Below are 72,089 nucleotides of genomic sequence, written 5' to 3'. Positions count from 1 at the left end.
TATAGAATGAATTTCAGAGTTTGGTATGGGTTACAGTTTCAGAATTTGAGGATTTTCCTTCTAGCTGCTCCAAGGCACTGGGGACTGAAAGAAATATCAATACACTGATTCAATGTCATACTCATTTGTTCAATCCTATCTTCTCTGTTATAACGCCAACTTCTCCTTTGATAGCTCTCCCAATCTTTATGTGTTTTTGGATGATGCCAATTCCAACTTTTTCTTCTTGGAAAAGGCTGTTGGTAATATGTAATAGGGGAATTATTACATTGTTGATGTAAAAGCTAGTTGATGTTTTGGAGAGGCTGGCCCTTCTGGGTTTCAAAACTTATCTGACCTAGGAACTCATCTGGAGGTTGTAGGTTTCTGGAAAGTAATCATAGTGTATAGACCCTTGTAGAAGCTGAGATAGAGGCTTGGGTATTCTTTAGGATTGTCAAGGATGCTATTGATTGGGAGCTGAGCTGCAAGAGCTGAGATGAGGTATGCTGAGCTGCTTGGGCTGTGCTATGTTGAGCTCTCTCATTTAAGCACCAGTCAATTAAATCAAACATCATTCATTACAGCAGGCACACCTCTTAGCCCACGGCAGATGTAATGAGCAACAGATAAAGTTCACATACCATTGGCTCATGTCCACAGCAACAGAACTAAGCATGTTCACCTGGCCAAGTTGATACCTGAACCTAACTGCCACATGTCCCAAAATTGGAAAAAAATGAACAAGACCTAGATCATTTTATCAAGCTAACATCACTCAAATACCCAAACCTGATAAAGATACTACACGAAAGGAGAACTACAGGCCATTCCCCCTAATGAATGTAGATGCAAAAATTCTCAACAAAATACTTTCAAATCGATTCAGAAGACACATTAAAAGAATTATACACTATGACCAAGTGAGGTTGGTGCCAAGCATGCAAGGGTCATTCAACACAAGAAAACCAATCAATGTAATACAATACATGAACAAATCAAAAGGGAAAAATTATGTGATCATCTCGATTGATGCTGAAAAAGCATTTGACAAAATTCAACATCCTTTTCTAATAAAAACAGTCAAAAGCTAAGAATCAAAGGAAATTTCCTCAATTTGATAAAAGCATTTATGAAAAACCCACAGCCAGCTTCATACTCAATGGAAGGAAACTGATTCCCCTAGATTGGGAATGAGTCAAGGATGACCACTGTCACTAGAATTATTCAACACTGTTCTAGATAGGGCAAATAGGCAAAAAAAAGAAAAAGAAAAATGAAAAAAAAAAAGAAAAGGAATAAAAGGCATCCAAATCAGAAAGGAAGAAGTGAAAATCTCATTATTTGCAAATGTCATGATTCTATATGTGGAAAATCCTGAGAAATCCACAACAAACCTACTTGAGCTAAGAAACAAATTTAGCAAAGTGCTAAGATATGAGAATAATGTCAAAAAATCAGTAATGTTTCTATACCCTAGTAATAATCCAATTGAGAGGCATTAAGAGAACATTTCCTTCACAATGTCAACTAAAAAAATCAGGTATCTATGAAGAATCTTAACTAACAGTTAAAGGATCTATACACAGAAAACTAAGAAACATTACCAAAAAAAAAGTCAAAAAAGGATGTAAATAGGTGGAAAGATATTCCATGTTCATGAATAGGAAGGCTAAATGTCATTAAGACATCAATTCTACCAAAATTGATCTATAGATTCAACATGATATTAATTAAATTCTGAACACCTTGCTTTACAGACTTGGAAAAGTTATTTACCAAATTCATTTGGAAGGGAAGAGGCCTAGCATTGCTAAAAATCATCCTGAAAATAAGAACAAAGTGGGAAGACCTACACTTTCCAAATTTAAAGATTATAAATCCACAGTGGTAAAAACAGCATTGTATTTGCACAAAGATAGACATACTGATTAATGGAGTTCAATTTAAAGTTTGTAAATAGACCCCCAGATATTGATTTTCAGCAAGGCCCCCAAATGCATTGAATTAGACTGCATAGTATTTTTAATAAATGGGCTGGGAGAACTGGATATCCATATACAAAGGAATGAAAGAGGACTCCTACATCAATCCCTATACAAAACTTAACTCAAATTGGGTCAGTACCTAATTATGAGAGCCCAATATCATAAAACTCCTTGAAGACAAAGCAGAAATGTTTTCAAGACCTAGAGATATGAAGTAGCTGCATGGATCTTTCACCCAAAGCACAAGCAATGAAGAAAAAAAGATAAAAGGGAATTCCTCAAAATCAAATGTTTCTGTACCAGAAAGGACTTGGTCAAAAAAGGTGAAGAGGCAGCCTATTCAATGGGAGAAAGTATTTGGAAAGCATATATTGGATAATGGTTTGATATTCAGTATATGTAAAGAACTTAACAACACAATAGCAAAAAACCTAACTGTAGAATGAGTGAATAGATGAGTAAACATTTTTCCACAGAGGAAATACAAATGGCTAGAAAGCACATGAAAAGATATTCATCTTCATTAGCTATTAGGGAAATGCAAATCAAAACCGCAATGAGATATCATCTCACACCTATAAGAATGTCTGCTTATTAAACCATGGAAACTACAAATGTTGGAGGGAATGTGGGGAATTAGGAACACTCATCCACTGCTGGTGGGAATGTGTAATGGTACTACTAAAGGGAATGTCTAGTGGCACAGCATTTGTGGAAGAAAGTTTGGTGGCTCCTCAGAAAACTAAATAACGACTTACCCTACTATCAGCAATTCCACTACTTGAAATAGACCACGAAGATGTGAAAGCAGTGACATGAACAGACATATGGATGCCAAAATTCATATTGGCATCATTCACAATTGCAAAAATATGGAAACAAAATATATATATATATATATATAAATATATATGTTACCAACAGAAGAGTGGATACACAAAATTTGGTATATACATATAATGGAATATAATGCTGCAGTAAGAAGGAATATCCTGAAGCATATGACAACATGGATGAACCTTGAGGACATAATGCTGAGTGAAATAAGCTGGACAGAACAGGATTGACAATACATGTCTTCATTCATATGAACCCCCTACAAAATATAAACTCACAGTCTTAAAATGTAGAATATAGGGTACCTAGAGATAGAAGCTAGAGAAGGGGGAGTTGTTACCTCATATGTACAAACTTGATTATGAGGATGAAGTTAAATGTATAAGAATAGGAGCAGTGTTAATAGTACATTAGTGGATTATAGGTAATATAATCCTTCATGAGAAGGTGAATATGATTGGAAGGGTTTGTTTAAAGCCATGTACTTCATGGATTAGCACTACAAGTAACATTAAATTAAACAGTAACCATGGTGTTTGTGGGAAGATGGCAGAGTAGGATGCCATAGAAACCAGCCCCTCCACCAAAAGATCTAATGAACTGGCAGCGACTCTCTGAATCAACTATTTTGAAATTCTGGAGTCTAGTGGATCACCTGAAGTACCAAGGGAAGAACTAGAGGTAGAGGTTTGTAAATTGAGGTAAAAACTGGTGAATTTCAGCCTTTGTGTAGTGACTACCACCTCCCCATCTGTCACCACATGGCAGGCAGCACTGGAGACTGCAGTCTTGGTGCAGCTTGCTGGTACTAGGGTGGGCTTTATGTCTTAGGGTGAAATAATGAACATTGGTAAGAGAACATTGTTAAAGGTTATATTTACATAGGTTAATTAATAACTTGTATTATTGTACATTTGTTTTTTAACTCCTTCTGTTCCATATGACTGAGGAGGAGACTGGGCAAGATAACATTTAAAATCTATGTTAATGGATACACATTGTTTAAAAGTATATTCTGAGACAATGTAAAGGAGGAGAACAGAGATATATGAGTGGAGAGTTTACACACTACTAAAACTAGGTTGGTTCTAATTGAACTTGGTGGTTATTATTTTAAGATCTTAATCATGATTACCAATGAAACCAATAAGAAATATCTAAAAATATAGGAGAAAAGGAAAGAGAGAGGGAATAAAATGCTATGGTACATAAAAAGCAAGTAATCTGAAAAAGGGCATTAATAGCTTAATTGAAGGACAGAAAACATACAAGATACACAGAAAGCAAATGGTTGAGTGGCAGAAGTAAATCCTCCCTTCCAAGTTATTACCTGAAATATCAGTGGTTTAAACTCCCTTATTAAAAGACAGAGATTGGCAGATTGGATGAAAATCATGATCCATCTATATCCTGCCTGTAGAAATGCACTCTAAGTTCAAAGACACTCGAAGTCTGATCACTTTTTCTACTTTTTAAAGTTTCTGTATGGGGTAATGCTGAATTTCAGAACTTCAGAGCTCTAATACTGTGCCATAGGTGTCACATAAATACCCAAAGTTTCAGGGAGTGACAAGGTTATTTGCAAATAGATCAGTGTCCCAGAATTTAGAAATAACAGTTACAACTCCAGAATAGATGTGAATGCTCTAAGAGCTGACAGTCTAGGACCCTCTGCAACAGGCCCTGACCTGATAACCTTTACTCTTAACTTCAGTCCTTCAAGTTGGTATATTATAGTTAGTCCACATGAGTGAGGCATAATAATATTTGTCCTTCTGTTTCTGACGTTTCATTCAACAAACCGTCCTCAAGCCTCATTCACCTAGTTGCATGACTCACAATTTCATTCCTTCTTGCAGCCACTCTGTAGTCTGTTGGATGTAAACATCACAGTTCCCTGTGCTATTCCTCACTTGTTGTACACTTTGTTCACCTCCATCCATTGTGAATCATGAAGACAACCCCATAAACCCAGTGTGCAAATGTCCATTCATGTCTTAACTCTCAGTTCCTCCAGTTATATGCCTAGCAATGGGGTTGCAGGATCTTATAACAACCCCACCCCAGCCTCCTTTTATAATGTGCTGTTGGTTTCAGTCTGCTATTATTTTGTTGAGGATTTTTGCATCTATATTCATAAGATATATTGGTCTGTAATTTTCTCTTCTTGTGGTATCTTTGACTGGTTTTGTTGACCTCAAAGAATGAATTAAGGAGTCTATCATTCAGTTTTCTGGGAAAGCCTGAACAGAATTTGTATGAATTTTTCTTTGAATGTTTGGCAAATTTCCCCTGTGAATCCATCCGGTCCTGTGCAGTTATTCAATTGGGAAGTTTATGGTACTGATTCAATCTCTTTACTAGTGATTGTTTTGCTGAGATCGATAATTTCTTCTTGAGTCAGTGTAGTCTGTTGATTTCTAAGACTGTGTCCATTTCATCTAGGTTATTTCATTCGTTAGCAGTTCATCATGTTATCTTCTCATAATACTCTCAGTGGTCTCAGATATAGCAAAAATCATATTTTGGAGACAAAACCATAAACTTGATTAAGAATGCTGCAGAACCACGTCAGTAGTTTCCTTTTCTGACTTGTTAGATCTCAGTTTCCTTTAATTAGGTTTTATTGATTTATTCAAAGGTAATTTCCCTTCCAGCTGTTTCTGCCACTCCTGGTGGATATTTTATTATACACTTTTAATAGCTTTTAGTAATTTGTACAAATCATGGCTAATCTTCAGAGATAATCTCTACTCCCTGCGCAGACACTGTCACTGCTATTGCAGGAGAAATGATAATCACTACCCAGGAGGAGATGAGATCACCGTGTTCCAACCTTTATCTCAAGGTTTGAATGCCTTCTTTCCACACCTGCACACATGCTACCCCTGTACTCAGTGTCCTGGAAGAAATGTTAATTTGGTAAGTGTCTATTTTTTTTTCCAGATGAGTATCAGATTGGTGGCTTGATTTCATCTCAGAAAATCCAGTATATGAAAAAATAATTCTGATTTTAAGATTGGAAATAAAACAACATGCACACAGGACATGTAGTCTTTGAGGGGGCCACAGGCGTATTACCATACTAGCCTATTAAACTCACAGCGTTTCTCAAAAGGTGCTGCAGTACAAGGCAGGTAACTAGCAGCATTAAACTGATGATGATGAGGTCCCAGCTGCTAAGCAAGCACCTGGTATCTGAACGACGGTTGCTATTATGAGTTTGTTTTTGTTCTGATTATTTTTGCTTTAGCGGGATTAGGTTGGGCTCAATGTAGTATGCTTTTAAACCTCTTTTCCTCAGTAGAAAAGTGCTAACATTTATTTTGCATCTAGAGATGGAAGTCTCATTGTATTTTCCATATTAGGAAACCCAAACCTTTCAGAAACAAATGTATGGCTGAAGATGATGGGTTCAGAGGCAAGGGACTAATTAAGGACTTTAAGGTCTGCTGATATAAGAATTACTTTGGCTTTTAACCAGATTTTGAAAGTGTCTTGCTATTTTTATTTTTCTATTAATCTTTTACTTTCTCCAACTTCGGAAATAATTATCTACCAAACCAAAAAACAAACTGAGCTTTTAAATACTGTGACTGAAAAAAACATTCTGACCGGAGATCCTGTTTGGTGGGCAGGTTTATCTCCCTCTGCCTGAAAGGAGGCTGCCCTTAATTTAGATCTTTCCTGTGCCTCCCTGGAACCCCTAATCTCAGTTGAAAATTGTGAAGATTTATTGTTCAGTGCCTGTCTGCAGTTCTTCAAGGTACTACTGATCAATATCCAAAGCAATGTCAAGACTCACAGGCTCCTGACATGGGCCAGGCTTTTACAAACTTTATTAATTCCTTCAAAACATTTTCTCATTTATGTCTTTATTGTTTAAATTCAATTAGGATTTCTCCTTCAAATCACTCTCAGCTTTTCCCCTTCTCATAGTTTACGTTCCGTTTAAATTCTCCTATGTCTTATTTCATCAGTGATTTCTTCAATTTCTCTTTTCAATTAGGTGGTCTTTTTAAAATTTTAAAGTTAAGTGAAAATTTTGAATTTATACAAATGTGCCTTAAATTCAGATGAGTGTTCACTCAACCTTCTTCCCACCTCTCACAGAGGCTTAGCATCTTCCTATTCAGGAAGGGAACACCATTGTACTGGGACCCTCTCAGAGCAGTTTTCCCTCATTTCCAAACATGGATAAAATTCTCTCTTAACTCACCTCTGTCTGATCAACTTATTGAATTAATAAATCCTTCTCTGCATTCCCTTTGTGCATTTTTTCTGATGAGTGTTCATGGAACAGGAATGGTCATCACTAGTGCAGGACATCCTCTGACTCTCACAATTCCCTCCCCACGGGTTGAAAAGCAAGTTCACCAAGAGGGCAGTGCTCTTTATTTCACTGATCATTGTATGTAAGGAAAGTAAAACAATGGAAAGATGAGTGTGGAAAAGTTCAAAATCCTAAATTGAATATCCTAAATTGAATATGCTTAAAAGCACATAGAATTAAGTTCTCAAAAATGCTACTGAGTACAGGCAATGGTGGTACAGTGGCAGGGTTTGTCCCTGCCATGCTGGAGACACAGGTTTGATTCCTGGTGCTATCCCTGCAAAAAAGAGAATGCTATTGAGTTAAAAATGGGTGATAAAACTAGTGTAACTTGTGCAGATATTCATATGTTCTGCTTTTCAAATAGTTTAACAAATCATTAGCATCCCAGTCAATTTAAAGATCTCCAAATTGTAAATCATATTTGGGGATTTCTTCTTTTTTTAAAGATAAGATAAACAGGAAGTTTCTTTCAGAGGAAAGTAAATCTGCAATTAAATTTCCACAAAAGCACAGATAGCATTTATGAAACCTAGAAAGTCATAACCTAATTAGCATCTTCTGATCATTAAATTGTACCTTGATGATTAGAATTTTAAGAATTGATGTTCAAATATATTAGCTGTCTTGTTTCCTCTTTTGGCTTAAATATTTAATAACAGTAGTAAGAGTGCTTTGGTCTCCTGGTTTTTTTCTGGTACACATTTAAAAATGTCCATTATGTTTTATTTTTAATTTTTTGGAAGGTATCCTTGACCTTAGAGTAGATTTATATATAAAAGTTTTAATTCCGGTAAGGATGATTTATGTGCTCTGGTTTGGCCTATGATTGGTAATGGTTTTCCTGGACCAAGATTATAAGTATACACTCCATTATTTTCTAGTAAAAACCTTCATTGAATAGGTCTTGGACACATGGGCCCATTTCAAGTTAGAAAATATTAGTTAGGCTATGTGCTGGAAATTTCTGGTAATGGTGATGGTTAAATATATTCATTTCTTTCGCTACTGATTCCTCTGACTGCAATTAAAATCGGTGTCCTCTAGGTGTTGATGTGATGGAGTCTGCTAAATTGGAAATGGGAATTATCTTCCTCATACAGACAGGAATTGGCATCCTGGGAAATTCCTCACTCCTTTGTTTATATAACTTTGCTTTGCTTACTGGAAAGACCTTTAGACCCACAGATCTGATTCTCAACCAACTGGTCTTAGCCAACTCCTTGATTCTTTACTCCAAGGGAATCCCTCAAACAATGGCAGCTTTTGGATTGAAATACTTCCTTGATGACACCAGATGTAAACTTCTCTTCTATTTTTACAGAGTGGCCTCAGGGGTTTCCTTCACAACTACCTGCCTCCACAATGGCTTCCAGGCCATTAAGCTTGATCCTAGGGTTAGTAGTTGGATGGAGCTCAAGATTAGATCCCCAAAGTTCATTGGCTTCTGCTGTTTCCTCTGCTGGATCCCTCATCTCCTAATAAATTTATTGATTCCTGTGAGAGTGAAAGGTCCATTGAAAGCCAAAAACTTCAGTTTGATAAAAGATGATGTACACTGCTCTTGGCCGAAAACAGAGAAATCTAAAGCTGTTTATACACTAATGTATTTTTGCACTGACATCATGTGTTTGATTTTCCTGGTCTGGGCTTGTGGCTCCATGGTTCTCATCCTGTATAGACACAAGCATCGAGTCCAACATATTCACAGGAACAGTCTTTCCCCCAGACCTTCCCTTGAGGCCAAAGCCATCCGCATCATACTCATCCTGGTGAGCTCATTTTTCTTCTTTTACTCAGTGTCTACTATTCTGATGCTTTGGATGACTGTAGATGGAAATCCAGGCCAGTGGAGGGTGAACATCTCTGTCTTTGTGTCCTCATGTTTTCCAACAGTCAGTCCCTTTTTTCTCCTCGGCAGTGACCCCAGAGTCTCTCAGTGCTGCTTTGCATGCTGCAAAAAGAAAGCGATTTTACATAATCTGGTTGCAGTGCTTTGAGTCAGTCCAATCTAGGATATTCAGTCTTTTATTTCATTGTTTTGTAATACTCAAGGAATGATTATGTGCCAGTTACTCTGCTAGGAACGTGTGATACTGTGGTGAAGGCACTGATGCCCCTTTCCACAGAGATCTTGTTATAGAGATGAAAAGAGATTGAAGTATGAATATGTGCAAGTAGCTGTACAAAGATTATGTCGTCTAAAAGTATCTGGTTCTTCAGTGAGGAAATTCAGGAAATTCTGCAGTTATGTAATGGAATCAAATATCTGAATTTGGAGATATGGAGAAATTCTCTCACCAAGAGTCTTATACAGATTCCTTGAGTATTTTAAGGTACTATAAGAGCATTATTGATTCAGCTGCTTCTGACTGAAGAAAAATAATCTGTAGGATCCCATGTTAGTAAGGAATTGAAGCCTAAAGAGAGTGGTGAAAATTTCATATGGATTTGGTGTGTACAGAAAGATGGAGAGAAGCTGAAAGGGAATGTGATGGTTGATTCTGGCAAAGCACTTAGGGCAGGTTAAGAAACCTGAAATTTCCTTCAAAAAATAACAAGCCACGAACGGACTCAATCAGGCAAGTAAAAATGCTGGTCCATATTTATACAAAAATTTTTCATAGAAATCATTCATAAAATAGTTCATTGAAAATTCATTTTGATTAATAGTATTAACTGTTATTATAGTTTCAATTAAAACTGTTGAAAATTTTTTTTGAAGAAAATTTATTATACATTTCTAAAGTCCAATTTTAAGTATTTAGCTTATTTACAAAACATGTTTTCTCAGCACTTTTCACCAAAAAGAAACATTTCAAAAAGCCTTACTACTACAGCATATAAAATGTTTTTCTAAAGTTCCACTTTGGTAAATTGACACAACTTTTGTTTAGTTTAAAGTTTCAAGTTAATCTTTTGTCATGCAAAATTCCCTGGTGTATTGTGCAAGTTATTTTAATTTGCCCATAGGAATCCTGGAATTAAAATCTATGTATTGAAATGTCTATAGCATAGATTTATATTTACACCAAAATTATGAGGCATAAAAAATTGCCTAATTACAGAATTTTCACAATTTCTTATGTTTACACTACCTTTTTAAAATGAATTTTCACATCCTGTAAACATTTCTTTTGTTCATTTTTAAAACTTTTTACTATAGTAACAAATATACAACTCAAAATTTCCCATTTAGCCACATTCAAGTATACAATTCAATTATTAATTACATGTATTATACTGGGCGACCATTACCAATATCCATTACCCATGCTTTTCATCACCCAAAACAGAATATCTTCATCCATGAAAATTATAACTCTCTCTCTTTCCACCCCACTCTTCTGCCCCTGGTCACCTATAAACTACCACGTGTCTCTACAAAATTTGTTTCTTTTAGGTGTTTCACATAAGAAGATGGTACAATACTTATCTTTTTGTGTCTGATTTATATCACTCAACATGATGTAGGAGTTTCATATGAAGAAGATGATACAATATTTATTTATTTTGTCTGGTTTATTCCACTGAAACCTTGAGACTGAATCTCAAGGTTTATCACGTTGTAACATGCATTAGAAGTTCATTCCTTTTTACACTGAATAATATCCCATTGTATGGATGCGCCACACTCTGTTTATCCATTTATCTGATGATGGACAGTGCGGTTCCTTCCACCTTTTGACTATTGTGAATAATGCTGCAATGATCATTGGTATACAAATATCTCTTCAAGTCCCTGCTTTCAGTTCTCTTGGATATATTATAAGAGGTGAAATATGGTAATTTTGTTTGCATTTTCCTAGGAACACCAAATAGATTTGATTCCACAAGGGGTGCACCATTCTATGGTGCCACCAACCATACAACTGTGCCTGTATCTCTGCACCCTTGCCAGCAGTTCTTTTCTGTTTTAAAAATAATATCCAACCTAATGAGTGTGAAGTGGTAACTCATTGTGTTTTTGATTTTCACTTTCCTATGGCCAATGATACTGAGCATATTTTCATGAGGTTATTGGTCATTTATATATCTTCCTTAGAAAATTGGCTATTCAAGTCCTTTCCCCACTTTTTAATTGGGTTGTCTTTTTGGTGCATTGTAGTTGTTCTTTATTTTTGTTGTGCATTAGCTGATTGATATATGGTTAGCAAATTCTTTTTTCCCAATTTGTCGGTTGCCTTTTCACTGTCTTGATAGTGTCCTTTCATGTACTACAGTTTTTAATTTTGTTGAAGTCTATTTTATCAATTTTTTCTTTTATTGTACATACTTTTGGTGCCATATATAAGAAATTGGTACCAAATCCCAGGTTATGAAGATTCCCTCTTCAATTTTCTTCCAGGAGTTTTATGGTTTTAGTACTTATGTTTAAGTTCTTAATGCATTTAGAGTTCATTTTTGTCTACAGTGGCGAGGTATAAGTCCAACTTCATTCTGCTGCAAGTGGATATGCAGTTTTCCCAGCACCAGTTGAGGTCCTTCTATGATAGGGAAAATTCAAATGGCCATAGGTGCAGATATTTATTTCTGGACTCTCAATTCTATTCTATTTGCATATATTTCTACCTTTATGCCAATAGCACACTGGTTTGATTACTCAGCTTTATAGTGAGTTGAAATCATGAAGTGGGATATTTTCAACTTTATTGTTCCTTTGTAATATGAAATGGGCTATTCAGGGTTCCTTGCAATTCCATATGAATTTGAGGATTGGCTTTCAAATTTCTGCAGAAAAAGCTGGTTAGATTTTCGCAGGCATTGGATTGAATCTGTACGTAATTTTGGATAGTATTGCCATCTCATTTCATTCAGCAATGTTTTGCAATTTTCAGCGTATATAAGTCCTTCACATCCTTAAATACGTTCCTAAAGGTTTTATTTTGTCATGAGCTATTGTGTGTGGGATTTTTTCTTAAATTTTGGCTGCAGAATATTCTTTGATGTTGTATAGAATCACCTGATTTGTGTGTGTTAATCTGGCACCCTGCAACTTTGCTGAATTTGTTCATCCATTCTGATAGTTTTCTTACAAATTTTTTGGGATTTTCTACATAGAGGATCATGACATCAGTAAACAGAGATAGTTTTATTTTCTCCTTTCCAATTCATATGCTTTTCCCCCCTTTTTCATGTCTAATTGCTCTGACAAAGTCTTCTAATACAATGTTGAACATCAGTAGTGGGAGGGTGCATCTTTGTCCTATTTCTAACTTCAGGGGCAAGGTTTTATTCTTCCAACATTGAAATTGTAATCTTTTCTGCAAATTTTTAAAAATTTTAGTTTTTTGCTGGTTTTTGGGCATTTGATTATCTTAAGATTATTTTGAAAATTGATTTCCCTCCTATGTAAAATTTTGCTTTTGATTGGGTTTGTGTTGAAGGTTTCCTTTGGCACTAGGTTCATTAGTATTTCACAGCCAAACCAGGGCCCCCATCCCATGCAGGGGGTGCAGACCCATACCAAAGGGCACTGGGAAGAGGGTCAGAAAGTGTCTTCTCAGATTGCACATTCCCAGCCTTCCCAGGCTCTTCAGTGGCCAATTCTCTACAGTCTTATAAAGGTAAGATATTTTTTTAAATCCTGCTGATTCCTCTGTCTCTATAGGGAGTGGGGATAAAGGCCCTGTGATGTTATGGGCCACTGTTCAGAAAGGGCCAAAGCATGGGCCCCTGCTGTCCTATTTAAAAGGCCATCAGTTGAGACAGGGGCCTCCCTTCACTCCCAGACCTCTGCAGCCCCACCTGGCAAGTCCCAGACCCTCTCGGGGTTGTCAACCTCAGGATTATGGGAAAGGCCCTTGGGGCAACAGTGGAGTTCAGTCATCAGTCACAGTTTGTTTGTTTGTGCAAACAGTGGGGGTGCGAGAGCCTGAGGCTCCTGTGCAGATAAGTTCAAAGCTGGGAGACCCAATGGGTCACCCTCTCCAGCTAGCAGTTGAAAACAGATTGTGCTGCCTCCCACACTTTTCCAGAGGGAAGGGCCTCCTTGTCTCCCCTAGCTGTGGGCAGTCAACCAGGTGAGAGCCAAAGTGCCAGGTTCTACCATCCTCAGGGGTGAGGGATAGGTGCCAGACTCACTGGTGTAGATCTATGTCTCACCACAATCTCTGAGTTTGCAAGACCAATGCACCCTTGGGCTTCTGGGCTACTCTGAGGACAGTCTGTAGGCTGCATGACTTAGAGGGTTAACTTCACCAGCCACAAATTTACCCAGGATTTCCCTGTCTGCTGGCCTCCAAAGAGGGAGTTAAGAGACAGGAACCAAATTGAAGACAAATCTCTCAGTTTCAGATCCAAATATCAATGGAGCCACCAGTTTCTGAGCCCCTGCATGAAAAAGCTCTAGACTGCAGGACCAAGAAGACCAACCTTTGTGGCCTTCAGTTGGAGCAAGACCATGCACCTGGTGAAAACCAAGCTGTCTGTTAACTGCTGGCTCAGGGAGAGTGAGGGTGCAGTGCCTGAGCTCCAGGTGCCACATCTGAGCTCATTCACCACAATTTCTCAGTCATGTTTCTCCTTTTTTTTCATCCATCTTCTCCTTATATGTTGCAGCATTTCTCCTCAGGTCTCCCAAGACCCAGAATCACTGCTTTGGATAATTCCTACTTGTTATTTAGGTGTTTGTGGTGGATTAGTGAGCTCTGCCAGTCCTTATTCCACCATTTTTCTGAAACTTCCATGGGCTTGTCTTTGTTGGAGAGTTTTTGATTACTAATTCAATCTTTTTATGTGTTATACATCTGCTGAGCTCTTCTAGTTCTATCTTAGCCAAGAAGTTTAGTTAAATTTCATGTTACTCGGAATTTGCCCATCATTTCTAGGTTATTCAATTTATTAACACACTGTTGTTCATAGTCTTCTTTCATAATCTTTTTAATTTCTGCAAGATTGATTGTAATGTGTCCCCTCTCATTCTGGATTTTGGTTCTTTATGTCCCCTCTCTTTTTTTTTTGTCAATCCAGTTAAAGTTTTGAGGATATTGTTGAGCTTTCAAGAAGCAATTTTGGTTTCATGGATTCTTCCAGTTGTTTTTCTATTGTCTATTTCATTTATCTAAACTTTGTTACTTTACGTCTACTGACTTTAGGAGTAGTTAGCTCTTCTTTTTCTATTTCCTCCTGATGTAAAGTTAGGTTATTTACTGGGATGCAGTAAAGACATCCTTCAGAGAGAAAATCATAGGTGTGCATGCTGTAAAGAAGAAATAGAAGAAATATTTTGTTTATTTTTATGCACTATTCTTTCAGGAGTCTTCATATTATCATAATTTTCATTGATTTTAATATCAATAAAAGTGGCAACGTGGAACATGCTTTCCAGAGATGAGCCTGACTCTGGCATCATGGGGTCAACGATGCCTTCTTGACCAAAAGGGGCAACAGAAGTCAAACAAAAACAGTTTCAGTAGCAAAGAGACTTAAAGTCGAGTTGAGAGGTCATTCTGGAGGTTAATCTGATGCAAGCTTCATCCAAATATTGCAAATTACCACATTATGCCACACTCCAACCAGAAGGTATTCCTGAAACCCTAAAAAATACCCTGGGCTCTATCTAAGACTTACAAAGATTTTACCTACTAAGGTTATTTTTTTCAGAAATGTGAATTCCCCACATGGGTCCTATGCCAGATAAGCCCTGAAACCCAGACTTACTAGCCTTTCCTGGAAAATCAACCAGCTTCATTCCTTCACCCTTTAATATCAGCAACACCCCTTTATTTTTAGCATGAAGAAGTTAGAAGTGCAAGTATCCAGATATCCCTGAAGATTGAGAGAATGATCAAATGAGAAGGAGGAATTGTGGCTTCATAACTGAGAAGTTAGGATTTAACAAATGATTACGACTACTGACTCATTTTATAGATATTTCTTTTTAGTTTCTAGTGTATCAGAACAGCCAGAAAGATATACCTGAAATTGTTGGGCTGTAATTCAGTAAGCGTGACCTATGAGAATGACTGTATAATGCAAGCCTTCATCTTGTGACTGTGTGACTGTAGACTGAATCTATTTCCGTGCAGTGTATGGGTAGAAGAGTAATAACATAAGTTTTGCATGAAATGAATAGGCTTGGAATACGGAGGAAAATAACCCTACATAAAATACGAACAGTAGTTAACAGTATTACTTCTGTAGTCTTCAATTGTAACAAATGTAATTACTGTTAAAATGTATAATTACCAAAAAAAATGCTAGTATCAATTGTAACACATTTTCCTCACCAGTACAAGTGTTGGTGGTGGGGAGGTGTATAAGAATCCTGTATTTCATGCATGATTGTTCGGTAAATGCTCAATCTCTCTAACACAAATTTAAAAAAAAGAGAAAAGGATAAGCTCATAAACCTCTTTGAAAAAGAAGGAAAAATTAAGGAAGCAACTAAAGTGAAACTTGTTTAAATGTTGCTACTTGTATTCTACTTATTGAAAATGTCAAAATGTACTCTAAAAGTATACATTTTGATCACTAATGTTTTCAAATAAAATAAGAATTCACATAAAAACTCAATAAAGGAATCAGTGTCTTGATATCACATTTTAGGGAATATAAATATAAACATTAAATGTCAGCCTCATGGAATATTGATATAGACTTGTCTCTTTCTATTTAACATTCTTTCAGCTTTGAATTACAGCTTTCTTGAAGCTGGGGTTGAAGTGACATTCACCTTCACCTGTCAGTTTACTTGCTGCAAAAATCTCTAATGACTTACCCCAGGTGAATCAGTTTTCTGCTGTATGCTCAAAAAACTTCCTGAAGAATCCCATAAAATACACATTACCATATCCTCTTTTCTGTGTTTGTATGAGATTGCAAGAAAGTTTGAAGAATTCATGCTAGCCTGTCACACATTTAATTTCTAATCCGGACACTGATAATTAACTAGTCTCTGTTATTTTAATTTGTTTTGTCCTTGCTACCTCTGTCACATTCATTGACATATTCTAGATTGAAAAAAAAACACCTCCTTCTAGTCCCTGAAATTATACTGGGTGTGCAATGATTTTGGTGGGTACTGGTTTGAGTTATGTACCAAAAATTTAAACATGTCCTTGGTTTTACTCTGCATTCCTATGGGTGACACCATTAGAGATAGAATCTCTTGAAGATGTTATTCCTAGATAAGATGTGGCTCACCTGAATGTGGTTGGGTCTTAATCCACATTGCTGATATCCTTTAGAGGTGTAGGAAATTCAGAAATAGTGAGAGAAAGCCAGGGGGAAGGAACAAAAGCTGGATGTTGAAGGAACCCAGAAGAGAAAGGATAGTACATCACTAAGTCATGGGAAAGTAAAAAAAAACCAAATATTACCAGCCAGCCAAAATGCTAACAATCGCAAGCCTTACAGTCTCTGACTCCCTGAGCCAACAAATTCCTGTTTTTAAGCTAACCCATCATATGGTATTTGTCATAGCAGCCAGGAAACTAAGACAAGGCCCTTGTAGCTGCCACAGGGAATTTCTATGTTGTCTTGGTTGCCAGAATAACTGCTGCTGTCTCCCTACTGGAATTCTTTCCTCAAAAGAAGTGTAGTATAAGATCCTTGACTAGACCCATTCTCTACCTTGCACCTTTTCCCCCCTTTTCAGCAAGAGCTAAAATCCTTTTCTGCCAAAGCTGGTTGGTCATTTACACAACAGTTTCTAGAACAGTGCTGTATATTTAGGGTTGCTGTGAATAGCCCATTATGGCCCATTGAGGGTCCCAATCCCCAGCCCATTACAGAGAGTGTGTCCATGTACCACTATGTGACAGTGCAATATAAATGCATGTAGGGTAACATTAAACCAAGACACAACTGGACAGTACTTAAATAAGAGTTTCCAAATGAAAATAAATGAAAGAGGAGTTGACAGGTATGTTGAGATGCCAGTGTTTTTTCTATCATCAATATGGGTCCCTGTGACACAGATGTGCACCTCTTATAAAAATTTATTGAACAGTACACCTATAATTTTTGCATTTTTATAAACAGTATACTTAAAAGAATAAAATTTACCAAAGTGTTTCATTCTGAAAGTCTTCATTGGTCAGGTGTGTCATGCAACCTTACCACTTTTCCCCACTATGTTTCCTGTTCTCTTTCCAAGACCAATCTTCATCTATCTCCCTTCATTTCCACTCCATTCTCATATTGTACTGATCCCTCCCACTCAGCTAACAACCTCATATTGTATTTCTTTGGAAAAATAGAAGCAGAAAAGAATCTCCCTCTATATATGCCCAACTAAATTGACAGGTGTGGCTTTAGAGATGCTGATGTACCCTTTCTTCTCTTTCATGACTGTAGCTGAACTGTCGCTTCTATACTCAAAATGCAATGCATCAGTGGACTCTGGATCTTATCCCATCTAAACAGCTAGATGGGTTTACTCTTGCTGTCCTCTCTCCTGTTTTTTTTTTTTAAGCTCTCTCTCTTCTATTGTTTATTTTACTCTCTGCTTACCTATTCCCATCAGAATACTGATTGGCATCACTCTCTTGAAAGGAAAACTCTCTTAACTTCACCATCTACTTTCAGCCCCTTTTCATTTCCTGACACATTCCTGAGCATCTCCCATGCTACCTATTGCATTAAGCTTGCAGTTCTCATGATTCTCTTGTCAATGAAAACTATTCCTCTCTGTTATCAAGTCTCCTGGTCACTCGCTGTCCTCATGTCATTTAATCTCTGAAGTTTTCAACAAATTGGTTAACTCATCTACTTCCAAAACACAGCCTTTCAGCCTACAATTTCCTTGAGTTTCAGACTCATGGGTCAAACTTTTTACCTGTTCTTCCAATTTGAGTCTCTGAAGACCCTTTGCCCTATACTGAACTATTTTTCCCTATCCCTGCACCAAATATATCCCTCCCTCAGTCTTTTCCATCTCAGTAGGTAGCATCACCATCTTCTTAGTACCTGTTCCTTTGACCAAAAATGTAGCCATTTTCTGTACTTGAGTCATCATTTCTATGGACATATATACTATACTTTAGTAAGTGATATTCACAAACTAAACTCAAAGTGAAACCTAGTTCTACATGTAAAATCTAAAACCAGAAAAGTTCCAGAAGAAAACATGACAGAGTCTTTGTGACCTTAGGGTAATTAAAGATATTTTAGATACAATGTCAACAACAGGAACTCATCTGCAACATATATTGGATTTTATCAAAATTAAATATGTCTACTCTTAAAAAGATTTTGTATGAGAATGAATAAGCAAGCCACAAATGCGGGAAAATATCTGCAACTCAGTTCAGATAAATGACTTGTTTCTAGTACATAAAAAAGCTCTCACAACTCAATGCTAAGAAAAAACTAAACCAAAATTGACTAAAAAAATTACACAGATCTTTCACCTATAATATATAAAAATGGCAAATAAGCACATGAAAACATGTTTATTAAGCATTAGGGAAATGTGAATCAAAACACAATGACAAAACTAAGAGATGAAATTCAGAGAAGCTCACAGAAAAAAAACCCCAGAGAAGGTAAGAGAAACAGGGCTAAGCTGAGAGGGGAAGTCACTAAGCCAGAAGCTGGAAGCAATGAAACTATGGAGAGAAGATCCAGCAGACATTGCCATGTGCCTTGCTATCTGACAGAGGAGCCCAAAATAGCCAGTGACCAAGATTCAGAGAAGGGAATTTCTTAAAGGCCTGAGGTCTCAAAAAGGCCTTCTAGAGTTTGCTGTTTGATTTATCTTCATGATCATAAGTAACAGGGTCAGGTCCATGAAGACCATTTATATACCTGGAGAACAATTCCCTGCCTGTGGGAAAAAGTCAGATGAACAATCCATGCCCTTCCACAGAAGCAGGTTTCCTAATGACTCTAAATGCTGTTCCATGTCGCTTGATGTTTCTGTTCCACATTTTCTGTTTCCATGTCTGTCTTCTCCACCAAGGCAGAGGCCAAGGCTCATTCTTTTCTTATTCCCAAAGCTCAGCACAATGCCTGGGACCTAGTGAGAACGCAGAACTGGCTTGTAGAATGAGAAAAAGGACTACAATGTCCCCCAACTCCAGCTTTTGCTTCCTTGTTATGGGATGATGCCTGTGTGTATGTGTGTGTGTGTGTGTGTGTGTGTGTGTGTGTGTGTGTGCATGCACATGTGGAGGGTGGGAAGATGGTTGTGGATAGGGAGGTGGTGAGAGTAGATTTCTTGACAAACAAGAGGCAGCAGAACACTTTGCAGCCTGACATGTTTTAAATCTATCTTGAATTCCTCGCTGTGCAGCCTCAGCAAGTTCTGCAACCTGCAAGACATTCAGTATCCCATCTGCAAAACAAAGATAAAAATATCATCTGGATTTGCAGTGAAAACGAGTCATGAAATCTCTCAACAAAACATTTGATAGTAAGTGCCCAAACATCATGATTATTATTACTTTGATTTATTATAATGTTTCTTATTTTAATTTTAAAACAAAAATGGAGTCATTCTTTCATTGACAGCCATATTTATACCAAATGTAAATGTCCACGGTATGTGGCACACTGCTATGGAAAATAAAACCAAAGTTTCAGCTGTTTGCGTGTGTGTGTGTTTTAACTTTATTGAGGTATAGTTTATATACGATAGGTTCACCCCAAAATGTACTGTTCGATGAGTTTTGACAAAGGTATACCACTGCCACCATTAAGACATAGAACAAATCTGTCAACACAAAATATCCCCTGGTGTCCATTTACAGTCAATCTGTTAACCACCCACACTTTACTGTAACCCCAGGCATCACTAATGACTTTCCTCACTTTCTTTGGTTTGCTTATTGTTGAACTTCATATAAGTGGAATGATTCTGTATTTTTTGCCTGACTTATTTTGCTCAATATAATGTTTTCAAGACAAAATTAAAAGCCCCATAATTACATGCCTGTTAAAGTGGCAACAATTGAATGGTTGACCATACCACATATTGGTTAGGATGTGGAAGAACTTATATTCTCTTACATGGCTGTGGGAGTGGTACAGCTAATTCAGAAAACAACTGGGCAGTTTTCTATGGAGTAAATACACACACTTATCATTTAAACCTGCAATTCTATTCTTGGCTATTCACTCAAGTGAAATGAAAATCCATGTTCACGAAAAATCCTTAAGTGAATGCTTATACTGAGTTTATTCACAGTCTCAAAAAATACGAAAAACAATTCCGATGTGCCTAAAATGTGAAATGGATGAACAAGTGGTACATACATACAACTGAATACTACTCAGCAATAACAAGAATGAACTACTAATACAGACATTCACCAGAATGAATCATAAATGCATTATTCTAACAGAAAGAAGTCAGGCAGAAAGGATGCATACAGTTTAACTCAATTTATCTGACATTCTAAGAAAGTGGATCTCTCAAACTCTGATCAGAGGTCACATTTATTGCAGGCATCATATTTTGTTGATCATATTGGACCCTTTTCTGATTAATAAGTCAGATGCTGAGGTTAATTTTTCTCCACTAAGAAAATTGGAGAGAAAGTTTATTACTCATCCTGGGATGACAGGGGAAGGAAGGTGTTGCACAAGCAGGTCCAGGTGACGTGATGGAGGCAGAGAGAGAGGATTGGGCCATAGCAGCTAGTGGGTGGAACTGAGCAACATTTTGCATGAGTGGGCTGGAGGTTTGTGATGTTTGAAGATCTTACTAGTGGCAGCTTTGTTATCACCTTGTTACCATGTGGGACAGAAGCGGAGAAAAGAGGAAAGGCTATATAGTTGTCAATAGTCAAACTTAAAACTTCACTCAGATTATTACACAGAAACTGCGGTTTGGGGGACAGAGTGACTAAAAATGGGCACAGAAGAATTATTTTGCATGATGCAGCTGATCTAGATCTTGATTTTGGTGCTTGATTTACCTAACTATATTTGCTGTTAAAACCCCGCAGAATATTACACTGAAAAGGTAAATCAAGCTTTTGCAGCATGGAAAATTACACATAAAAAAGAAGAAAAGAATAAATGGTAAAGAATGGATAATATTATTTTAAATCTTGTGCTCATGGAAGGATAAAGTGACATTTGTGTATTTATTTGAAGGGAATGGGCAACAAACTCTCCGCATAGCTATTGTAGGGAAGAGGTGAGTAATTCATGCAGAGATCTAAGATTAAAGGATTTGTGGAGTTTCTTTAGAAAACAACAATTGTTCCAGTAAGGCTTGAGTGGAGATAGTGAGGGAGAGAATTGTAGGAGAAACGTTTAAAAGGTTGAGCCAAGACAGGGTCAGGGTGGGCCTCAGGTCTTTGTGAGGTGTGGTTTTAATTTTTATAGGAGAATATATTTGGAAGTTTGAATGTTATTTGAATGCATGGGAATTAATAGGGGCATTCTGGATGGTTATTAGAGACCAGTCCATAAAAAGTGCAAGGAGAGAAGGAGGGAGACCTTTGAGAGAAAGTTGTCAGAAATCAGGTGTGAGGTAACAGCAGCTGGGTTTCCCTCCTTCTCTCCTTGTGCTTAATGGGTACAATAGTCATGGGTCCACTTGCCCTCTGGGTGAGTCATTTCCTGGACACCAAGTAGTATGGTCCCTAACTCTGAAGGAGATCAGACAAAAAGCTGGGTCTGACTTCTAGTGGGGTTCCACCATTAAAGGTATGCAAAGGTGAGAGTGAAATGAATGCCTAAAGGTTTATGCAGAAAGTGTCTATAGACCCAGTTATTTTAGTTGTTTCTGTTTTTTTAAATTGTATTGTTTCTATCCAAAAGGAATTCATTATTGTGACTTTGATAGATGGGGATCTAACTTAAATTTCCCCCTCACCGTGTGTAGCTATTTGACATACAACCAGTATGAAAAGTGTCACTTCCCACTTACTAATATCACATCTACACATGTTAGGGAAAGAATGAAAAAGAAGGACTATTTCATTCTGCTCTGCTTATCTATTTTTCCTCCTGGGTCAAAACCACACTGCACATCAGGGCTTTTCTCCCCTATTATTATTGGAATCAATGTTATACGTATGAAAGTGCAGACTATAGATATACGTCAAATTTTACTATTAAAATAGCGCACAGAAGTGTAACCTTATCCAATGTCATATATAATGTTTCGAGTTCATCACTCCCTTCCCTTCCAATCAATTAACACAAGAGCTGTGAGTGCCCTGAGTCTTTGATAAACATCACCTTAATTTCTTAGTAGTTTGTGTACTTCCTAAACCTTATATTGTTTACTTGGACTAATTCCTAAATTTTCTATGAAAGGAGACATACTATTTGTGTTTTTCTGTGACTAGATTCTTCTACTTGTGTTAAATAGATTCCTGCTTGTTGATTCCTGCACTAGTATTCAGCTCATTTTCATGTCTCTTCAGTACTCCATGGAGTGAATATCCCAGGACTTACTCTTCCATGATGTATTTTTGAGTAAACTGATGCATCTTGACATGTACTCAGCTTGAAAGGGGGTAAAGTCTTTGCTCACCCCTGCCAGAGGAAACTGGACATGATGAGAAAGTCTGTTTCTCCTGACTACCTCCTTCTCTCTTGTAGTGTTGTGGATGGGCACTTATTCTTGACTTTTGAGTAACCTGTAACTCATTGGCTTCCCAGCAATTTATGAAGCTCCCCAGGATAACTAAAGGACTTGAAAGCTGAGAGGAGCATGAGAAGTTACACAATCTATTATTTGACGGCAAGCGAATGTCCTAATCTTTCAAACTTAATATGAATTCACATATAGGTTGCAGATACACTGGGAAAAACCTCAACTGTTTAAATGTTCTACCATTAAGGAAATGAATAGTACAGTACACATTCATAATACTTTCAATTATGCAGTAAGATGTTCATAATGTAACATTGCATTTAAATTGGCCACTATACAAATAATAAATATATAAGTTTAAGTAAGCTGCAAAAAAATTCAAAGATTAACATATAGCTATTGATTTTTTTTTTTGCATGGGCAGGCACTGGGAATCGAACCCAGGTCCCCAGCATGGCAGGTAAGAACTCTGTCTGCTGAGCTACCATGGTCCACCCTTGGGTACTGATTTTGATTGACTTTATTAAAAAAAATTTATGTTCTTCTGTGATCTTCAGGTTTTCTTCAGCGTGAAATACTCATTTTACAGTCACAGATTGGTAATGCAAAGATGTTTAAAGAGAAAGCCAGTGGAATCAGAAGCTAAAATCAAGGGAACTAGGAAAAAGACTGGCAGACACCAGCCACATGCTCCCCTTGTGTCAAGCAGTCTTTCTTTGGAGTTAAGGTATCCTACTCTCAATGCCTTAGTTTGGACATTTTGTTGACACCTTAGAACTGTAAAATTGTAACTTAATAAATCCCCTTAATAAAAGCCATTCCATGTCTGGTATATTGCATTCTGGAAACTTTAGCAAACTAAAATAATTGGTGTTCTAGCTTGCTAGCTGCCGGAATGCATTACACCAGAAACGGAATGGCTTTTACAAAGGGGAATTTAATAAGTTGCTAGTTTATAATTCTAAGGCCAAGAAAATGTGCCAATTAAAACAAGTCTATAGAAATGTCCAATCAAAGGCATCCATTCAGAGAAAGATACTTTGGTTCAGGAAGGCCAATGAAGTTCAGGGTTTCTCTCTCAAGTGAGAAGGCACATGGCAAACATAGTCAGGTCTTCTCTCTCAGCTGGAAGGGCACATGGTGAACACAGAGTCATCTGCTAGCTTTCTCTCCTGGATTCTTGTTTCGTGAAGCTCCCTGAGAGGCATTTTCCTTCTTCATCTCCAAAGGTCACTGGCTCATGAACTCTCTGCTTCGTGGTGCTGCAGCATTCTCTGCTCTCTCCAAATCTACTTCAGTCTCTGAAATGTTTCCTGTTTTGTAGGACTTGAGAAACTTATCAAGACCCACCCAAATGGGTGGAGACATGTCATAACCTAATCCATCTTAACAGCCACTCTTGATTAAATCATGTCTCCAGGGAGATGATCTGATTACAGTTTCAAACATACAATATTGAATAGGGATTATTCTGTCTTTATGAAATGGGATTTAGATTAAAACATGGCTTTTCTAGGGGACATGCATACCAGCACAATTGGTAAAGGGAATCTTGGTGAAGTTTATATTCACATAAGTAAATAAAACAGCCTGTATTATGGTACTCTTGGTTTATAACTCCCCACCCACATATGACCTAACATGAAAATGAGCAACATAACATTAAAATCTATGTTAATGGTCACACATTTTATAATGGTGTAATCTGAGACAATTAAAATATAAATGGGAGACCATATATATATAGGAGTGAAGAGTTTGTACGTACTGAATCTTGGCTGGTTCTAATAGAACTAGATTTTAATACTTTTGACATTTTAATTGTAATTACAAAGGCAACCAGTAAGACATATCTAAAAATATAGAAAAAGGGAAAGGAAAGGAATAAGATGCTACATCTCAAAACAGCAAGTAAATTTGAAAAAAGAAAAAGGCATTAATAGCTGTCATGATCGAGTCCATGAGTCAACTTGGCCAAGTGGTGGAACCTGTTTGTCTGGTTGGGTAAGTGCTGGCCTGTCAGGTGTAATGAGGACATTTCATAGAATTAAATCATGATCATGTTAGCTGCATCCACAGTTGATTCCATTTGCAATCAACCAAGGACAGTCTCTTCTGCAATGAGTGACACTTAATTTAATCCCTGGAAACCTTTTGAGGAGGATTCAGAAGAGACAGGCTCTCTTCCTGCTTCAGCTGGTGAGCCTCTCCTGTGGCATTCATCCAGACCCTCCATTGTAATCATTGGCTTCACAGCCTGCCCTGTGGATTTGGAACTCTGCATTCTCATGGTTGTGTGAGACACTTTTATAAATTTTATGTTTGTGAGAAATTCCCTGTTGATTCTGTTTGGTAGAGAACTCTTACTAATACACCTTGGTACCAGGAGTGGTTCTTAAGAAATAGAATCTTAAAAATGGATTTTTATGAATGGTTTTCTACTCTGACTGGACTCAAAGGCACTAAGGCCTCTGATTCCATAATCAGAATGACACTTACAACTCATGGAGTGAGTTGGCAAAGAGATAGTCAAAATATCACCCTTTAATTCTCCTAATGCTTTGCTTGTACAAAGACGGGCTCTGTGGGATAGTGTTTTTGATACCTTTACAGAGTTTTGTGGATAGAAGAGGTATAGAGATGTTGGATGGTTGTTGTTAGATACACTGGATACATTAAGGAGTGAAAGGGATGGGCTTCATCCCATTCCTTTTAAGCTTCAAACGAGAACCTTAAGTGTCGTTTGACAGATGTAGATGTTTCTATGAATATCCTGCAGGAAAATCTTATTTCCTGTAGCTGTAGACTTGAGATCTCTGAAAATCAGACTCAGAATCTTATTGTTAGAGTAGCAACATTACAATATAAACTTAAATCTCAATTTTGCATGGTGTCTGCTGTTAAAGTGAGGGCATTGATTGGAAAGGAGTAGGACCCTGAAAAATGGGATGGTGACATATGAATTGATAATGATGTTGAAACCCTAGCTCATGCTGAGTCTTCTCTAGATAACCCTGTAGTAGTCTGTCCTAAGAACATAGCCACCCCACCTCCAGCCTGCCTTGGGGAGTTGGCCACCCAACTTGCTCTTGAAGGGATTAGCCCTAGAGTGATTAATCCTGTTTCACCAGATGAAACTGCAAATGAATACCCTGAAGCAAGTGACTTGGAAGATATTTCTAATTACTTTCATGACCTACCCCCACCACCCCTCATTTCTTCCAGACCTATAACTAGACTAAAGTCCCAACAGGCCCCTAAATGTGAGGTACAAAGTATCACACATGAGGAGGTATGTTATACTTCAAAAGAACTGTGGGAGTTTTCCAATTTATGTTGCCAGAAATCAGGGAACATGTGTGGCAATGGATTTAACGGGTGTGGGAAAATGGTGGGAAGAATATAAGGCTGGATCAGGCTGAATTTATTGATATGGGCCCACCAACCAGAGATTCTGCATTCGGTGTTATAACTCAAGGGGTTATAAAAGGTATTAACAGTTTGTTTGGATCATTTGTTGAAACATGGATCAAACATGGACATTACCTGAGGTTGAAATGTCAGAACTGCCCTGGTATAATGTAGATGAGGGGATCCAGAGGCTTAGAGAGATTGGAATGTTTGAGCAGATTTATCTTGCAAAGCCTGCTCTTACACTCCTGGAATGTCCGGAGTTTGCACCTTTTACCAGAACAGTGAGAAATAAATTTGTGAGACTAGCACCATCATCCCTGAAGAACTCTGTAGTTACTCTTCTCTGTAGGTCAGATATTACTGTAGGAACTGCTGTCACAGAGCTGAAATCCTTAATCACAAGGGGATGAATGGATCCCGAGTTGGGAGAAGCCAGGTGGCAACACTTAATTTCCAAAGACGGGGTAGATGTGACTATTACAATAGACAGCAAACTCAAATCAGGAGTCAAAATTATATGACTTGCAGAGATTTTTGGCATTGGCTAGTAAATCATGGGGTACCTAGAACTACAATAGGTAGGCAGTCTACTAAATTCTTGTTTGAGCTGTATAAACAAGAGAGTTTTAGGTCAAGTGAGCAGAAGTCTAACCTGGACAACAAACACAGAGTCACAGCCCCTTAATCAATTTCCAGACTTGAGACAGTTTACAGACCCAGAGCCCCTTGAATGAAGGGAAGGCCAGGTCCCTTTGGGGGAGAACCCTGTTACACTGCCACAAATTTATACTGTTCATCTTCCTTCAAGCCTTCTTCAGGAGACCAGTGGCCTTTTACCAGGGTAACTATGCACTGGAGAAAAGGAAATGATCATTTATTTCGGGGATTATTAGCCACTACTTCAGAAGTGACATTAATTCCAGGGGACCCAAAACATCACTCTGGTCCACCAGTCAGAGTGGGGGATTATGGAGGCTAGGTAATCAATGGAATTTTAGTTCAGCTCCATCTCACAGTGGGTCCAGTTGCCCCCTAGACCCATTCTGTAGTTATTTCCCCAGTTCCAGAATGTATGATTGGAATAGACATACTAAGCAACTGGCAGAATCCCCACACTGGCTCTCTAACTCATGCAGTGAGGGCTATTATGATGGGAAAGGCCAAGTAGAAGCCACTAGAACTGCCTCTACCTAGCAAAATAGTAAATCAGAAGCACTACCAGATTCCCGGAGGGATTGCAGAGATTTCTGCCACTCTTCAGGACTTAAAGTATGCAGGTGTGCTGATTCCCAGCACATCCCCTTCAACTCTCCTCTTTGGCCTGCGTAGAAAACAGATGGGTCTTGGAGGATGACTGTGGATTATCACAAGCTCAACCAGGTGGTAACTCCAGTTGCAGCTGCTGTTCCAGAAGTGGTATCATTGCTTGAGCAAATCAGTACATCCCCTGGTACCTGGTATGCAGCTATTGATCTGGCAAGTGCTTTTTTCTCAATAGCTATTAGTAAGGACCACCAGAAACAGTTTGCTTTCAGCTGGCAAGGTCAGAATTATACTTTCACTGCCCTACCTCAGGGATATATCAACTCTTCAGCTCTATGTCATAATCTTGTCCACAGGACCTTGAAGTTTCTCCCTCCCACAAGACATCACTCTGGTGCATTATATGGATGATATCATGTTGACTGGACCTAGTGAGCAAGAAGTAGCAACTACTCTAGACTTACTGGCAAAGTATTTGTGTGTCAGAGGATGGGAGATAAATCCAGAAAAATACAGCGGCCTTCTACCTCAGCGAAATTTCTAGGTGTCCAGTGGTGTGGGGCTTGTCAAAATATTCCTTCTAAGTTGAAGGATAAGTTGCTACATCTGGGCCCTCCTATGACCAAAAAAGAGGCACAACATATAGTTGGTCTCTTTGGATTTTTGTGACAATTTCTTCATTTGGGTGTGCTACTCTGGCCCATTTATTGAGTGACCAGAAAAGATGTCAATTTTGAGTGGGAACCTGAACAAGAGGAGGCTATGTGACAGGTCCAGGCTGCTGTACAAGCTGCTCTGCCACTTGGGCTGTGTGATCCAGCAGATCCAATGGTACTGGAAGTGTCAGTGACAAATAGAGATGCTGTTTGGAGCATTTGGCAGGTCGTTATAGGAGAATCACAACAGAGATCCTTAGGATTTTGGAGCAAAGCCTTACCATCTGCTGCAGATAACCACTCTCCTTTTCAGAAGCAGCTTTTGGCCTGCTCCTGGGCCTTAGTAGAGACTGAACGCTTAACCATGGACCATCAAGTTACCATGAGACCTGAGTTGCCTATCATGAGCTGGTTGTTGTCTGACCCAACAAGCCATAAAGTTGGGCATGTGCAGCAGCACTCCATCATAAAATGGAAATGGTATATACGAGATAGGGTTAAAGTAGGTCCTGAAGACACAAGTAAGTTACAGGAGGAAATGGCCCAAATGGCCGTGGTCTCCACTCCTGCCACATTACCTTCTCTTTCTCAGACCAGAGCTATGGCCTCTTGGGGAGTTCCTTACAGTGAATTGACTGTGGAAGAGAAACTTCGGGCCTGGTTTACAGATGGTTCAGCATGATATGCAGGTACCACCAGAAAGTGGACAGCTGCAGCACTACAACCCCTTTCTGCGGTGTCCTTGAAGAACAGTGGTGAGGGGAAATCCTCCCAGTGGGCAGAACTTCAAGCATTGCACCAGGTTGTTCTTTTTGCTTGGAAAAAACTGGCCAGAGGTGCGTTTTTATACTGACTCATGGGCTGTTGCTAACAGTTTGTCTGGATGGTCAGGGACTTGGAAAGACCGTAACTGGAAAACTGGTGTCAAAGAGGTCTGGGGAAGAAGTATGCAGATAGATCTTTCTGAGTGGACTAAAAACATGAAGATATTTGTGTCCCATGTGAATGTGCACCAGAGGGTGACTTCAGCAGAGGAAAATTTTAATAATCAAGTGGATAAAATGACCCGTTCTGTGGATTCCAGTCAGTTTCTTTCCTCAGCAATGCCTGTCATTGTCCAATGGGCTCATAAACAAAGTAGCGTGGTGGTAGGGATGGAGGTTATGCATGGGCTCAGCTACATAAACTTCCACTCACCAAGACTGACCTGGCTACAGACACTGTCGGGTGCCCAATCTGCCAGCAGCAAAGACCCACATCCAGCACCTGATACGGCACCATTCCCAAAGGTGACCAACCAGCTACATGGTGGCAGTTTGATTACATTAGGCCACTTGCTTCATGAAAGGGGCAGTGATTTGTTCTAACTGGAATAGACACATACTCTGGATATGGGTTTGCTTTCCATGCATGCAATGCTTCTGCCAAAACTACCATCTGTGGGCTTACAGAATGCCTTATCCATTGTCATGGTATTCCACACAGCATTGCTGCTGATCAAGGAACACACCTAACAGCAAATGAAGTGTGGGAATGGGCACATACTCCTGGAATTCTCTGGTTTTATCATGTTAACCATCATCTAGAAGCAGCTGGGTTGATAGAACTGTGGAATGGCATTTTGCAAACTCAATTACGGTGCCAACTAGGTGGCAATACCTTGAGGGGCTGGGGTAGTGTTCTCCAGGAATCCGTGTATGGTCTGAATCAGCATCCACTGTATGGAGCTGTTTCTTGCATAGCCAGGATCCATGGGTCCAGGAAGCAAAGGGTGAAAATGGGAGTGGCACCACTCACTATTATCCCTAGTAATACACTAGGAAAATTTTTGCTTCTTTTCTGTGTGACCCTGAGCTCTGCTGGTCTACAGGTTTTAGTTCCAAAAGGGGGAGTGCTTCCAATAGGAGAAACAATGATTCTATTGAACTGGAATCTACCACTGCTACCTGATCACATTGGGCTACTCATGCCATTGTATCAACAAGCCAAGAAAGAGATTACATTATTGGCTTGGGTGATTGACCGTGGTGGAAATAGGACTGCAACTACACACTGGAGTTAAAGAAGAGGTTTCTTGGAATATAGGAGATCCCCTAGGGCATCTTTTAGTACTACCATGCCCTGTGATTAAAATCAATGAAAAACTGCAACAACCCAATCCAGGCAGGACTGCCAATGGGTATGAAACTTCAGGAATGAAAGTTTGGCTCACCCCACTAGGCAAAGAACCATGGCCAGCTGAAGTACTTGCTGAGGGTAAAGGGAACATGGAATGGGTAGTGGAAGAAGGAAGTGATAGATATGAACTACTACCATGTGACCAGTTACAGAAATGCGAACTGTAATGCTGTTTTGTTCATGTTATACTATCTAAGTTGTAAGATATCAAGTTTAAGAATGAATATTACCCAAGGACTTGCACTTATTCTGGAGAGATTTAATGTGTTTCCAGTTATATGCAGGACAGTTGAATATTGTTTGGTGAAAGAAAAAATATGTGTTTTATTGTTTTTTATTTAGAAATTAGGTATGGTTTAAAGTGATATGTATAGCTGCCAAGTTGACAAAGGGTGGCATGTCATGGTCAGGTCTGCTGCGATTGGATGAAAATTATGATCCATCTGCAGCCTTTTAAACCTCTCCTGTGGAGTTCGCCGGTGAAGCAGGAAATGAGTCTGTCTCTTCTGAAACTTCCTTAAAAGGCATCCAGTAATTATATTAAGCATCACTCATTGCAGAAGACACAACCTTGGCTGATTACAAATGGAATCAGCTGTGGACGCAGTTGACATGATCATGATTTAATTCTATGAGATGTCCTCATTGCAACCGCCAGCCAGACTTGCCCAACCAGACAAGCAGGACCACCACTTGGCCAAGTTCACACATGAACCTGACCATGACACTCCACCCTTTATGTCATCTGCAAATAGGGAGAATTTTACTTATTTCTTTTCATATTGGATGTCTTTTATAACATTTTTACATAATCACTCTGGCTAGAGCTTCTGGGTAATGTTGAATAACAGTGGTGTCAGTGTGCATCCTTGTCTTGTTCTTGATTTTAGGGAGAAAGCCTTCAGACTATCACCATTCTGTATGATGTTAGCTGTAGGTTTTTTATATATGTCATTTATTATGTTGAGGAACATTCCTGCTGTTCTCTATTTATACAGAAGAGATGCTATGGTTTGTCACCTGTGCTTTCTGCATCAATTGAGCAATCATCTTTTTTCCTCTTATTTCATTTAATGTAGTGTATTACAATAATTGATTTTCTTATATCAGAACATCCTTACACCCCTGAGATCAATTCCATTTGATCATGGCATATAATATCCTTTTTTTTTTGCCATGGGCAGGCACCAGCAATCAAACCCAGGTCTCTGGCATGGCAGGTGAGCTCTGACACTGTGCCACCATTGCCCACCCTGGCATATAATATTTTAATGTGCCATTGGATTCAGTCTGCTATTACTTTGTTGAGGACTTTTTTTGCATCTATTTTCATAAGAGATGTTGATCTGCAATTTACTTTTCTTGTAGCACCTTTGTATGGCTTTGTTGACATCACAGAATTAATTAAGGAGTCTTTCCCCTTATTTAGTTTTCTAGAAAAATCTGAGAAGAATTGCTGTAAATTCTCTTTGGAATATTTGGTAAAATTTCCCTGTGAATTTCTTTGTTGGGAGGTTTTTTTCACTGATTCAATCTCTTTACTAGTGATTGTTTTGCAGAGATCTACTATTTGTTCCTGAGTCACTGTATATAATCTCTGTGTTTCTAGTACTGTGTCCATTTCATTCAGGGGATCTCATTTATTAGCAGAAAGTTTATCATGGCATCCTCTAATAGTACTCTCAGTAGTCTCAGAAATGGAAAGAATCATAAATTGGAACCCAGAACAACAAGTTGTTTAAGATGCTGCAGAACCACACACTAATTGTTCTTTTTTCAATTTTTAGATCTCAGTTTCTTTCCATTGGAATTTTTTTCAAGCTTGTAAGCACAACTCTGAGTTTTAGTAACTGCAAGTATTACAGGGTATGTATACGTATTTTTCTCTTCCAAGTTCTTTAACTGCCAAAATTACCTTTACAGATCAAAAATACTGTAAAATGTATTTAATTAATAATTTATTAAATTTACCTGTCCTTGATACATTCTGTATGTAGTCTATGATAGTTTGAGATTTGATTTACAATCATTGAAAGCAGATGGTTCTGTAAACCTTACAAGCAATCTCAGGCTTCTAAAACTCAAACATACATATACCTCAAGATGAAATAGAAGCCTATTTCCTTTGAAAGTAATTTTCTACTACTTTTTCATAAAAATATAAAAACGACTTAGGATTTATAGCTTTTACAATACTGAATTCAAACCAAGATCTCTTTTGACTTTCCAAAGAGTTTAAAAGACATCACAGAATAATGTGATGTTAAACCAAATAGTCTCATCACTACAAAGTATTTTACTTTTAAGAAATATGGTTCAGTATTTGCTTTTCTTTCATTCTTTTTCTGTGGGCAGGCACTGGGAATTGAACCCGGGACTCCAGTATGGCAGGCGAGAACTCTGCCTGCTCATCCACCATGGCCCGCCCACTATTTGCTTTTAAACCTGACTTTAGCTAGATTTCAATGATGTCAGCATACCAGATTTAATCCAAGTCATTCATATTTATGCAGTAGACTTTTCTATACGACCAACTACCATATACACTATCATACTGTAATTGCAGAAATGGCAAAAGGCAATCTTTATGAAAGGCAAAAAAAAAATCTTTAAAAAAGGCAACTGACATTGCCCTTATTTTCATAAAACTCACCTCTTCCTCTTACCTTCTTTTCTCCATTTAATGGTACCATATCATGAAACAAAGGTATTTATATCACTTTTACCTAAGATAGTCTTTTACATGGTTGATTTCTTTTCTGATACACTGAATTTATTAAAAGTCACCAAATCGGATTCGGAGGTAGTGTCAGATTTTTTTGTGCCTTTTTAGATTCCTCTGGCATGATTTTCCTCAGAAAAACCTGGCTGTAAAACATAAGGAACCAGAATGAAAGATACAACAAGCAATGTGAAACTTGTACAATTCAAAAGATATAAATATATTAATAAGTTCCTTGTACTTTTCATTTGGGACAAGTCAGGTAAACTTTCTGAATGTAAACATAAAAATAGAGCACATTTGTCAACAGTAGGAAAACTCATAACCTTACAGTAACAGTGCATTTAATCTTACAGAATGACATACCTAAATGCATTAGAAATTCATTGTCTTGATATTCTGATGCATTACCCTGAAAAGTTACTATAAATACATACCACTGATGTATAACAATATATGGCATTTACTTCACAGGGAGAAAAAGATAAGTTTCATTACAGAAACAGACTTTCTGAATTTTAGCTTTGATTAAATTTTAGAGATATATTTTTATGATAGCATAGCAAAACAGAACTTCCCTTAAAATAGAAGTCTTTATATAGGTAATCCATTACTTATACTTTTATGCTCTTACAAAGTAAAACATTCAGAAACATCTGAACTTTAGAATGTTTGACAAGTTAATCTTTTTTGCCTTGACATATTTTAAATTCCGTTTAGAGAATCCCTTTATGTTTTCAGTCTATCAGTCCGGTATGGATGGAGTAATTCTATTTCTTTTTCTTCTTCTTTGGCGGTTCATCTTCAGAGCTGTTGTCCATGCTGGTGCTACTGCTACTGGAGGAGCTGGGATCTGAGTCTGAATGAGAGGAGGAGGAAGAGCTTGTGGAGGAAGCTGAAGATGATGGACTAGAAGAACTGTCATCAGTGTCACTATCCTCGGGGGGGGGATGAGGTAGGTGTTTCTTCACTTTCTGATGAAGAATCACTGGCTGAACTGTCACTGCTGTTGCTACTGGAACTGGTTATACTCTTAGACCTTCTGTTCTTGGTCTATTTTTTCTACATTAGTTTCTCCAGTACTTTGTTGTAATAATGATCCGTTTTCTTTTTCTTTCGAAGCTTTCTTTGGTTCTGCTGTTCTTGAAGGCCAGTGTCGGTATTTTCTTTTTCCTGTATATTCCTAAGTCCAATGTCCAAATTCTAAGCATTTCAGACATCTTACATGTTGCTTAATTTGTTCCACCTGTCTCCAGGCTATGAGGTAAGTGTTGGCGAAGTCACCCTCTTAGCACCCTTCCATTGGGATTTTATTGATTTATTTTAAAAGTAATTTCTCCTCCAGCTGTTTCTGCCATGCCTGGTGTATATTTTAGCATTCACTTTTAATAGCTTCCTGCAGTTTGTACAAATGATGACTAATTTTCTGAGATAATCTCTACTCCACATGCAGACACTGTTGCTGTTACTGTTACTGCAGGTGAAAAGATAATCACTAATCAGGAGAACATGAGATCACAGGATACCAACACTTATTTCAGGGCTTGGATGCCTACTTTCCACATCCGCACATGTGCAACCTGTCCTAGTTTGCTAGTTGCCAGAATGCAATATACCAAAAATGGAATGGCTTTTAAAAGAGAGGAATGTATTGAGCTGCAAATTTTCGGTTCTAAGGCTGAGAAAATATCCCAATTAAAGCAAGTCTATAAACATGCCCAAATTAAGGCACCAACAGGAGGCTAACTTCACTCATGAAAGGCTGTTGAAGTTTAGGGTTTCTCTCCCAAATGGAAAGTATGTGGCAAACATGGTGACATCTACTAGCTTCCTTTTCAAGTCACATGTTTCCTGAAGCTTCCTTGGTTTGTTCTCTTTTTCATCTCCAAAGGTTGCTGGTTGGTAGACTCCATAGCTCTCTCATCATTCTGAATCTTTTTCCAAAATGTTTCCTCTTTTAAAGGACTCCAGTAGACTAATCAAGACCCACATCAAATGGGAGGAGTCACATCTCCCTCTATTCAAACATTAATACCCACAATTGGGCAGGTCACATCTCTATGGAGATAATCTAATCAAGTCCCCAATATAGAGAGCTGGATAGGGTTTAAGAGAAATGATTGCTCCCACAAGATTGGATTAGGACTAGGGCGTGGTTTTTCTAGGGGACACAAATCCTTTCAAACCGGTTACACCCCTCTACCCAATGTCCTATAAGCAAATGCCTACTTGTTTTTCCAGATCAATGTCAGATTATTAGTTTGATTTTGTCTCAGGTAATCTAGTACATGAAAAAATAAATCTGCTTTTTAGGATTGGAACATAAATCAACACACACTCTATAACACACACTCACACACACTCTATATCTGTAACACACTTACACAGGCACACAGGACATATGGTTTTTGAGGAGACCTCAGGGAGATCACCACACTCGTCCACTTGAACCTGGGCTGCCTGATATGTAACCTCTCTCCTTCTTGTTACAGAAATCTTCCTTCTCTTATTCATGGCTAAACACACTGATGTTCACAGGTTTATCTACAGGTGTCCATGCTACATTTCAGGGAAATAACAGCAATAAACTTGTGATGATGAGGTCCCAGCTGCTAAGCAAGCACCTGGTATTTGAGTGACAGATGTTATTAAGTGAGCTTGTTTTTATTTTGTTTTAGGATTAGGTTGGACTAAATGCAGCATGTTTGTAAATTGTTTTCCCTTAATAAAAGAGTGCTAGCGTTTACCTCCCGTTTAGAGATGAAAGTCTCGTTCTATGTTCCACTTTAGGAAACCCAAACCTCTTAATAACAGATATAAGGCTGAAGATTATGGGGTTCAGATTATGGGGTTCAGACTCAAAGGCATAATTAAGGACTTAAAGGCCCTGGATATAAGAATTATTTTGGCTGTAACCTGATTTTGAAAGTGCCTTGCTATTTTCATTTTACTATTAATCTTTTACTTACTCTATCCTCCAAGATGGCTATTTACCAAGTGAAAAAACAAACTGGAATTTTAGAAGATTGTGACATTAAAAAAGTATTTTAACTGTAGCTCCTGTTTGGTGAGTAGGTTTATCTCCCTCTGTCTGAAGAGAAAAGGCACTTAAGTTTGCGCCTTCCTGTGTCTCTGTGGAACCCCTTGATCAGGTGAAAATTGTGTCTTGTCTCATTCCTTTTGGCAGTTCTTCAAAGGCATGAGTGATCTGTAACCAAAGTAATTTGAAGATCACTCTCCTGTCATAGGCATGTCTGTTACAGACTTCATTATCCCACTTTCTCATCTACATGTTGTTGTTTAAATTCATTTAGGACTAATCCTCCACATCACTTTCTTTTTCCTTATCTTTGTTTGTTAAGTTTTTATTCTATCAGTAATTTCATCATTTCTCTTTTCAATAGGTAGTTTTGTAAAATTATAATCTTCACAGTAAAAATTTTGAATTCATACAAATATGCATAAAAGTCAGGTGAATGTTCACTTGACCTGCTCCCCATCTCCCCCAATGACTCAGCATCTCCACATCCAGGCAGTGAACCCTGTTTCACTGGGATCCTCCCAGAGCATTTTTCCTGCATTTAAAAACACGGGGAGAATTCTGCCTTAACTCACCTTTGCCTGATCAACTTACTGAATTAATAAATCTTTCTCTGCATTCCCTTCATGAAACTTCTTGAGTGTTTATAGAATAGGAACATTCCTCGCTGGTAAGACACATCCTCCCACTCTGACAATTCCCTTCCCATGGGTTGAATAGTAAGTTCACCAAGATTCAGTGCTCTTTATTTCACTTACTCATTACGTGTAATTAAAATAAAACAACTGAATTATGAGTGTGAAAAACTTCAAAAATTCTAAATTTAATGTCCTGGAAAGCACATAAAACTAAGTTCTTAAAATGCTACTGAAACCATGCACCCCTGAAAAAATAGCTATGGAAAGCTTCTGGGAAGATGTGGGGTGTGGGTGGACTGAATTCACCCCTTTTTCATGGGACAAGAAAAGGGATGGGAGAGGATGACTGGGACTGAGGTCCTCAGGGGTGAGTGATGTGGAGGGTCTTCAGCGTTTCGTGGGGAGGAAAGAGGCGTGGCATTTGGACAGGGAGAGTAGGATGGGTCTGATCAGCCAGATCCCCACTGGGCGTAGGCAGCAACATGTAAGGAAGTGCAGATTGGAGGGAATTGACTGTCCCTCTGCTCCAGCCTGCAGCAGCTGCTGCCTGGGACAGCCTTCTCCAACAGTCCCACAACTGCAGCACCTGTGGGGAGAAAGGAAGCATGCACAGCTATCTGCCATGAAGAGCCACGCCCGTGGGTACTGGGAGCAGTTGTTTGGCTGGGCACCATAAATAGCTGACCTGTTGGGCATGGTGTGCAGGGGATCACCAGGCATTGTGAGTCAGCTTCTCCCACAGGCACTGCACATCAAATCTTCTGTCCCCTGCACTGGGACTTGCCATTTGGCCTCCTTACACCGGAGCAGCCTGTTGTTATGCATACTGTCTTCCCAACTGGATGATGCAGTCAGGAAGGTGCGGGCCTTAGAGGATGTGCCTTATAGTCACTGCCTGCTGGGCATTCTGCCATTATACTACCCATGCAAACCTGCTAAAATTTTAATAGAATCTCGAGGAGAATTGGACCCTTGACAGTGATCTGGGTCTTTGTTCTGTGGGGAATTACTGACAAACCAAGTGCAAAAGGGAACCTTGAATACAAAACCAAATAAATACCAAACTTTAGATGAGGGAAGGTAACTATTAGTCAAGGTCCTGTGGAGAAATAGAATGAACAAGAGTTATCTGAAAAATGAAAAATATAAAGGTGGCTCATGTAACTGTGGGAATGGAGGAGTCCAAAATCCACAGGGCAGGCTGTGAAGCTGGAAGCTCAGATAGACGGTCTGGATGAATTCCACAGGAAAACCTTGCTCATTGAAGAAACAGTGAAAGGTCTCTATTCTTCCTTAAGTCTGTGCCTGATTTAATTCTCTCATTTGCGGGAGACATTAGTCGATCATAGATACAATCAGCCACCACTGCAATCAACTGACTGATGATTTAATAACCCAGCCTTCTGGTTTATCAACCAGCCATGAAATATCTTTGTAGCAACATGTAGCTCTTACGCAGCTGTTGGAATGGCGCAGCTACTTCAGAAAACAATTTGGCAGTTTCCTATAGCATAAACACACGCACTTATCATGTGACACAGAAGTTCTATTTCTGGGTATTTACTCAAATGAAGTGAAAATCCGTGTTCACACACATACACACACACAGAAAAATAAAACCATAGGAAAATGCTTATAGTGTATTTATTCAGAATCTCAAAAAGTATGAAAAACTAATTCAGTGTGCCTAAAACGGGAAATGCATAAACATAGGGTATATCCATAAAATTGGATCTTACTCAGCAATAGAAAGAACAAACTATTGATGCATACATCAACCAGGATGAATCATACATGCATTGTGCTAAGCAAAAGAACTCAGACTCAAAGGATGCATGCTGTTTAACTCCATTTATTTGACACTCTAAGAAAGTGGATCTCTCAAATGCTAAGATCAGAGATCACCTTTATGCATGCCAAGGCACTTTTTTGGTCATGTTGGACCCCTTCCTGATTAATAAGTCAGATGCTGTGATTGATTTCACTCTAACACTAAGAGACATGGAAAGAAAATCTGTTAGTCATCCTGGGTAGACTGGGGAAGGCAGGTTTTGCATAAGCAGGTCCAAGTGGCATGATGGAGGCAGAGAGAAAGAGAGAGAGAGGGTGGAGCCATAGCAGCTAGTGGGGCAGGACTTAGCAACATTTTGCATGAATGGGCAGGAGGTGTGAGATGTTTGAAGATCTTACAGTGTCAAGGAAGGGAGCATGAATAGCTTTCTTATCAGTTTGTATCCACGTGGGATAGAAGGGAGAGAGAGAGGGAGGGCTTTAAAGCTGTCAATAGCCAAACACAAAAAACTGAGTCAGATTATTACATAGAAGCTATGTATTGGAGAAGATTGACTACAAATGGGCATGGAAGAATTGTTTTTTCATGATGAGGCTGATCTAGAGCTCGATTTTGGCGCTTGATTACATAACTATAAATGCTGTCAAAAACCTGCAGAATTTTACATGAAAAAGGTTGAATTTTGCAGCATGAAAAATTATACATAAAAATGAAGGAAAGAATAAATGGCAAAAAAATGGATAATATTTTAAATATGGTGCTCATGAAAGGTCTCTAATCAAGTGACATGTGTCTATTTACTTGAAGGGAGTGGGCAACAAGCACTCCATGTAGCTATTGCTGAGAAGAAGAGAGCAGAGATCATGCAAAGATCTGAAATTAAAGGTTTTGTGGCATTTGCTTAAAAAAAAAAAGCAATTGTTCACTATGACTTGAAGTGAGCTAGGGTTGGGGAGTATTTTAGGAGAAAAATTTAAAGGGTTGAACAAAGACAGATTCAGGGTGGGCCTCATAGTCCTTTGTGAGAAGTGGATTTAATTTTTTTAAATTTCATTTTACTTTTTTTTATTGTGAAAGGTAACATATATACACAAAAGCAATATATTTCAAAGCACACCACAACAATTAGTTATAGAACACACCTCACAGTTTGGTACGAGTTGCAGTTTCAGAATTTTAAGGTTTTCCTTCTAGTTGCTTCAAGACACTGGAGACTGAAATATCAATGTAATGATTCAGTGTCACACTCATCTGTTAAATCCTATCTTCTCTGTAATAACTCTGCTTTCTCCTTTGATCTCTCTCTCAATCTTTATGTGTTTTTTGATGATGCCAATTCCAATTTTTCCATCTTGGAAAGACTGCTAATAATATGGAATAAGGGGATGCAACTAGTTAGTTGATGTTTTGGAGAAGCTGGACCCTCTGGGTTTCAGGACTTATCTGGCCTAATAACTTGTCTGGAGGTTATAGGTTTCTGGAAGGTAATCATAGTGTATAGACCCTTGTAGAACCTCAGATATAGGCTTGGGTGTTCTTTAAGATTGGTAGGGATGTTTTTGATTGGGGGTTGGCCAACCATGGTAAATAGCAATATCTAGCTGAAGCTTGCAGAAGAGTGGCTTCTAGAATAGCTTCTCAGCTCTGTTTGAACTCTTTCAGCCACTGATACCTTATTTTATTATAATTCTTTCTCCCCTTTTGGCCAGAAAAGAATTATTAATTCCTTGGTGCTAGGGCCAGTTTCATCCTTGGGAATCATGCACATGTTGCCAGGGAGAATTTCCCCCCTGGATGTCATGTCCCATGTAGAGGTGAGGGCAATGATTTTACTTGCAGAGTTGAGCTTAGAGAGAGAGAGGTCCCATATAAGCAACAAAAGAGGTCCTCTGTAAGTAACTCTTAGGCATAAGTATAGGTAGGTTTAGCTGCTCTGCTACAGAAATAACTTCACAAGATCAAGGGCTTGGCCTATTGGCACGGGAGTCCCTAATGTTTAAGACTGCAGCAGGGTTTTGCCGGTAGTAAAGTTTAATAGTTCCATATTTTTTCACCAATCCCTCAAGAAACTTTGACAATATTTTTAATTATCTGCTCAGCATACTCTGGGATATATCTGGACATTACATTAATCTATAGGGAATTACAAGCCCTCGCTCCCATTCTGGACTACATGTATTCAGGTTGTTTAAATTATCTATCAAGACAGGTTGAGTTAGATCATGTGCTGCAGAAAATTTAGATTTTGGAGAAAATAAACCTCTCTTCTTTTGGTCTCATAGAGTAGGTGATGCTGTAAAATATAGACAAGGTCCTCTTTAACCCTGTATTCTGATTTTCCTTAATATGAAGCCTCTCAGTTTCATTCCTATCTCTAATTGAAACCTGATCTCTTTTCCTATTTCTTTAACAGCTGTTTGTATGTGGCAATTCTGACGTCCAGACCTTCAGAGTTCCTATTCTGGGTCTTAGGCATCACACAGGCCCCCAAATTCCAGGGACTTGATTAGATTATCTCCATGGAGATATGACTCACGCAATTGTAGGTATTAACTTTTGAATACCCTTGTATTCAAAATGGGTGTGACTCCACCCATTCCAAGTGGGGCTTGAATACTTTATTGGAATCCTTTAAAAGAGGAAGCATTTTGGAGAGAGGCCCTTTTTTAGAATGACAGCATCTACCAGCCAGCAACTTTTGGTGATGAAGAAGGGGAATGCCCTTGTGGGAGCTTCATGAAGCAAGAGGTCTGGTGAGGAAGTTAGTAGATGTCACTACATTCACCATGTGCCTTTCCAGTTGAGAGAGAAGCCTAGAACTTCATCGGCCTTTCTTGAGTGAAGGTCACCTCTTGTTGGTGCCTGAATTTGGACATTTTTATAGACTTCCTTTTATTGGGACATTTTCTTGGGCTTACAACTGTAGACTAGCAACTTATTAAATTCTCCTTTTAAAAAAGAAATTCTGTTTCTTGTATACTGCATTCCAGCAGCTAGCAAACTAGAACACTCCCCTTAACCCTCGTCCTTTCCTCCCAATTATTTACCCTGGTACTACTACCACTACTGTTGATGTCTTCAGGTTAATCATAACCCATAGCATACAATAGTAGCTTCCCCCCATACCCCAATAATATTTATGCTTTGTTCAAGATTCATACATTTGAAGTAGTTCATGCAAGAACTTATTTATATTGGTAGTGTTACTTGGTGGGATACACGGCTCTATACAACCCCTTTCAATAATGATTACCTTCAATATGGCAGCATAAATTAAAAACCCACTAATGAACTACCTTCACTTCTACCCATTCCCTAACATTCAAGTTTAACCTCATTAGTTAACTGTTCACCCATCTCCAACATCCATGTACCTCTAGGTCCACTATATTCTGGATTACAAGCTTCTTGATTGTAAGCCAACATCATGAAAGTGAAATCATACAGTATCTTCTTCTTGTGTCTGGCTTGTTTCACTCAAACACATGGTTCATCCGTATTGTCCTATGCCACAGCACCTTATTTTGTTTGACTGCTGCATAACATCCCATTATATGCACATACCATACTTTGTTTATCCACTCATCTGCTGATGGGCACTTGGACTTTCCATCTTTTGGCAATTGTGAATAAAACTGCTATGAACAACTGTGTGTAAATGTCTATTTGTGTCACTGCTTTCTGCTCTTCTGGGTATATAACCAGCAGCAGATTTGCCGGGGCATAGGACAACTTGACATTCAATTTTATTAGGAAAAAGGCAAACTCGCTTTGATAGCAGCTATGCTATTATATACTCCCACCAGCAGTGAATAAGTGTTCCAGCTTCTCCACATCCACTCCAACATTTGTGGTTTCCTGTTTGTTTAATAGCAGCCATTCTTATAGGTGTGAGGTGGTATCTCATTGTAGTCTTGATCTGCATTTTCCTTATAGCTAGTGAAAAAGAGCATCTCTTCATGTGTTTTTTTTGCCATCTATATTTGCTCTTCAGAAAATTGTCTATTCATATATGTATTAGTTAGGGTTCTCTAGAGAAACAGAATCAACAGGGAACACTTGCAAATATAAAATTTATGAAAGTGTCTCACGTGACCGTAGGAATGCAGAGTCCAAAATCCACAGGGCAGTCTGCGAAGCCGACAACTCCAATGGATGGCCTGGATGAACTCCACAGGAGAGGCTCACCAGCCAAAGCAGGAATGCAACCTGTCTCCTCTGAGTCCTCCTTAAAAGGCTTCCCATGATTGGATTTAGCATCACTAATTGCAGAAGACACTCCCCTTTGGCTGATTACAAATGGAATCAGCTGTGGATGTAGCTGACGTGATCATGACCTAATCCTATGAAATGTCCTCATTGCAACAGACAGGCCAGCACTTGCCCAATCAGATGAACAGGTACCACAACTTGGCCAAGTTGACACCTGGCCCTAACCATGACAATATATTTAGCCCATTTTATAAACAAATGGTTTGTTCTTTTGTGGATGAGTTGTATAATTTCTTTATATGAATGGGATATCAAACCTTTATCTAATACATGATTTCCAAATAGTTGTCCCATTGAGTTGGCTGCCTCTTCACTTTTTTCACAAAGTCTTTTGAAGCAGAAAGGCATTTGATATGAGGAGTTTCCATTTATCAATTTTTTCTTTCAATGCTTGTGCTTTGGGTGTGAAGTTCAGGAAGCTACCTCTTGCTACTAGCTCTTGAAGATCTTTCCCAATATTTTTTTCCAGGAGTTTTATGGTACTGGCTCTTATATTTAGGTCTTTAATCCACTTCAGGTTCATTTTTGCATAGTGTAAGGTAATGTTTCTCTTTCATTCTTTTGCCATTTATTGAGAAGCTATTTTGTTCCATTCAGGGCAGTTGGGTGCCTTGTTGAAGAGCAGTTGATCATAACACCTTCAAGTCAATTCCAATAGTCAAAACTTCTTTCTTTGTGCCGGAACTGTTCTGTTTTGGCCACTGTGGCTTTATAATATGCTTCAAAATCAGGAAATGGTATTCCTCCTACTGCGTTCTTCTCTTTATGGATATTTTTTAGCTATTGTGGATCTATTTTCCTTCCAAAAAATTGATAACTAGCTTTTCTATGTCTTCAAAATATGTTGTTGGAATTTTGATTGGTATTGCATTTAGTCTGCACATCAATTTCAGCAGAATTGACATCTTGCGACTTTGCTGAATTTGTTTATTAGCTGTAGAAGCTTTGGCATAGATTTCTCAGGATTTTCCAGGCATAGTACAATGTCATCTGCAAATAATGTAAACTTTACTTCTTCCTTTTCTATTTGGAGGCTTTTTATTTCTTTAACCAGCCTGATTGCTCTAGTTAGAACTTCTAGTATAATGTTGAATAACAGTGGTGACAGAGGTCATCCTTATCTTTTTTTTTTAATTAACGGAAAAAAAGAAATTAACCCAACATTTAGAAATCATACCATTCTACATATGCAATCAGTAATTCTTAATATCATCACATAGATGCATGATCATCGTTTCTTAGTACATTTGCATCGGTTTAGAAGAACTAGCAACACAACAGAAAAAGATATAGAATGTTAATATAGAGAAAAGAAATAAAAGTAATAATAATAGTAAAAACAAACAAACAAAAAACTTATAGCTCAGATTCAGCTTCATTCAGTGTTTTAACATGATTACTTTACAATTAGGTATTAGTGTGCTGTCCATTTTTGAGTTTTTGTATCTAGTCCTGTTGCACAGTCTGTATCCCTTCAGCTCCAATTACCCATTATCTTACCCTGTTTCTAACTCATGCCGGACTCTGTTACCAATGACATATTCCAAGGTTATTCTCAAATGTCGGTTCACATCAGTGGGACCATACAGTATTTGTCCTTTAGTTTTTGGCTGGACTCACTCAGCATAATGTTCTCTAGGTCCATCCATGTTATTACATGCTTATAAGTTTATCCTGTCTTAGAGCTGCATAATATTCCATCGTATGTATATACCACAGTTTGTTTAGCCACTCGTCTGTTGATGGACATTTTGGCTGTTTCCATCTCTGCAATTGTAAATAACGCTGCTATAAACATTGGTGTGCAAATGTCTGTTTGTGTCTTTGCCCTTAAGTCCTTTTAGACACCTAGCAATGGTATTGCTGGGTCGTATGGCAATTCTATATTCAGCTTTTTGAGGAACCGCCAAACTGCCTTCCACAGCGGTTGCACCATTTGACATTCCCACCAACAGTGGATAAGTGTGCCTCTTTCACCGCATCCTCTCCAGCACTTGTCATTTTCTGTTTTGTTAATAATGGCCATTCTGGTGGGTGTGAGATGATATCTCATTGTGGTTATGATTTGCATTTCTCTAATGGCCAGGGGCATTGAGCATCTCTTCATGTGCCTTTTGGCCATTTGTATTTCCTCTTCTGGCGGTGTCTGTTCAAGTCTTTTTCCCATTTTGTAATTGGGTTGGCTGTCTTTTTGTTGTTGAGTTGAATAATCTCTTTATAAATTCTGGATACTAGACCTTTATCTGATATGTCATTTCCAAATATTGTCTCCCATTGTGTAGGCTGTCTTTCTACTTTCTTGATGAAGTTCTTTGATGCACAAAAGTGTTTAATTTTGAGGAGTTCCTATTTATTTATTTCCTTCTTCAGTGCTCTTGCTTTAGGTTTAAGGTCCATAAAACCGCCTCCAATTGTAAGAGTCATAAGATATCTCCCTACATTTTCCTCTAACTGTTTTATGGTCTTAGACCTAATGTTTAGATCTTTGATCCATTTTGAGTTAACTTTTGTATAGTGTGTGAGATACGGGTCTTCTTTCACTCTTTTGCATATGGATATCCAGTTCTCTAGGCACCATTTATTGAAGAGACTGTTCTGTCCCAGGTGAGTTGGCTTGACTGCCTTATCAAAGATCAAATGTCCATAGATGAGAGGGTCTATATCTGAGCACTCTATTCGATTCCATTGGTCGATATATCTATCTTTATGCCAATACAATGCTGTTTTGACCACTGTGGCTTCATAATATGCCTTAAAGTCAGGCAGCGCGAGACCTCCAGTTTCGTTTTTTTTCTCAAGATGTTTTAGGCAATTCGGGGCAACCTGCCCTTCCAGATAAATTTGCTTATTGGTTTTTCTATTTCTGAAAAATAAGTTGTTGGAATTTTGATTGGTATTGCATTGAATCTGTAAATCAATTTAGGTAGGATTGACATCTTAACTGTATTTAGTCTTCCAATCCATGAACACGGTATGCCCTTCCATCTATTTAGGTCTTCTGTGATTTCTTTTAACAGTTTTTTGTAGTTTTATTTATATATGTTTTTTGTCTCTGTAGTTAAATTTATTCCTAGGTATTTCATTCTTTTAGTTGCAATTGTAAATGGGATTCGTTTCTTGATTTCCCCCTCAGCTTGTTCATTACTAGTGTATAGAAATGCTACAGATTTTTGAATGTTGATCTTGTAATTTACTACTTTGCTGTACTCATTTATTAGCTCTAGTAGTTTTGTTGTGGATTTTTCCGGGTTTTCGACGTATAGTATCATATCGTCTGCAAACAGTGATAGTTTTACTTCTTCCTTTCCAATTTTGATGCCTTGTATTTCTTTTTCTTGTCTAATTGCTCTGGCTAGAACCTCCAACACAATGTTGAATAATAGTGGTGATAGTGGACATCCTTGTCTTGTTCCTGATCTTAGGGGGAAAGTTTTCAATTTTTCCCCATTGAGGATGATATTAGCTGTGGGTTTTTCATATATTCTCTCTATCATTTTAAGGAAGTTCACTTGTATTCCTATCTTTTGAAGTGCTTTCAACAGGAAAGGATGTTGAATCTTGTCAAATGCCTTCTCTGCATCAATTGAGATGATCATGTGGTTTTTCTGCTTTGATTTGCTGATATGGTGTATTACATTAATTGATTTTCTTATGTTGAACCATCCTTGCATACCTGGGATGAATCCTACTTGGTCATGATGTATAATTCTTTTAATGTGTTGTTGGATACGATTTGCTAGAATTTTATTGAGGATTTTTGCATCTATATTCATTAGAGAGATTGGCCTGTAGTATTCTTTTTTTGTAATATCTTTGTCTGGTTTTGGTATGAGGGTGATGTTGGCTTCATAGTATGAATTAGGTAGTTTTCCCTCTGCTTCGATTTTTTTGAAGAGTTTGAAGAGAGTTGGTACTAATTCTTTCTGGAATGTTTGATAAAATTCACATGTGAAGCCGTCTGGTCCTGGACTTTTCTTTTTAGGAAACTTTTGAATGACTAATTCAATTTCTTTACTTGTGATTGGTTTGTTGAGGTCATCTGTCTTATTGAGTCAAAGTTGGTTGTTCATGTCTTTCCAGGAACCCGTCCATTTCCTCTAAATTGTTGTATTTATTAGCGTAAAGTTGTTCATAGTATCCTGTTATTACCTCCTTTATTTCTGTGAGGTCAGTAGTTATGTCTCCTCTTCCATTTCTGATCTTATTTATTTGCGACCTCTCTCTTCTTCTTTTTGTCAATCTTGATAGGAGCCCATCAATCTTATTGATTTTCTCATAGAACCAACTTCTGGTCTTATTGATTTTCTCTATCGTTTTCAATTTCATTTATTTCTGCTCTAATCTTTGTTATTTCTTTCCTTTTGCTTGCTTTCGGATTAGTTTGCTGTTCTTTCTCCAGTTCTTCCAAGTGGACAGTTAATTCCTGCATTTTTACTTTTTCTTCTTTTCTGATATAGGCATTTAGGGCAATAAATTTCCCTCTTAGCACTGCCTTTGCTGCATCCCATAAGTTTTGATATGTTGTGTTTTCATTTTCATTCGCCTCGAGGTATTTGCTAATTTCTCTTGCAATTTCTTCTTTGACCCACTCGTTGCTTAAGAGTGTGTTGTTGAGCCTCCACATATTTGTGAATTTTCTGGCACTCTACCTATTATTGATTTCCAACTTCATTCCTTTATGATCCGAGAAAGTGTTGTGTATGATTTCAATCCTTTTAAATTTGTTAAGACTTGCTTTGTGACCCAGAATATGGTCTATCTTTGAGAATGATCCATGAGCACTTGAGGAAAAGGTGCATCCTGCTGTTGTGGGATGTAATGTCCTATAAATGTCTGTTAAGTCTAGCTCATTTATAGTAATATTCAGATTCTCTATTTCTTTATTGATCCTCTGTCTAGATGTTCTGTCCATTGATGAGAGTGGTGAATTGAAGTCTCCAACTATTATAGTATCTGAGTCTATTTCCCTTTTCAGTGTTTGCAGTGTGTTCCTCATGTATTTTGGGGCATTCTGGTTCGGTGCATAAATATTTATGATTGTTATGTCTTCTTGTTTAATTGTTCCTTTTATTAGTATATAGTGTCCTTCTTTGTCTCTTTTAACTGTTTTACATTTGAAGTCTAATTTGTTGGATATTAGTATAGCCACTCCTGCTCTTTTCTGGTTGTTATTTGCATGAAATATCTTTTCCCAACCTTTCACTTTCAACCTATGTTTATCTTTGGGTCTAAGCTGTGTTTCCTGTAGACAGCATATAGAAGGATCCTGTTTTTTAATCCATTCTGCCAATCTATGTCTTTTGATTGGGGAATTCAGTCCATTGACATTTAGTGTTATTACTGTTTGGATAATATTTTCCTCTACCATTTTGCCTTTTGTATTGTATATATCATATCTGATTTTCCTTCTTTCTACACTCTTCTCCATACCTCTCTCTTCTGTCTTTTTGTATCTGGCTCTAGTGCTCCCTTTAGTATTTCTTGCAGAGCTGGTCTCTTGGTCACAAATTCTCTCAGTGACTTTTTGTCTGAGAATGTTTTAATTTCTCCCTCATTTTTGAAGGACAATTTTGCTGGATATAGGAGTCTTGGTTGGCAGTTTTTCTCTTTTAGTATTTTAAATATATCATCCCACTCTCTTCTAGCTTCCATGGTTTCTGCTGAGAAATCTACACATAGTCTTATTGGGTTTCCCTTGTATGTGATAAATTGTTTTTCTCTTGCTGCTTTCAAGATCCTCTCTTTCTCTTTGACCTCTGACATTCTAACTAGTAAGTGTCTTGGGGAATGTCTATTTGGGTCTAATCTCTTTGGGGTGCGCAGCACTTCTTGAATCTGTAATTTTAAGTCTTTCATAAGAGTTGGGAAATTTTCAGTGATAATTTCTTCCATTAGTTTTTCTCCTCCTTTTCCCTTCTCTTCTCCTTCTGGGACACCCACAACACGTATATTTTGCGGTTCATATTGTCCTTGAGTTCCCTGATACCCTGTTCAAATTTTTCCATTCTTTTCCCAATAGTTTCTGTTTCCTTTTGGAATTCAGATATTCCATCCTCCAAATCACTAATTCTATCTTCGGTCTCTTTAAATCTATCATTGTAGGTATCCATTGTTTTTTCCATCTTTTCTACTTTATCCTTCACTTCCATAAGTTCTGTGATTTGTTTTTTCAGTTTTTCTATTTCTTCTTTTTGTTCAGCCCATGTCTTCTTCATGTCCTCCCTCAATTTATCGATTTCGTTTTTGAAGAGGTTTTCCATTTCTGTTCGTATATTCAGCATTAGTTGTCTCAGCTCCTGTATCTCATTTGAACTATTGGTTTGTTCCTTTGACTGGGCCATATTCTTAATCTTCTGAGCATGGACCGTTATCTTCTGCTGGCTTCTGGGCATTTAGTCAGATTTCCCTGGATGTCGGACCCAACAGGTTGTAACATTTTTCTGTGAAATCTCTGGGTTCTGTTTTTCTTATCCTGCCCAGTAGGTGGCGCTCGTGGCACACGTTTGTCTCACGTGTTTGGAAGGGATCCCCCTGGTCACGGTTCTCCGTGGCCTGAGGATTTCCGATCCAATTCTCTCAGTTGGTCCGGGGGGCCGCGCGTGGTGGGGGCGTCAGCCACTGCGGCTTGAGGGGACTCTGTGGCTCCTATTATTAATGCCCCTATTGGTGTTTGGTTGGACCCAGTCCCTGCCACTGTCGGAAACTCCTTCCTCTCCCTGGAGGGGTGCCGGTTGCCGGCCGCCGCGGCCTGGGGAACTCACCACCGGACCAGGAAGCTGCCCGCGGGGGAGGGGCACCGGTTGCCGGCCACTGTGGCTTGGGTAGCCCCCTGATCCGAGACTCGTAGCCGGTCCAGGATGCTGCCTGCAAAAGAGGGTGCCGGCCGCCACGGCTTGGGAAGCTTGCCTCTCTGAGATTCTCAGCCGTCCTGGGAAGGAGGGAGGGAGGTGCTCCAGCCTCCAGCTGCCGCTGCTCGGGGAATTGCGTGCCGCTCAGGGATCTCACCACAGCAAAGTCTCGCAGTCAGTCTAGCCAGTCCAGACTGGGGTACGCTGTGTGTTCATTCCCTGCCGTGGCCCTGGGAGCTGTTGTGCACTGTTTCTGTTCACCTAGTATTTGCTCTGGAGGAAGAACTAAGATGCACGTATCTTACTAAGCCGCCATCTTCGCCCCGCCTCTCAGCCGCCATCTTCCAAATATCATCATTCTTATCTTGTTCCTGATCTTAGGGAATTGGGTTCAGTGCTGGCTATGGGTTTTTTTTTTTTTTGGCTATGGGTTTTTCATATATGCTTTTTATGATAATGAGTAAGTTTCCTTTGATTCCTACCTTTTGAAGTAGAAAAAGATGTTGAATTTTGTCGAACGTTTTTTCAGCATCATTGGAGAGGATCTTGTGATTCTGTCTTGCTGTTTGTTAATGTGTTGCATTACATTGATGGATTTTCTTGCATTGAACCACCCTTGCATTCCTGATATAAACCCCACTTGGTTTTGGTGTGTAATTTTTTTAATGTGTCATTGGATTCGATTGACCAGCATTTTGTTGAGAATTTTTGCATCTATGTTCATTGAAGAGATCAGCCTGTAATTTTCTTTTCTTATAACATTTTTACTCAGTTTTGGCATTATTGTGATGTTAGCTTCATAAAATGAGTTACTGTTCCCTTTTCCTCAAGTTTTTGGAAGAATTTGAGCAGGATTAGTGCTGACTCTTTTTGTAATGATAGGTAAAATTCTCCTTTGAAGCCATCTGGCCTTGTCCTTTTCAATGAAGGAAGATTTTTGATGGGTGATTGAATCTCTTTGCTTGTGATTAATTTGTAGAGATATTCTATTTCTTCTTGAGTCAGTGTATGTTGCTCATGTGTTTCTAGGAATTTGTCCATTTCATCTAAGCTGTCTAGTTTGTTGGTGCGTAGTTGTTATTTTTCTTTTAATTTATTTCAGGGACCATGGTAATGACCTTCTTCTCATTTCTGATTTTTTAATTTGCATCCTTTCTCTTTTTTTCCTTTTGCAGCCTAGCTAGGGATTCATCAATTCTCGATTTTCTCAAAGAACCAGGTTTTGGTTTTCTTAATTCTTTCAATTGTTACTTTGCTCTCCAACTCATTAAATTCTGTTTTAATCTTGATTATTTTCTTTGTTTCTATTTGCTGTGGAGTTCATTTGCTGTTCTTTCTCTAGTTCCTCCAGGTGGTCAGTTAAGTCCTTGATTTTTTTTCTCTCTTTTTTATATATATAGTCATTTAGGGCAACAAATTTCCCTCTCAGTACTACTTGTGCTGCATCCCATAAGTTTTGATATATTTTCTCCTTATTTTCCTTCATCTCCAGACAGTTACCAATTTCTCTAGCAATTTCTTCTTTGACCTACTGGTTGTTTAATAATACGTTATTTAATCTCCATATATTTGTGAAAGTTCTTCTTCTTTGATAGTTGTTGATTTCCAGCTTCATTGTATTGTGATCAGAGAAAGTGTTTTGAATAACTTCAATTTTAAAAAATATATGAAGACCTCTTTTGTGCCCGATCCTATGCTCAATCTTGCAGAATATTCCATGAGCACTAGAGAAGAATGTTTATCCTGTTGTTTGGGGGTGTAACAATCTACATATTTCTGCTAGATCTCATACATTTATCAAATTGTTTAAGTTCTCTTTTTCCTGTTGATCCTTTGTCTGTTTGTTTTATCTACAGAGGATAGTGGTGTAGTAAAGTCTCCCACTATTATTGTTGAAATATCTGTTGTTCCATTCTGTTTTGCCAATGTTTGCTTCATGCACCTTGGAGCTCCTTGATTGGGGATATAAACATTTATAATTGTTATATCCTTTTGAAGAATTGTCCTTTTTATTAGGATGCATTGTCCTTTTTGTCTCTCATGACTTTTTTACATCTATTTTGTCTGATATTCGTACACCTACTCCTGCTTTCTTTTGGTTACAGCTTCCATGAACATCTTTTCCCCTTCATTTTCCATCTATTTGTGTCCTTGGATTTAAGATGAGCCTCATGGAAGCAGTATATAGATGGATTATATTTCTCAATCCATTCTGCCAATCTGTACTTTTAATTGGTGAGTTGAATTCATCAAAATTCAATGTCATTACTGTAAAGGCATTTCCTGAATCTACCATCTTATCCTTTAGTCTATTTATCAGAACTATATATTCTTTTCCCTCTTTCTCTTTTTATCCTTTAAATTACCCTTATTGGCACTCTTCAATCCTATGCCCTCCTCCACACTTCCCTCCCTGGAGGTTTTTTGTTTTCACGCGACAGAACTCCCTTTAGTATTTCTTGTAGAGCCAGTCTCTTGTTGACAAATTCTCTTAGCTTTGTCTGTGAATATTTTAACCTGCCCATCACTTTTTTTTTAATCATGGGCATGCACCAGTAACTTAGTCTGGGTTTTTGGCATGTTAGGCAAGAACTCTGCCTTCTGATCCACCATGGCCCTGCCCATCATTTGAAGGACAATTTGGTTCGGTAAAGAATTCTTTGCTGGAAGCCTTTCTCTTTCAGTATCTTAAATATATCATACTACTGCATTCTCATTTCCATTGTGCCTGTTGAGTAATCTGACTCCAGTCTTACATGATTTCCCTTGTATGTGGTGAGACACATTTTCTCCCCCCGCTTTCGGGGTTTTCTTGTTCTCTTCAGCATTTGACAGGCCCATTAGTAAGCGTCTTGTAGTAAACCTATTTGGGGGTCAGTGGGCTTCTTTGATTTGCATATTTATGTCTTTTGTAATGGTTGGGAAGTTTTCTCTCATTATCTTCTCAACTAATTTTCCTAGCACTTTACTCTTCTCTTTTCCTTCTGCAACACTGATAATTCTTTGATTTGTGCACTCCAGCTTGTCTATCATTGCCTTGAAATCCATTAAAATTTTTTTTGCCATTTGTTCTTTTGTGCATTTTAAACCAATTGCCCTTTCTTTTAGTTCACTTTTTCTTTCTTCTTCCTCCTCAAATCTGTTGTTTTGTGTCTCTAGCATTTTTTTTTATTTGGTCTACAGTATCTTTCATCTCTGTGATATCTGGTATTTTTCTACTTATTCTTTCAAATTCTTCTTTATGCTCTTCTAACGTCTTCTTGATTTCCTTTATGTTATTAGCTAATATGCCGAATTTATTTAGTATAGTAACATTGTGCTGGTCTGAATCTGTGGTGGACCCCAGAACAGCCATGCCATCTGATCTTCATTCACTATTGCTGGGTGGGAGCATTTTGATTGTTTCCATGAAGATGTGACCCACCCAATTGTGGGTGGTAACTTTTGATTAGATGATTTCCATGGAGGTGTGTCTCCACCCAATGAAGGTGGAGCTGCTTACTGGAATCCTTTAAAAGAAGAAACATTTGGGAGAGAGTCCCTTTTGGTAGAGCCACATGAAAACCAGAAGACGCCGCCTTGTTTGCCATGTGCCCTTCCAGCTGAGAGAGAAATGTTGAACATCTTTGGCATTCTTGAACCAAGGTATCTTTCCCTGGATGCCTTAAATTGGACATTTCTATAGACTTGTTTTGATTGGGACATTTTCTTGGCCTTAGAACTGTAAACTAGCAACTTATTAAATTCCCCCTTGTTAAAAGCCATTCCGTTTCTGGTATATTGCATTCTGGCAGCTAGCAAATTAGAACAAACATAAACATCTTTGATTAATTGTTCTAAAGTCTGCGCCTCCTCCAGTGTTTTTATTTGGCCATTAGGCTGGGGTATATCTGTGTGTATCTTCATAGGCTTTGACATTTTCTGTTGACTTTGAGACATTAAATTATCTTGGTAAGTTTCCTTTGGAAGTTGATTTCCCTCAGTTGTTTAAGGTTTTGTATTTGTGGATGAGCATCGGGTGGGGTATGTGGCTGAGCATCAAGAGGGGTGTGACAATGTGGTTGCAAAACATAGTGTAAGGCTAGACATTGGGTGGGGGTGCTATGCTGATTCCCAGGAGCATGGGCTGTGGGTCATGGTTTGTTGAGAGCAGCATGGGAGATGTGGGGCATGGTGGGTGGGAGGTAGATTGTGAGTGCTTTTGTGTGTGGTGGGCATGGAGACCAGGATGTAGGTTTAGGTCACAGGAAGCAGAGAGCAGGAGAGTGGAGCATGTGTGCATGGGATTCAGAGCACGGAGGTCATGCGGATGGGCTGTAGGTTTGAAGGTGTGAGGGCTGTGGCTCAGGGGGCAGGGTGTGGTTGCATGGGAGGCAAGGACTGCAGGCTGCAGGTGCATGCATGTGCATCAGGGCACAGCTGGAGTGTGCACATGCACAGGTGCATGGTGTGGGGCTTGGGTGACAGGCACCTGTGTGTGGGTAGCTGATTTGGCTAACAGTTGGGATTACAGGTTGTTGGTTTGTGCATGCACATGTTGCAGTGTTTTGGGGCATAGGGAGGGCTGGTGGTGTGCAAGTACACAGGTACGGGGGAAGGCAGTATACAAGGGTCGGGGAAATGTGACATGGTTGCATGGGCGTGGGTGGGACGTGGTGTGGCTGTGCACATGTATGTGTTCGTGGGGGGGCACTAGGACCAGGGCATGTAGGGCTCGGTTTAGGGTGTAGTGCAGGGTGAAGTGTGGGAGAGCAGGTTGCAGAGTGGGCGGGGTGGGCATGTTTGGAGTGCTTGGGGTGCTGCTGTATGGGGCTCGGGTGCATGGAGCATGGCGGCGGCCAGCTCATGAGTCATTGGTGTAGGCAGCTTATGTGGGTGTGTGGTCGTGGATTGTTCAAAGCATGAGGCTTAACTTACTTTCTCTTGTCTGCCTCCAGTTGTTGCACTCACGAAGGCTTCGGGCCTCCATTTGCTTAGGGGCATAGATTCTGCACCAGCAGGATGGTCTTCGGTTCTGTGATCTCAATTCCTTAACTTTTCCATCCAGAACCTCCCTATGTAGTGTAGGAGATGCTCTAAGGTTTTTATTTGCACCCTGGGACTGTTGTCCCCAACATTTTTCTGCCACTTCTCTAGTATTCAGTGGAGGAAGGCTGAAATCAGCTTACCCTATTCTGCCTTCTTCCTGGAAGTTTGATTTCAATTTTTTAAAAAGGAGAGTGCATTGGAAAGTTGGGATGTGATTTGAATTCATGGGAATTAACTGGGGTTAGCTGGTTAACCCCATAAAAGGCAAAAGGACAGAAGGAGGGAGACCTTTTAGAGAAAGTTGTCAGATATCAGGTGTGAGGTAATAGCAACCAAGTCCACATGGTTCTCAGATGTAGTGGGGAAACAAGTAGACTCTTGGAGTCCTTTATATGTAGCACACAATTAGTTCATGTATTGTATATGGTGCACAAGATATAGTGCATGAAGGAAAGGAGTCAAGAAGTGTGACTTGAGGAACCAGAAAGATGGAGCTGCCATAACAGAAACGGTGACTACTGGGGATGGCAGATATGGGAGCAGAGATGCAGGATAGCACTGGGAAGGGAGGTAGTCAAGACCAAGATGTTGAGAAAATATCCAGTTGGGCAACCTGAATAGGTAGATGGATTTCAGGTAAAATCTCTCAGAAAGTGCGAGCTAGAGATGTAAGTCAACATAAAGATGATCAGTTCAGACTGGGACTGGATGAGATCTACAAAGGAAGGAGTATAGATGGAGAGGAGAAAGAGCTGAGAAATCAGTCTGGGCACATAAACTAGTCTAGTTTTTGGCTTCTATTGCTCAACATTGCTGGCTTCTGTTCAACCTCTTTGGGCCACTATGTTTTCCTTTTTGTTCCTCCAACCACTGAACATTTTCTCACCTCATCTCTTTGAAAATTGCTGTAACCTCTGCCTGGATTCTTTTAACCCAGCTTTCCTGAGGCTGGTTCACTTAATTATCACCATCACAAAGAAGCCCAGTGCTTACACAGGAACACTTGGCCCCTCCCCTTGATTAAGTATTTATCTTGTTCCTTTCTTGTCAACTTTTCCATTCTCTCCACTCTCTCCTTATGTTACTGACACATTCATTTTTTACTATCCTATACCCAATTCATCAACAGGTGGAGAGTGAATTTAGCAAAACCCACAAAACCAGAACCAACATTTTCCAGGCTTAAACTGGAACGACAGCTTTTGGTTCATTTGAGTGGTGGGTACAAAGGAAAATAAGATACTCCCAGTAATTTCTACAGATTATTTGATGCTTCAGACTGCAGCAGTGAGCTCCCAGCCTGAGGTCTCTGAAGTAGTAGAGAGAAGGTTGTGAGGGTGAATAGTTATTGGAAGTTTCATTTATTGGGTGGTATTTGGATATCTGGCCCACCTGTGCTTTAGGGAAGGGCTGGGTAATCCTGGATTGCAAGACTGCATCAGGCTTCTCCTTCCTTGTAGGCTCTCTTTCTTCCTTCTGTAGCCTTGTTTTCCTGACCCCTTTCCTTCTAAGTTTCACCTCAGTAGAGAAAGCTAGCTCTGGTCCTCCACCTAAGGGGTCACTATCTTCAAGTGATCATGATGAAATGTACAAGGGGCCAGAAGGCCCTCTCCTGTTTCCAAATGTGCTGTGTGATGGCTCACTCCCTTACATCTGACTGTGGCCCTTTCCAGAGGCCCCTGAAAATCCTGTGGTGTTCACTGCAGGCCTCAAATTTCCTCTGCTCCTGCAGTTGTTGAGGGCAGGTGTTGAGAACTGATCTTTGAATAGCCACAGATGAGCAGCAAATCATCATGTGCTCTGGGTGAGTCAACTTCCTGGACACCAAACATTGTAGACTCCAGCTCTGCAGGAGACCAAGGAATAATCTGGGTCTGGCTTCAATCTGTGAGGTTCCACCATAAAAAGTTATGCAAAGGTGGGAGTTAAATGAATTCCTAAAGGCTTACAGAATCATTGTCTATAGACCCGCTTTCAGTTGTTCTTTTGTTTTCTGAATTTCATTATTTCTTTTCAAAAGGAATTCATTATTGTGACTTTGATAGATAGGGATTAAATTAATATACCCCCCATCATGTGTTGTTATTTGATGTACAACCAGTAGGAAAAGTGTCATTTCCCACTTATTAATATCACTTTACATGATAGGGAAACAATGAATAGGAAGGACTATTTCATTCTGCTCTGCTTATCTATTTTTCTGTTCTTGTGTCAAAATCACACTGCCCATCATAATTTTTTTTGCCGATGTTATTATTGCAAACGATGCCATGCACGTGAATGTGCAGACAATAGACACGTAAATTTCACCATCAAAATGGAGCATGGAAATGTAACCTTACCCAAAGTCATATACAATATTTTGAGATTCATCACTGCCCTTCCCTTCCAATCAATTAACACAAGAGCTCTGTGTCCTGAGTCTTTGATCAACATCACATTAATTTCTTTGCAGTTTATGTATTTCCTAAACCTTATGTTATTTAATTTGATGGGTTCCTGAGTTTTCTAAGAAAGGAGACATACCATTTGCACTTTTCTGTGACTAGATTCTTCTACTTGTGTTAGACAGATTCATCCTTGTTGATTCATGCACCCGAATTTAGCTCATCTTCACTTCTCTTCAGCACTCCATGAGCGAATATGCCAGGATTTACTCTTCCATGATGTATTTCCATGTAAACTGATGCATCTTGATGGGTGTTGAGCTTAAAAGGAGGGAAAGTCTCTGCTCACCCCTGCAAGAGGAAACTGGACATGGTGAGAAGGTCTATTTCTCTTCACTACCTCCTTCCCTCTTGTACTGTTGTGGATGGGCACTTATTCTTGACTCTCAAGGAGCACATGACTCATTGGCATCCCAAAAGCTTATGCAGCTTCCCCAGGATTACTAAAGGATTTAAAAGCTGAGAGGGACATGAGAAGTTACACAGTCGCCTCTATTATTTAATACCACGTGAATCTTCGTCTTTCAAACTTAATATGAATTCATATTAGGTTGAAAACACATTGGAAAAAACCTTAAATGTTTAAATGTTCTTAAAAACACTTATTATGGTACACATTAGTATAGTACAACATCATAATATTTTCAATTATGTAGTAATATGCTCACAATATAACATTGCATTTAAATCGGCAATCATACAAATAATAAATATAAAAGCTTAAGTTGCCGAAACATGCATTCAAAAGCTTACTTTTACCATTTAATTTTTATTGATTTCATTTAAAACATATTTAGGCTCTCCATGATTTCCAGGTATTCTTCAGTGTGCAATGATCATTTTACAATCAAACACTGGTAGTTCAAAGACAAGTATGTTGACTATGAATGTATTAACAAAGCCAAATAGCGTTTTATTGAAAGATAAGTAAATCAGAATTCCATATAAGACTCATTAAGAATAAAAGGGGCAACTGTAAATTATTAATTGGAGAAGTTAGGGGGGAAAATTAGAGTTACAGGGGAATATTACAAACATTGATATGCCCCAAATTTGGCAATTTACATGAAATGCATGTTTGTGAAACACTATTTCAGAAACCAGACATGAGAGAAAATAAAAATTTTAATAGCACTATATCTTTGAATTCATTTGCTAAAATCTTCTCACAGTGAAATCCTGCAGCCTATATGATTTCATTGATGAATTCTACAAAGTAGGTAAATAAGAAATTTTACAACAATAGTAAATAACTTCAGGAAATAGACATAGCCTTAATTATCTTTGAGGCAGAATAACTCTGACATGAAAACCTGATAAATGCATGATAAAATATTACACAACAGTAGTTTTAATTACATATATGCAAACAATTTAAGCAAAATATTAACAAAACTCTCCAGCAATATGTGAAAAGAATAAAATATAACAATCGAGTGGTTTTATCCTAGAAATGTGAGTTTGCCAGAATATTGTACAATCAATTAATGTAAATCTAAAATTAATGGAGAAGAAATAAAAACCACATGTATATACAAATGATGCAAAATAAAGCCTGTGACGAAATGCAACATAATTGCACGGTTAAAAAAATATTTCTGAGGGGCAGCTCTCTTGAAACGCTCTCTCGAAAGTTTCTCTCTCTTGAAATGCTCCCTGGCAAGTCTTTTTCTCCCTGAAATAAAACTTTGCCTGAACTTCTTTACCTTATCTTTGGAACAACTCCCAAAACACCCCTGTGGACTCACCCTGCAAACTTCACCTCTGACGACAGCTGCAAGGCCTGTAGAAGAAGCTAGAACTTCACCCACCCCAACTCACCAAATTGCCAGAACCTAAATCACTGGAAAATGGAGTGAAATTCTATATGTTCAGGCCTTCTTTTTCTCTTTCCTCTCATCTCTCTCTCTCTCCCTCTCTCTCTCTGTCTCTCTGCATTTCCTGCTCAATCTACTACATTCTCGTAGCCTGTACCACTCACCCAATGCACACAACTCCACTCTGCTGCTGTGGAACATCCATCCAACACAAGATACAAATCACGTGGGGTTTGTCAAGGATTCTGCCACAAGAGGAACCTGTGCTCTCTCATTCTCTGTCTCTGTCTCCCTCTCTCCTTCTCTATTGTCCACGACAAACCACTGAAAATCTTAGCACTAGATCAGTGATTCTTACCATCCCCAAAAGCCATGGTAGGCAGGATGCCTGTGTCTTCATTGGGAAAAATAATCCTGGCTGTATTAAGGGTCATGACAGGTGGGGCACCCACATTTTTGTGGGAAAAGCCCTTTGGCTCCAGAGACATCTGGTTCCAAGCATGGTCTTGGAAATTAAATTTCGTTAGTCTCACCCATGCCACCTAAAATGGGGAACTCAATTTTGCCCCCCCAATAAAAACCCTCTCACCTTTAAGTTGTCTTGTCCATAACCTTAAAACTCTGTACCCAGAGGGAGACATCAAACCCAAAAAGTTAATTTTCTATTTGACCTCTGTGGCCATGGTATCAATTGGATAATGACAGTCAATGCCAAAAAGTGGCACTTTCAATTTTCAAGTTCTCTGATACTTAGAGAACTTCACCCCGTGATGCCGCAAGTGGTCTGGTATTCCTTACTTTCAAGCTTTCTTTTAATCATCCTTCATAGCCATCCTCTCTTTGCTAAATTCTTTTTACCATATTCTTCTCTTACATCAAAACCCTCTCAAAAGCTTCTTCTTCCTCTCCCCCATCCAAGAAATCACCTGAAAATTTCAACTTTGGTCCATGGGATTGTGTCTTTCTTGCACCTCCTCTCTACATTCTCTGCCATCATGTCCAGACCCTCCCTCTAGCCCCACTTCTTCCTCCCCATCCTCAACTCCGCCTTCATCCCACCTTTCTTTCCTGCTCATCCTACTCGCTCATGAAGATGATGTCCTCCCCTTTTCTTGCCTCTGCTCTCCCCTCTGTCAACACAAAAGCAACTCTTAATCCCACATATCATAACTCTGCACAGATGCTGGTTCACCTCTTACCACTCCTGGAAGTAGTCGAAGCTGAAGGAATAAAGTATTTGTTTATTTTTCACACTTAAGTCAAATAGAAAACTGACTAGGGCCATTTTCTGAAAACCCTGCCACATATATAAAGAATTCCAACACATTACCCTTTCCTATGATCTCACCTATGAAGCATGAATAGATTAACAGAGTCTCTGCTCAAATGCACCAACTTAGACCCTGAATCAAACTGTGGCCAACTGTACCTGCACACCCACTTCATTCCATCATCTTATCCCAGTATTAGGAAAAGTTACAAAAACTAGAGGGTGGCCCTTAACCCCCTAACAAAGCTTAATTAAAACAGCCTTTAAGATCTTTAACAATAGAGAGGAGGAAGTCAAATTGGAAAAACATAAATGCGATCAGGCTAAAGACTCCTTCCTAGCTGCTGTCCTCACATTCAAATCTCAGAAAACTAACACCTCTTCTGCTATCCAAAGCCTCCTCCAGGACCATGCCCAGTGTCTCATCATGACGGTCATTGGAAACTGGACTGTCCTGACAGCGTTCCTAGGCCCCCACTAGGACTGTGCCTGGTGGGTCACCATTGGGATCATTGGAAGTCAAGCCATTCTGAAAACCATATTTCCAGGAAAGTTTTTCCAGCACACCCTGTGGACCCAGAGCCAGGATCTCCTTTCCCAGATGTCCTCGAATTGATGACAGGACACTGATGGGCCCTTGGTTCAAAACAGCCCCACATCTTCATCAGTAAGTCTGAACTAATGGTCATCATCAAAGTTGGAGGCAAGCTGATCTCATTTTTAAATTAACACAGGGACCACATATTTGATTCTCCTTGAACATTCCAGACTTTTATCCACTTCCTTAGTCTTTATTGTGGGGGTTGTCAGCATCCACTCTTCCCCTTTAATTACTGAACCAATCATATGCTCAATAGAAGATCTCAAATTCTCCCAGATATTCCCTATAATCCCTGCCAGAGCCTCCCTGCTCCTAGGCCATGACATTTTATCCAAATTTCACTCTTCCATTTCATCACTGAAATTATCTCTCTACTTCTTCACCTTCCAGAGCCCTAAAACGATGGCTTTTATATTCCTACTGGACGAATTCCTTCAAGGCACCTTCCAAGACTGCCAACGGCAGCAAATCCAGTCCTTATTTTATTTCTCTATCTCTACCATGGCACTGAGCTCTCTGTTATTTCCACCAACCATTCTCTTACTATCTCAAGCTTTCTCACATTAAATGCCCTATAAACTCCTTACCATCTTCTCATAGAAACCAATCAGACTTATAAATGAACTGCACTGTCTGGTCTGGGAACTCAATCAGGATTACTATTGTTTCTTCTCTTACCCTCATTATTCTCCTCCATGCGTAAATATAGTGTATGGTGGAACCCAAGTATTCAACTCCTCTACCCACCTGCATTTATATTTTATCTCCTCTGTATCTTCTTTTTTTAGAGGAAAGCTGGCATAGCATGCAACATCTTTCATAGCCCATTTTGGTCTACAGGAATCCCACAATTAGAATGGTATCTCCCTCACATTAAAACTGTCTTGGAATGCAGGCTATTGATAAGCAACAACAGGAAATAAATAGCCTAGCTTCGGTTGATATATCAAATAGGAGGGCATGAGATAATTGTCACTGCCATCACAGGAGGCACCTGTGCAATCATAAATGAAATCTGTTGATTTATGTTAACAAAACTGGACAGATAGAAGAAAATCTTTAAAATCTTAAAAGAAGACATAGAAATCATTCAAAAGGCCCAGGATGCTAATTAGCGGACCCAGTCATGGCTATCTTCATTTTTCTTATTTCGTTTTGCTGCTACTGTTCCTGGTATCCCTTACTGTACCATTGCTGTTATTATTATTGGTTCTTCTCTTTGGCCCTTGTCTCTTACAGTTCCTCTCCCAGTTCATACCCTGATTCATCTGGTCAATAACTCAAGAATAAGTGAATGGTGTCTCCCAATCTGAGAAAGAGCAGAAGCAACTTTTTCTCCTGTCTCACAGCACCTCCTGTCACCCCCCCGCCCCCCCGAAATGAGGATGACTATGCTCCATTTCAGCTGGAAGCTGAAAATGAACCATTGCCCCATCCATTCTCCCTCTTACCAAAATGACCATAATTTTAAGCCTGGAAGACAGGACACCTTCCCCCATGACGTGACCTACTCCTGGCAAATATATCAGAAAGCCTTTCCCATTCCAATCCACGCCAATCTTCAGCTCCTTCACCCTCCAGTTGCTCCCCCTTGTGGTAAACCTCCCCTTAGTCATCTTCCACCTTCCAGCAGATGCATTCCTGCAGTAAACTCCCTTTACACAAACTCCACCAGCTGCACCCCTGCATAACTAAGGCAGCGTTTAAATTTTAAACTTCACCAATGGAAGGATGCCAACTCCCAAACACCCATCAATGAAAATCTGCCTATACCCTACACCCAACTCTTTACCCTACACCCAACTCTTTACCCTCACGCTATAAAAACCTCATCCCCTGCCATTTCTCTCTCTCTTGAAATGCTGCCCAGGCGGCTCTGTTTCTTCCTGAAATAAAACTGCTAATTTTAGACCTGTACTGGTGTAAGATTGAGGTGGTGCGATTGGACGAACCAGTTCTTACTGCTACTAGGGCAGAAGATTGTACCTATTCTTATGACTTGGAGAAGAGGTCTTGTGAATGCAGGTCGAGGAGACCAAGGAAGTTCCATAAATTCACTGACTCCCACGACGCAGACTTGGCATTACCCAAGAGAGCAGCGAGAGACGACGTGGTGTTCGACAACAAGGTGGTGCCAGTTGGGGCCACAGAAAACATGAAATCCCTACAGGATACCCCCGAAGAGAGTGTTGCCTCCGCTGGGAACCTTGAGTTTAGAGCAGTCCAGCCCCAAAGGGCAGACTCAAGCGAAGTCCGACTGGTTCAGACAGCATCTTCTAGCCTTGATCCCTAGCAAAAGGAAGGGTAGGAACCGTGTCCCTGAGTCCATGCCCTTCCTATCCGCCAGCGGCCCATGTTCTCTCTCTAAGGAATATCCACTGAAGAGGAAGCCGGTACCCAAGGGAAGTGAGTGAAGAATTGGGAACACCCAGCAGATGTTGTTACGGGAACTCAAGGTCAAGTGCAGCTCCATACTGATGGAGATCAGGCCCCAAGAAGGGTCTGCTCCCCAACCACTTTGACCGCCAGGAAGAAGGAAGTCCAGGTAGAGAGTCGGGTAGACCAGAAGGCAGCTTGAGGCCAGTGGCTTGAAGTTGTGGAAATATTTCAGTGCTGGCGGTTGATGGTGACCAGCAAAGTGACGCTCCTTGCCAAGCTCAAACATGTGAAACTAATTTTAAACCCCCTAGGAATCTTGACGGTTTGGGAAATTTATAAAAGAAATGTTCCCACACAAATCTCCTTTTTTGAAAACAAACTATTAAATTGTAACCCAAGACACAGACTCTGGAGGCACAGGGAACATTTCTGCACTAATAAAATATTTGTTGGAAAAGCAGAACTGAATTCAGCCGATTTCCATTCCCTGACTGAACAGCGTTGGGAAGAATTTTCTCCTGTTCGTAAGTTCCTAATTTAAACTCATGGGTAATTCTCTGCTTGGCTTTTTCTTTGGTCTTGGGACTGTGTTGGGTGGGAACTTCATTGAAGGTTGTTATCGAAGTCTGATTCTTCATACTCCCTGTTCTAGTTTTCTAGCTGCCATTATCCAATATACCGGCAATGGAATGGTTTTTAAAAAGGGGAATTTAATAAATTGCTAGTTTACAGTTATAAGGCTGAGAAAATGTCCCAATTAAAACAAGTCTATAGAAATGTTCAATCTAAGGCATCCAGGGAAAGATACCTTGATTCAAGAAGGCCGATGAAGTTCAGGGTTTCTCTCTCATCTGTAAGGGCACATGGTGAACATGGTGTCATCTGCTAGCTTCTAATTCTGGCTTCCTGTTTCATGAAGCTCCCCAGGAGGCACTTTCCTTTTTATCTGCAAAGGTTGCTGGCTGATAGACTCTGCTTCTCATGGCTATGTGGTTGTGCTCTACTCTCTCTGAATCTCTCTCCAATATATTTCTTCTTTTATAGGATTCCAGTAAACTAATCAAGACCCATCCAAATGGGTGGAGATTGCCTCTACCTAATCCAGTTTAACAACCACTCTTGATTAAATTGCATCACCTGGGAGATGATCTAATTACAATTTCAAACATATAATTCTGAATACAGATTAGAAGAAACGGTTGCCTTTACAAAGTGGGATTATAATTAAACATGGCTTTTCTAGGGTACATACATCATTGCAAACCAGCCCACTACCTAAGAAGAGCAAGTGGGATATAATCTTCTAGATCATCTCAAAAAAACTCTGAAGTTAGAGAAGTACAGAGATGCCAAGCTTTCACAATAATGAACTTGAAGAGATTTCTGTTGCAAATGGTGCTCCCCAGAAAGAAGAAGGACTGAGCAATAAGAGCACATCATCGAAACATATTTATCACAAAGAGGAACATGTGGCAAATTCTGCCCTGAGAACCATGATGCCAGAATCAGAGAAAACATGACCCATTCAAGTCCAAAGTCAGGGCAATGGAATACCCTGCATGGTTGAATCCAGTTCCACTAACTCTCCTTGGAGCAGAAATCATTTAGGAACTTGGCAAAGGACAGATGACCATGTTGCAAATGGCCACAACAACCCTGTCAGCCTTTTGAACATTTCTGCTGGTAGTGATGATAGTGTATTTTATTCTTTTTTTGATATGGAAAAATTCGCTAAAATTCTAAAAAAGATGGATAGCTTAATCTGCCAGATGAAGAAGACGTCCAGGGTGTGAAACTCTCCAGTGCCTCACTATGCCTTGACTCTTATCCATGAAGTCAATTTAGAGAAAATGTTGCACCCCAGCATATTTACCTTTGGTTTGGCTAAGACAAGGGAAAGCCATCCAGAGATGTCACCAGATCTACATTTGATGAAGAGCTTTGACAGGAAATCCAAACCGAGTTCCAAACATGCATCAACAGAAGCATTTCCTCTTGAAGCCTTTGAATACTTGAATAGGAAAAATAAACCTCAGGTTTCTCCAGAAACAATGATAAAGAAAACAAAGATACCACAAATTGTGGAGTTAAGAGATCTAGGCTAAAAAAAGTGCACTTTTCTGAATCATGTTATCCTCTAATTTACCAGGAGACAAATCCTTTTCCTTCTCTGTGATTTCAGTCAACACCATGACCACACTTTTCAGTACTTGTTAGAACAATTGCCTTTCTCGTTCTTAGTGTTACAGCCCAAGATTTAAGGTGCCTCGCCCTGCAGTTCAGACAAAGAATAACCAACTATTCCATCCAACCACTCCTTAATGGTCTTCAGTTTCTACTAATCAAAAAGTCCATGCTACATGGAAAAGCACTTGCAAAAAAGAGGAAATCAAAAAAGTTCTGGATTCATGAAGCAATGCCTACTTACCAGAAACTAAATTTTCTGAATTTCAGAACTTAAGAACATGGCACCTCATACAAGGGGAGCCACATAAGACTAAATACTGACTCCTCAATGGGTACCATGGAGGCATGAAGACAGTGGTATGACATGTTTAAGATTATGAAAGAAAAAGAACTGTCAGCCAAGAATTTTTTATCCAGCAAAGCTGTCCTTCAAAAGTGATGGAGAATTTAATCTCTTCACAGATCAACAAATGCTGAGAGAATCTGTTAAAAGAGAGCTGCCCTGCAAGAAACACTATAGAAAGTTCTGTAGGCTGAAAAAGGGGAGAGAGGTCTGGAGAACAACACATAATTAAAGAGTATTAGTAAGGGCAAACTTAAAAGGTAGAGAGAAGGAAAGAGAGAGTGAAAAATATATCTGACAAATAAAAATCAAAGGATAAGATGGTTGATTCAAGTGCTGCCTTTACAATAGTAACTCGGAGTATTAATGGATTAACCTCCCAAATTAAAAGCTAAAGATTGGCATAACAGATGAAAAAGCATGATCCACGTATATGTTGTTTATAAGAGAATCATCTTAGACCCAAGGGTACAAATATATTGAAAGTGAAAGAAGGGGAAAAAAATTCCATGCAAGTTGTACCCAAAGGAAAGCAAGGGTAGCTATACTAATATAAGAGAAAATGAGCTTTTAATAGATGTCTCATGACATCATCAAAATGCAAAGATGTCATGAGAATCAGGAGAGGATAGTATATGGTAATAAAAGGGAAAATTCATCAGGAAGATAAACAATCTGTAATGTTTATGTACCCAATAAGGCACTTCAAAGTACATGAGACAAACATTGGCAAAACTGAAAGGATCAATAGATGTTTCTATAATAATAGTGGGTAACTTCAATACACCCCTCTCTTCTAAAGATAGACCAACCAGACAAAGAATCAATAAGGAAACTGAGAACCTAAATTATGTGACTAATTAATTCACTCTAACAAAGTCTCAGTAAATTTGAAAGATTGAAATCATTCAAACCACTTTCTCTGACCATAATAAAATGAAGCTGGAAATCAGTAGGCACCAAATAAATAGAACTTTCACAAATATATGGAGATTAAACAACACACTGTTAAGCAACAGTGGTTTAAAGAAGAAAATGCAAGGGAAATTGCTAACTATCTGGAGATGAATGAAAATGAGAATACAACATATCAAAGCTCACATGATGTAGTGAAGGCAGTGCTGAGATGGAAATTTATAGCTCTAAATGTATACATCTGAAAGGAAGAAAGAACTAACACCAAAGACCTAACTGGGCAAATGAAGAAGTTAGAGAAAGAAAAGCAAACTAACCCTAAAGCAAGTAGAAGAAAAGAAATGTTAAAAATTAGAATAGAAATAAATGAATTGGAAAACAACAGCAACAAAATGAATAGAGAGAATCAGCAGAAGCAAAAGTTAGTTCTTTGAGAAGATCAATAAGAATGACAAACCTTTAGCTAGACTGACAAACTCAAAAAGAGAAGATGCAAATAAAGTAAATCAGAAATGAGAAGGAGGATCCAAAGAATTAAAAAGATCATTAAAAGGATGCTATGAATATCTGTATAACAACAAACTAGACAACATTGAGGAAATGAACAATTTCCTAGAAACACATGAACAACCTACACTGACTTAAGATGAAATAGAAGACTTCAACAGATCAATCATATGTAAAGAGATTGACTCAGTCTTCAAAAACCTCCCTAGAAAGAAAAGCCCAGGGCTTATATGTGGAAAATCCTGAGAAATCCACAACAAAGCTACTTGAGATAAGAAACAAATTTAGCAAAGTGGTAGGATATGAGATTAATGTGCAAAAAATCAGTAATGTTTCTATACCCTAGTAATGACCCAACTGAGAGGAATTAAGAAAAAATTTCATTCACAACAACAATGAAAAAAATCAAGTAGTATAACAAACATTCCAGAAAGAACTAACACCATTCCTGTTCAAACCCTTCCAAAAAATTGAAGAGAAAAGAACACTACCTAGCTCATTTTATGACGCTAACATCACTCAAATACCCAATCCTGATAAAGATACTACATGAAAGGAGAACTACAGGTCATTCCCCCTAAGGCATGTAGATGCTAAAATTCTCAGCAAAATACTCGCACATCAATTCAAAAGACACATTAAAGGAATTAAACACCATGGCCAAGTGTGGTTGTTTCCAGGCATGCAAAAGTTATTAAAAATAAGAAAAACAATCAATGTAATACAATACATGAACAAACAAAAGGGAAAAATTATGTGATCATCTCCATTGATGCTGAAAGAACATTTGACAAAATTCAAGCATTCTTTCCTGAAAAAAAAAACAGCTCTAAAGGTAAGACTCAAAGGAAATTTCCTCAATCTTATAAAAGGCATGTATGAAAAACCCATAGCCAGCTTCATACTCAGTGTCAGGAAGCTCATTCCTCTAAGATTAGGAATGAGTCAAGGATGACCACTGACAGCAGTAATATTCAACATTTTCCTAGATGTCCTAGATAGAGCAAATGGGCAACAAAAAGAAATAAAAGGCATCCAAATCAGAAAGGAAAATGTACAAGTCTCATTATTTGCAGATGCCACGATCCTATGTGGAAAATCCTGACAAATCCACAACAAACCTACTTGAGCTAAGAAAGCAAAGTGATAGGATATGAGTTAAATGTGCAAAATATCAGTAATGTTTCTATACTCTAGTAATCACCCAACTGAGAGCCATTAAGGAAACATTTCATTCACAATAGCAACTAAAAAAATGAAGTATATAGGAAGAAGCTTAACTAAGGAGTTGAAGAATCTATACATGGAAAACTACAAAAGTTTACCAAGAGAAATCAAATAAGGACCTAAGTAAGTGGAAAGACATTTCATGTTCATGAATAGAAAGGTTAAATGCCATTAAGATGTCAGTTCTACCAAAACTGATCTATAGGTTCGACATGATACTAATTAAATTCTGAACACCATGCTTTACAGACTTGGAAAGGCGATCTACCAAATTTATTTGGAAGGAAAGAGGACTAGAATTGCCAAAAATCATCCTCAAAAGAAGAACAAAGTGGGAAAACCTACACTTCCCAAATATAAAGCTTATTCTAAAGCCACAGTGGTCAAAAGAGCATGATATTTGCACAAAGATAGGCATATTGATCAGTGTGATTGAATTTAAAGTTTGTAAATAGACTCCTAAATCTATTCATTTTCAACAAGGTCCCCAAAAGCACTGAATTGGGACAGCATAGTATTTTTAATAAATGGGCTGGGAGAACTGGTTATTCAAATCCAACGGAATGAAAGAGGACTTCTAGATCACTCCCTATACAAAACTTAACTCAAATTGGGTCAAAGACTTAATTATAAGAGCCCAGTATCATAAAACTCCTAGAACAGTGTTCTAGTCTGCTAGCTGCTGGAATGCAATGTACCAGAAACAGAATGGATTTTAAAAGGGAAAATTTATTGAGTTGCAAGTTTACAGTTCTAAGGCCAAGAAAATGTCCCAATTACAACAAGTCTATAGAAATGTCCAGTCTCAGGCATCCAGGGAAAGATACCTTGATTCAAGAAGGCCGATGAAGTTCGGGGTCTCTCTCTCAAATGAGAAGGCATGTGGCGAACACAGGGCTTCTCTCTCAGCTGGAAGGGCACATGGCGAACATGGCGTTGACATCTGCTAGTTTTCTCTCCTGGCTTCTGGTTTCATGAAGCTCCCCGGGAGACGTTGTCCTTCTTCATCTCCAAAGGTTGCTGGCTTGTGGATTCTCTGCATCTCATGGCTATATTGTTCTGCTCTCTCTGAATCTCTTATTCCCATTTTATAGGACTCCAAAAAACCAATCAAGACCCACCCAAATGGGAGGAGACATGTCATCACCTAATCCCATTTAACAACCACTCTTGACTATATCACATCATCCAGGGAGATGATCTGATTACAGTTTCAAATATACAGTATTGAATAGGGATTATTCTACCTTTATGAAATGGGATTTATATCAAAACATGGCTTTTCTTAGGGGGCATGCTTCCTTTCAAACCAGCACAAACAAAAAACAGAAATGTTTTCAAGATCTAGTGATAGAAGGTAGCTGCTTAGATCTTTCACCCAAAACGCAAGCAATGAAGAAAAAAAAGATAAATGGGAGTTCCTCAAAATCAAATGTTTCTGAAGTACAAAGCACTTGGTCAAAAAAGGTGAACAGGCAGCCAAATCAAATGGAGAAAATATTTGGAAAACATATATTGGATAAGGGTTTGATATGCAATATATATAAAGAACTCAACAACCAAATAATAAAGAACCCAATTGTAAAATGAGTAAATATATGAGTACGCATTTTTCAATAGAGGAAATACAAATGACTAGAAAGCAGATGAAAAGATATTCATCTTCATTAGCTATTAGGGAAATGCAAATCAAAACTGCAATGAGATATTTCACAGCTGTAAGAACGTCTTCTTATTAAACCATGGAAACTACATTGTTGGAGAGTATGTGGAGAATTGGAACACTTCTCCACTTCTCCACTGCCAATGGGAACGTATAGTGTTACAGCCTCTGTGGAAGAAAGTTTGATGGCGCCTCAGAAAACTAAATAATGAATTACCCCTACTACTGGCAATTCCCCTACTTGAAACAGATCTTGAAGATCTGAAAGCAGTGACATGAACAGACATATGGATGCTGAATTTCACAGTGGCATTATTCACAATTACCAAAATATGGAAACAAAATATATATATATATATATAATCTATAAATGTATATGTACATATATGTTATCAACAGAAGAGTGGATAAACTATATTTGGTATAAGCATATAATAGAATAGTATGCTGCAGTAAGAAGGAATGTCCTGAAGCATATGACAACATGGATGAACTTTGATGACATAAAGCTGAGTGAAATTAGCTGGACACAACAGGATAGATACTGTATGTTTTCACTCATGTGAACCCACAACAAAATATGAACTCACAATCTTAAAATGTAGGATATAGGCTACCTGGAGATTGAAGCTAGAGAAGGGGGAGTTGTTACCTCATATGTACAAACTTGATTATGAGGAAAAAGTTAAAAGTATAGCAATGTGAGCAGTGTTAATAGTACGAATAGTGGATTATAAGTAATAGTGCCATGTGAAGATGAATATGATTGGAAGGGGTCATTTATGGCCATGTATCTCATGGATTAGGACTATAAATTTAATTAAATTAAACAGTAACTATGGTGTCTATGGGAAGACGGCAGAGTAGGATACGCTAGAAACCAGTCCCTCCACCAAAACATCTAAAGATCTGACAGCAGTTCTCTGAACCAACAATTTTGAAATTCTGGAGTCTAGTGGATCACATGAAGTACCGAGGGAAGAACTGGAGGTAGAAGCTTATAAATTGCAGTAAAAACTGATGAATTTCACCCTCTTTGCAGTGACTATCACCCCCCCATCTCTCAGCCAGCTGGCAGGCAGCACTGGAGACTGAAGTCTTGGTGCAGCTTGCTGGTACTCAGGTGGGCTTTATGTCTTAAGGTGAAACAATGAACACTGGTAAGGAAACACTGGTAAAGATGATATTTACATAGGTAAATTACCAACCTGTATTATTGCACATTTGGTTTGCAAGGCCCATATGACTGAGCAGGAAACTGGGTTACATAACTTTTAAAATCTATGTTAATGGGCACTCATTATTGAAAGATGAATTCGGACACACTATAAAGGAGGTGGATTCTGAAACAATATAAAAAAGGACAATATATGAGTGAAGAGTTTGTACATAACTAAAATTAGATAAAATTAGATCCAACCTAGGGATCTAATTGAACTAAATGGTGATTATTTTAAGATCTTAATTGTGATTACCAATGTAACCAGTAAGAAATATCTAAAAATATAGGAGACAAGGAAAGAGGAAGGAAATGAAATGCTATGGTACAGAAAAAGCAAGTAAACCTGAAAAAAGGTATTAATAGCTTGATTGAAGGACGGAAGACATACAAGACACACAGAAAGCAAATGGTTGAACAGCAGAAGGAAATCCTCCCTTCCAAGCTACTTCCTGAAATGTCAATGGATTAAACTCCCCTATTAAAAGGCAGAATTTTGTAGATTGGATGAGAATCATGAATCCATCTATATCTTATCTGCAGAAACTCACTCTAGGTTCAAAGACACCTGAAGTCTGATCACTTTTCCCACATTTTAAACAGTTGCTGTATGGGGTAATGCTGAATTTCATAGCTTCAAAGCACTAATCCTGTGTCATAGGTGTCACATAAATACCCAGAGTTTCAGGGAGTGACCAGGTTATTTGCATAGATCAGTATCCCAGAATTTAGAAATAACAGTTACAACTCCAGAATAGATGTGAGTGCTCTCAGAGTTGACAGTCTAGGACCCTCTGCAATAGGCCCTGACCTGATAACCTTTATTCTTTTCTCTCCTCCAAGTTTGTATATTATAGTTAGTCCATATGAGTGAGGGATAATAATATTTGTCCTTCTGTTTCTGACATTTCATTCAACATACTGTCCTCAAGGCTCATTCACCTAGTTGCATGACTCACAACTTCCTTCCTTCTTACAGTCTCTCTGTAGTCTGTTGGATGTAAACACCACAGTTCCCTCT

The 72,089-nt window shown here is 38.7% G+C and overlaps 1 protein-coding gene and 2 pseudogenes across 1 annotated transcript in view; 2 read left to right on the top strand and 1 right to left on the bottom strand.

Annotated features, from left to right (window-relative positions):
* The window catches only part of LOC143658408 (vomeronasal type-1 receptor 1-like), a 12,565-nt gene extending 3,428 nt beyond the window's left edge, over positions 1 to 9,137 (top strand). The window contains exon 2 of the mRNA XM_077130483.1: positions 8,185 to 9,137. Within this exon, the coding sequence (XP_076986598.1) occupies positions 8,185 to 9,137 (953 nt within the window). The remainder of the gene's footprint in view (positions 1 to 8,184) is intronic.
* A 24,508-nt stretch (positions 9,138 to 33,645) lies between these two features.
* On the bottom strand, positions 33,646 to 35,389 carry LOC143658407 (uncharacterized; annotated as a pseudogene).
* A 1,603-nt stretch (positions 35,390 to 36,992) lies between these two features.
* LOC143658406 (beta/gamma crystallin domain-containing protein 1-like) lies at positions 36,993 to 63,346 on the top strand (annotated as a pseudogene).
* Positions 63,347 to 72,089: the final 8,743 nt, after the last annotated feature.

Source organism: Tamandua tetradactyla, chromosome 16 (genome assembly GCF_023851605.1).
Source record: "Tamandua tetradactyla isolate mTamTet1 chromosome 16, mTamTet1.pri, whole genome shotgun sequence".
In the NCBI taxonomy this organism is placed as follows: domain Eukaryota; kingdom Metazoa; phylum Chordata; class Mammalia; order Pilosa; family Myrmecophagidae; genus Tamandua; species Tamandua tetradactyla.
The sequence above is the reverse complement of the archived record's forward strand: the minus strand, read 5'-3'. Positions and strand labels throughout refer to the sequence as shown.